The following is a 72,089-nucleotide window of genomic DNA, read 5'->3' as shown; positions in this document are numbered from 1 at the left end:
CCCAGTATGTATATTAAGTATGAGTACATTATAAGTTTTATAACTGAAAAATTATACCAATATATACATATATGATTACATGTCCAAGTGATAATGATACATAAATCCACTTGAACAGTCCTCACATATTTGGGATCAATACTGAACATACATGTTGAAGATGCACTTTATCTGCCATAAGTCACCAACCATAAAACGAATACCCCATACAATTATTATTTTTCTTTTTTATTTATTTCATTCTGAATTATAATGAACATGTACATGTAAGTGTCTTTCTGGCAACAAATTAAATGATGTTCAATATATTTTTTCATAGCATACTTATATTCAATCAATAAAGATGACAATGATCCAGTAACAGCCTACTCAGGTGATGGGTCATGACCCCTAACACTGATAAAATGGGTCAATACAGATTCAATGTATGCCTGTGACTGTCAGTGTTTACTAGATTTATATCCTGTATGTAATATGCAAATAAAAAAGAAAATACATGTAATACTGGGCCTTGTTGATCTCATCACTCATTTGATTAGCATATATCCCCTGACATAACTCAGGCATACGTACCCTATGAGCATAAGAAAGACTAAAACCAGATTGGGAGAAACTTTTTCTGGATATTTACTGGTACATATAATGTCAGGTACCTTAATAATATACTGATGTTTAGTATAAACTAGGTTTCTGATACATATTATATCCCATTTAATATTAATGTCCCAGATAGCAAGCTTACGTTGGCCCAATGTTGGGCCACCGTTGTAAGTTACGTTGGTCCAATGTCGGAAAATGATGCTGGGCCAATGTAATTTTGCTCATCGGCGCAACGTTGCGCCGACATGTTGGCGCAACGTTGGCCCAATGTTATAGAACGATAATTCTGACGTTGGTCCAACGTTGGGCCACTGTTGTCAGTTATGTTGGCCCAATATCGGAAAATTTATATTGGGCCAATGTAATTTTGCTCATCGGCGCAACGTTGCACCGACATGTTGGCGCTATGTTGGCCCAATGTCATAGAACGATAATTCTGACGTTGGTCCAACGTTGGGCCACTGTTGTCAGTTATGTTGGCCCAATGTCTGAAAATTTATATTGGGCCTATGTAATTTTTCTCATCGGCGCAACGTTGCACCGACATGTTGGCGCTACGTTGGCCCAATATTAAACAAAATTAACAATTCTGATGTTGGCCCAATGTAGGCCCAACGTATTTGTGCACTTACACGTAGGCGTTACATTGGCCCAATGTCAAACAATGATAATTCTTATGTTGGCCCAATGTTGTCCCACCATATTTGTGCACAAGGATATTTAGAAATCTATGGAATTCCATGGAAACATAAGAAATCCCAGGAATATACAATAAAAACTGAAATAATGATAACATCACAATTTATCATAGATCAAATCTATATTTCAAAATTAAAAAATCGTTTCTTTTACAATGTGTTGAAACACATATTACATATACACTTATAGATGTACAATGTAAGCACATTTTTTCAAAGTATTCTCACTGATCGACATTTCTTTGTAATAAAACAAACTATTTCTTTTTTTTAAAATATGGCATTTGTCATTTGACTTAATGACATTGGGAGAGGTCATTGCAGTTACAATAAATGTACATTTACCGTACAAATTTAATGAATAGACTAGAGTGACAAACACATGAATTAAGTACAAAATATCCACTACACAACTATATTAATAAAAAAGATCCCATAAAATCAACACATGCTATTTTCACACAATATGCCAAAAATCCTAATTAAGTTAGATCCGAAATTTCTCAAGTGTCTGCTTGAATCACTTCCTCACTGATATCCCAGGAAATTCACAATAATAAATAAATAAAAGATGGCGTTATGTTAGAGGGTAGCCAAATAAATGGTCATGTCACGAACGGATTCACTTTAAGTAGGAAGGTTCAGAGAGTTCAATGTTGATCATTTCCATAGACACTTCAAACTTTGCTGGCACAATTTCTGAAAGAAAAGATGACCATTAGGATGTATTATAATCAATATCTATCGCATATATAAACAAAAATATATGACAAATAATAAAGAAAGGCTCTACAAGACTGTAAAGACAATTGGTTATTTCAACCTGACAGTTCAGTATAGTGTAGAATAGAAATTCACTATCTTGCAGTGTTTTTATTTAGGCAAAATTAGGCAAGGGGTCTGGGGGCCGCGTAGTAGGGCCCAGGGGGCGAAGCCCCCGGAAGCTCCCGGATTCTAGAGATTTTATAGGGTAAAAATGAGGTCTACAAAATAGACACATTAACATTTTCTAGACGAAACTGTGATTTACGCTAACTTTGACAATTTGGGGGGCGGGTGCGACTGTGCCCCCCTTAAATCCGCCACTGTTTAGATTACCTGACAGAATCCATTGTTATGTATTTTTAGGATAAGGAAATTAAGAATATAATCCTTTGGTTTACTTTTAATAGTAGATGCAATATTTTTTTTTTTATAGTTTTATGCTAAAAGATACAAGTTAATAAAAACAATGTTAGGTTATTTGTGTTACTTAAATAAAAAAAATTGAGCTGGTTCTCACCATTTTTACAAGCTGACTATTCGCCGGCGCTGTGGGAATCGTCTCGGGCACAGTCCACTGCATGGATGCAACTATTAAATAATCAAAATAAGTGCTAAAAATGATCTTGAACATGCATTTAAAAATTAATATATATTATTACATTGTACAACATACTCTGTAAATGTTGAAGAGAGGAACACTAAAATTCCTGAATCGATCCCAAACGAGGAAATTCGGGTTGAAATCCATCTTTATGAGAGATGTTTAGAAAATTAGAAGTGTTAAATTATTATAACAAAATTGAAACAGCGCTTGCTCAAACGATTTCATTGCCAGGCGTTTTATGTGTAGTGTCCTGACTAAGGAACAGTAGCAAAAACAATATTATTCATTCAAGGACAAATGTTAAAATATTTTATACATTGTACCTACCACAGTACCGGGTCGCAAAATGTCTTCATCTTCTGTCAAAACAGAAATTCCATCCAAAGCTAGTCATGATTCTCCTTTTCGCGACACTCAGAGTCTCTCTTCCGAACTTTCCTTCTGTACAACATCAACATGGCTGCGTGTAACCCACCAAAAATTTAAATTTCGGCGCGGTGTGTTGTTTAAATTAATTGCTTATCGAGCCCGACTTCGAACCCGACGTAATTGTACTTTTAGTCGACAGTTTTAGAGAAAAATCTAAGTTATATTCCATAGTTTTGAAAACCTACGTAAGGGTAAATAATTGAAAATGAAAAAATAAACAAAGAAATAAAAAATAAAATAAATAAATATTTTTTTAAATGTTTCAACATAAGTTTACATAGCAACATTGGTTCAACAATGTCGGCCCAACATTACAAAGATGTCTATACTTCAACATTAAAAATAACAATGTTCAGGGGGGGGGGGGGGGGGGGGGGGGGGGGGGGGGGGGGGGGGGGGGGGGGGGGGGGGGCTGGGCCTATAGTGAAATCAAGGAAAAATAGCAAAAAAATTGGAAGTGAAAGGAAGTTGGCCTTGGAAAAAGTTGGCCACCACCACCCCCATCCTTTTGCTTGTCATCTTTTTCAGGTAAGAAAAAAAATTCTATGCCCCCCCCCCCCCCACTTTTGAGAACGATGCTACGTGCCTGATGTTGGCCCGACGTTGGAACAATGTCAGTGCACCAACTGTTGTAATTACAATGTCGGACCGATGTTGGAACAATGTCAATACACCGACTGTTGTAATTACAATGTCGGACCGATGTTGGCCCAATATCGTTCAGCCAACCGCGATATGTAGCCGATCTACCAACCATATGCCAACATCGGCCCAACGTCAGCTTGCTATCTGGGGTACCTGATAATTTCTCTGAATTGTTTGAAAAAATGGGAGGCAGGAGGTTAATTAACCCCTCCCCAAAATTATTCTTCTTGCAATAGCTTTTTCTTTCAGTCCTCTCATTTTTTACTATAATTATACTCTTCAGTATATATAAAGGTCTGCAAAAATACCCCAAAATACGTCTGATATTAAGTCATTCTTTAAATTTATTGCTGTGTGATGGGTTGAAATCCTCTTCCTCGCTTTTTGCCCCCTTCCCCCTAATTCTAATTCAAACTCCCCTTTCATTCTTCTTACCCATTCTCACACACCATAAATCTTTTCCCCCTCAATTTTTGTACAATTTCAGACACAGAGATGCTTTGCATGGTGAGAGGATGTAGAGATTACAAGTTAATACATGTGTATATGATGATACATGTATAGGCCTATGCTAGTCAATGACTAAATGTACTAATATAAGTGCTGCTGATGATTTGTGAATCACTTCTTCCTGGAGTATAATCTAATTTGATGTACAATGTTTTGAATAAATATTTTTAAAGGGTATTCAATTCATTTTCACCCTGAAATGTTTTCACTATATTCCACATAATTTATGATACTTTGTCTCAGGACCGAGTCAGGGCATTGCATGGTGATGTATACTCTCTGTTGAGATTCTGTGGAGTACAAATAATCTCAACTGGGATTATGTGATGCGTAGTACTGTACTGCGTAGTGCGTATAATATCCCATTATTAATACCAAAGTACGTTAGCGATACATTCTTTAACTCGAGGTCAACGTCCGCTCGCCCAGTAGTAGAAGCAATTTTTAAACAATTGAAAAAAATGTGCTTGCCGATCAAGCTGTCACTTGAGACTAATTTCTGTTACGTAAGATTGCATGCAGATAAACTTCTGTGATTAAATTTAAAAAATATACCATCTTTCGTGATATAGAATACATACTTATTTTTTTAACTTAAAATGAAATATTACCTTTACTAGGTTCCTCCAACTTGCCGCTGAGCCGCTTCGAAGAAAATGGGTTGTTTACCACGCTGTAAGAAATGGGTGTGTGGATTTGGCGCTCTCTGATTGGCTGATTTCGAACTGTCCTTGACATGAAGGGGGAAAAAAGTTGTAAATACTAAACAGACAACAAATTTCTGACGCAATAAATAATTTTAGTACTGCTTGACTGGGGAGGGGGGCTTTAAAAATGTTATGTGCATCGGTGCACAGCTTTGGAGCAATTTTTAGGGGAGAGGGGGCTTTAAAAATGTTATGTGCATCGGTGCTCAGCTTTGGAGCAATTTTTAAAACCAAATATAATATAACAGATAAATTTTGGAACAGTAGGTAAAAGTTTTTGGAGTAGGTAGAACCCAACTTTATCTATTGTCCCCGCTTTTTTTTTTCGAAAGCGATTGGACATTTTAAAATCTCATTATTCTGCAGTCTGTCTGTCTGTTACAATAAAAATAATAGCACGAAATATCTGACTATATAAAAATAATTGAGCCTTAAAATCGGACAAAATTTTGAATTAGGAGATATAGAAGGTTTTCCTATAGATAGTTTTCGATCGACCTAAATTTAGCAAGAGCTGCTTCCCGTTGGCCGCCATACTGGAGGTCCAAATGCTCATATATTCCTTCGTTGTGCATGCAACCAATTTTAAATTTTTATGCGCCCGGATCCAAAGATCCGAGGCGTATATTGTTTTTGTCCTGTCTGTCTGTCTGTCTGTTTGTCTGTTTATCTGTTTGTCTGTTTGTCTGCAAACTTTAACCTTCGCTATAACTTTTGAACCATTAATGATTGAGACTTCATATTTAGTATGCATACTCCACTAAGTAAGCTCTTTCAAATGACACCAAGGTCAATGACCTTGTGACCTTGACTGTGACCTATATGCTAAAAATGTTTTTTTTTCTACAAACTTTAACCTTCCCTATAACTTTTGAACCATAAAAGATAGAGACTTCATATTTAGTATGCATACTCCACTAATTAAGTTCTTTCAAATGACACCAAGGTCAATGACCTTGTGACCTTGACTGTGTCCTATATGCTAAAAATAGCTTTTTTTTATCATTCACCATAACTTATGAACAATGATAGATAGAGACTTCATATTTGGTATGCATACTCCACTAACTAAGCTCTTTCAAATGACACCACGATCGATGACCTTGTGACCTTGACTGTGTCCTATATGCTAAAAATAGCTTTTTTTTAACATTCACCATAACTTTTGAACAATGACAGATAGAGACTTCATATTTGGTATGCATACTCCACTAATTAAGCTCTTTCAAATGACACCAAGATCAATGACCTTGTGACCTTGACTGTGACCTATATGCTAAAAATATGTTTTTAAACTTTGTTGCCGCCGGGCGCATAGTGTTTCACAAACACATCTTGTTATATTTGCGATTTTGAATCAGGAATCATTATTTTTCTGAAGTATATACATTTTTGGAAGCCTTCTTTATTTAAAAAAAAATTTAATAAAGATTTTCCACCAAATATTTCTGCTATATTTTCTTAAACTTGGTAAGATACAGAGGAAAAATCACCGAGTCTATCTCTGAAAATACGTTTCAAAATATGTTTATATAAATATAAGCAAATATGCTAATAATGGAAGACAATTATCGATAAGATTCTTAATTTTATTTGATTTTTGCCCTAGCCATGACATGGCATTTCCAATAAAATTATGTACCGGGTACGATGATTTTGAAATTTCATGACCTTAAAACTTGACCAAACTTTGAAAACATCCTTACTGATAACTTTTGAATGAGCAAACTTTAAGATGGGTATAAATAGCCTGCTTCAAATGAATCATTGATTCTACTATACTATACTTAGCTATAGAAACTAACTGGTACGAAATATTTGGAGTACGGCAGTATATTCCAAATTTGTTTTTGTTTTTGTTTTCAGTTTAGCGTTTCCCCATTCTTTTATCTTTCTCACAACCACAAGGCTAAAAATAATCATGTCTTTGTGGAGGATATGTCATTATTTATGTCATAAATTGTGTCAAATATGAACGCCCTATCATATGTCATTCAAAAGTTATCACCAAAGTTTTTTTTTTAATTAGGTCAATTAAATCAAGGTCAAGGGGTCAGATAGCATAGCATGCTCGAAAATATCTTGTCACAGGTAATGCACATGTCAGATATGAAGTCCATATCTCTTCTCTACGAAAGCCTGTTAGGATCAATCAAGAGAAAAGAAATTTAAAAGGCGTAATAACGCCTTCTGAAAAGGCGTAATAACGCGAAAAAAGGCGTTATTACGCCTTTCCATTCCAAAAGGCGTTATAATGCCTTTTGAAAGGCGTTATAACGCCTTTCTAAAAGGCGTTATTACGCCTTTCCATTCTAGAAGGCGTTATTACGCCTTTCCAAAAGGCGTTATTACGCCTTCCTAAAAGGCGTTATTACGCCTTCCTAAAAGGCTTTATTACGCCTTTCCAAAAGGCGTTATTACGCCTTTCTAAAAGGCGTTATTACGCCTTCCTAAAAGGCGTTATTACGCCTTTCTAAAAGGTGGTATTACGCCTTTCTAAAAAGCCTTTTAGGCAACACTCTACTTCTGAAGAACTAGAATATAGGCAGACTTATCTTGGAGCTTTGCTTGCCATGTACAGTGTATTAAAATTTATGTCATTTGAAGATATTTTTCTCTTTTCTTGGAAAAAAGCAGGCAACTATTTGCATGGGTATAATGAGCAACTGAAATCAATGACCCTTGGTAGAGGTGTGCCTGGTATGAAAGAAGGACTTAGTTGGTTCAACATTGAAAATATATGACGCATTTAAAAATCTTTTTTCCTGGAAATCTATGTGCTATCTGTTTAAATTATTTTTTGAGAAATTAGTCCTATATCTAATTGTGAAATTCATGCCCCAAAGGTACGATTTCTGCATACACCCCCCCCCCCTCGGTTGGGCTAAATACATGTATGTTTAGTTATGTATTGGGGGTAAAAGGCGTAATAACGCCTTTTAGAAAGGCGTAATAACGCCTTTTGGAAAGGCGTAATAACGCCTTTTAGAAAGGCGTAATTCGCTTTTTGGAAAAGCGTAATAATGCCTTTTAAAAAGGCGTAATAACGCCTTTTAGAAAGGCGTAATAACGCCTTTTGGAAAGGCGTAATAACGTCTTTTGGAAAGGCGTAATAACGCCTTTTAGAAAGGCGTAATAATGCCTTTTGGAAAGGCGTAATAATGCATTTTAAAAAGGCGTTATAAAGCCTTTTAGAAAGGCGTAATAACGCCTTTTAGAAAGGCGTAATAACGCCTTTTGGAAAGGCATAATAACGCCTTTTGGAAAGGCGTAATAACGCCTTCTAGAATAGAAAATCGCCTTTTAGAAAGGCGTTATAACGCCTTTTAAAAACGCGTAATAACGCCTTTTGGAATGGAAAGGCGTAATAACGCCTTTTCGAAAGGCTTTATAACGCCTTTTAAATTTTTTTCTCTCTAGATTGATCCTAATAGGCTTTCGTACTTCTCCATCAAAAGTTATAAGGTAAAAATAACATTTTTGAAAAGTAGGTGAAATATAAAGGTCAAGGTAACAGGGCAAAAAATCATAGGGTATATGGAAAGATCTTGTCACAGGCAAAACACAGTTTTAATATGAAAGCCCTTTGTCTTCTCATTCCAAAGTCATTACCAAGTCAGAGGTCAAACTTTAAGGTTACGAGGTTAAAATCTGGGTGTTTTAGACAGGTCTTATCTTAATAAACGTGTAATATGAAAGCCCTATCTCTTCTCATTCAAAAGATATGACCAAGGTTAAATTTTTAGTTACGGACGGACAGACTGACAGAACTACAGACTGACAGCCGGACAGACGAATGAGATTTAATGTCCCCTCGCTTTCGCGACACAAAATACTTCACATACATTATAAGAGAGATGTGTATAGTGGCGTATTTTATTTTGGAACGAAAGAAAAGAAAACAGAGACAATAATCGAGAAATCTTATCTGTCTGTTTTTTTCAGGAGGGGGGGGGTGTCAAAGCCCAGGAGTATGGACCGTACACCGGAACCGGAACAAGACTAGTGGAACAAGATGTGTTTGTGCAACACTGATGGTGGGAGGGGTGGTCACCCCCTGTATGGCAACATATAGTGAAGGGTTACACTTTCTCAAATCAAATATATTGGTATCCAAAGTAAGGCCTTCTCACAAGAAATATACATTTTTGAAACCCTACCCCCATACACATGTATTTTAAAAGTAGGTCAAACTCCAAGGTGGAAAGTTCAAAGTTCTTGGTATCCAATGAAAGGTCTTAATTGTCACAAGGATTACATATATGTGAAGTATGAAAGCCCCAGTCTCTACCGTTCAAAAGTTATGGCAAAGGTTAAAGTTTTTAAAATGTAGGCCAATCTCTAAGGTCAAAACGTTAAAGTTCTTGGTATCCAATGAAAGGTCGCAAACAATACATATTAAATAATTAGCACCAACTGTTCAAAAGTTATGGTCAAAGTAAAAGTTTAGTATTTTTGTGTAAAAGTGTGTCTAAGTTCAAGGTCAAAATTTGGTGGTACCCAAAGAAAAGTCTTCTCACATGGAATATACCTTGAAATATGAAAGCCATAGCCAAATGTTATGGACAAGGTTAAAGGTTTGGCGGCCAAGCAGCTAGACAGACGGACGGACGGATAGGGCAAAAACTATCTACCCTCGAATCAACGATTACGGGGGCATAAAAATACCAAGCTGAAGAAGAGCTAGTCTGCATAAAGAGGTCCAAGACTTAGAGGTGTTGCGGGCAGAATCAATATCAGGTAGGTAAGGTGGGTGGTGGTGGTGGTGGTGGGGGGGGGGGGGGGGGTTAGGTGTGGCTGAGAGTTCCTACATTCTAATTAGGGATGTCAACGAATATTCGCATATTCATTCGATGAGTTGATATTCGAAATTGAATCAAGTTTGTACAAAAAAAAAACAAAAAAAAAAACCACTCGATCCTCTTGGATTACCTGAAAGGTGTGAAGAGTGCATCCATTTTAGTAGTTTATTTATTTGTTCACTTAATTAGTGGTATAATAGTGTCCAGTACTTACAATCAGCTTGTATTGTTGTAAGGACAAGGTTTTACAGTAAACACACGGACCCTTTGTTTATGTAAATATCATTAAAATCATTATCAGGAAATTAAGATTAGCAAAAAGTAATTGATTTAAATGTTTCACCGTTAGATAATTGTTCCGCTTGGTATGAGTTTGTAGGAGTTATCGATGTAGACTTTAGTAAGACGATCAATTAATCTGGAACATACTAAAGAATCTTGAATTTTCAAAAAAACAATCATTACATTTTGGATATATATTATTCAATATATTTTTTAAAAAATATATAATTGCAGTGCATTTACCGCACTCTACTTGAGTTTTTATTTCAAAATAATGCCATAAAACCTATACTACTTGACAGGAGAGTGAAGATTTATATATTTAATAATGCAAGATGTATCTATTTTATCGAATATTCGAATATATTCGAATACTTCTATCGAATATTCGAATATCAATTATTGACAATTTTGACATCCCTAATTCTAATTACTGTTGTGAGTGTCAAATGAAGTGGTAAGGTAGAAATTCAGAGGAAAAATATACTATTGGTGAAGGCATGTGACGTTTGCTGCAATAATTGGAAAAAAATGTCCATTTTGATTGGGATCGGAATGCATTAAAATATTTTAGAATAAAAATGTCAAAGTGACAACAGAGTACAGACAAGATATTTTATACCTCACCGCATCCTTACCAAAACAATGGGCATAATAGATGGTGTAGATATTGGCATTCTTGTAGGGATTGGCGTTGACTTTATATGTTCATATGGTCTTTATCGTTGGTACGAACGAGCATTACGAAATGCGGTAAACATAGAGGTAAACCATGTGAAAGAGAAAGTAGGGTATATGAGATGCAAATGTATTTCTTTCCCATGCACGATTATCAGTCTATCTAGACCGAAAATGAGATATGTTGTTTGATCCCCATCAAATAACATGACAAATTACCTTAATTAACGAAGCCTTTTCATCTATCAAATTAGTTTTATTCAGTTGACTAGCTACTGTCAGTACTGAGCTAAAGTTGGGACCACTTGCCCAAACGGGATATAATTATAGCCCGTTTGGGATATAACATCCCAATTGGGATATAAATTTGCAGTGCAAAAAATGAAATTTTTGATTTTGGCAATAAATATCATAAATCTGCATCTGACCGTCCAATTTTGTCACGAGCGAACAGAATAGCATGTATTGACGCCCAGCTAGACATGTTAAATTTTTCCATATATCAAAATTCAGATATTTGTTAAAACTCTCTCAAATCAACTAATATTACTACAATTATGCATAGACTCAACTTACTTGCGTTGCTCTGAAACAATTTTGATGAATACAAATGGAGTTGCTCTGAAAATATTACTATCAATAATTTACTTTATTTTGAAATACCTACTGTTTACATTTGTAGAATGTTGAGCAGTATCAAATCAACCAAGACCTGCATAAAAAGCTTGAATATATGCCCTTCAGAACCATACCATATGGATGTATAGAAGGAGTGGTCAGCCCTGTGGGAACCACACTGAAGAGTCATTTCAAGGAGAACACGGAGGGAGTCATGCAGCACCACTCTCTGATAGAACATAAATCAAGGAGGGTCCAAGGCATTTGGTACAATTTTAGTTTTCATTTTACCGACTGATTGGTCACCTGAAACTCGCATTAAATTGTAAAAATTTCTGACTTGCTCTTTACATTGGTTTATGTAATTAAAAAGACTATTATGCTTTTTTTTAAAAGGTCTGATGTGAAAAATGCCATAAGAGATACGCTGGAAGTGATTCCATTCTACCTCATTCCACATGGAAACTCGTGGTATCCTACAAAAGTCATGGTTACTGAGCCAAACTCTGCCCACCACATTGACGAAGAGTTGACCATCACTCATGAAAACTTCGTCCAGGCCCAGTCTAATGTATTTAAAAAAGGAATGGAACTTGTCAGTGGGGAGGTGACCAAGGGTTACCAGGAATCCGAGAAAATGTTAATAGTCGGCACACACCTTCTGGCTATTGGTAAACTTGTTAAAGAGGGAAGTGAAATTAAGATGAAACCACCATCGGATGAATATAAGTACATCATCTCCCGAAAAACCAAGGATGAGTTAGCTAGACTGCTCAGAAACAAGGCCACATTCTTAAAGGTCTTTCTAGGGATATTTGGAGCAGTGGGAGTTGCTCTTATTTGTTACTTTGTCCGTAGATTTTACAGAAAACTTAGAAATCAAGAGGAGGGGGAAAGATTTAGGAGAGATCTTAGGAAGAAACGAGAGCTAGAGGAACAAAGGCGTGCTAGAGCTGCACACAGGTCAAATCCGGACAGTCTGTCTTCCAGTGAATTGTCTGATAGCAATAAATGTGTTATCTGTCTTAACAATGAACGAGAGGTTGTACTCCTAGATTGTGGACATGTTTGTCTGTGTGGAGACTGTGCATATGCATTACCTGAACCAAGATTATGTCCTATATGTCGTAGAAAAGTAGTGAGGTTTGTTACAACTTACACTCCATGATTATACTGTCTAAAAAATTAGATATCTATTTTAGCTCTGATGTGCTGATCAGAGTTTATATTTTTGTATATTAATCTAGTGTACGAGAGAGAGAGAGAAAATTCAATAAAATTAATTAATATTCAGAATTGCATTCAGTTATTAACTGTTAAAAGAAAATATAAATATGTTGTAGTAAGGCCCTGACTGCGATGGTTTTGTGCTCTGCAGCATAAAACTTACCCCGGTACAACAAAGTTGAAGAGGAATATTTTGTGGTGTTACCATACTTAATGAATATTTCCAGATTCTCTTTATAAACCACTGAACCAATTTTCAACCAATTACATAAAATCTTTCTTAGTACAAACATGGATATTGTTAAATTCATGGATATAATGAAATTATCTTGGATCCCCGCATTGCACGTGAATTTGGACGATCACTAGTCTAATGGCACAATACTGTATATAAATATAGCAAATTTCTAATACAAATATAAAAGATATAGCAAAGTAATTTCATAGGTCCCAGTGACTTTGTTATAACCAAGTTTATCTGAAGGTTTACTGTATATAAGAAAGGGGAGGACAAAATCATGAATTTCATGGTACTTTTCCCCATGGAGCCCAAGGCTTTGACTCCGACTTTGGACAAATTAAAGCCCTAAAAATTTATGCAATTTCTTAAATCTGCTTCTTCAACTCTTAAACACCAACTGTCAACTGATGGAAGTTCTTTTTTAAAAAAAAACATCTTAATCTCTACCCTATGATGAACAAGATTTTTTCCCCTAAAATTGTGAACTTCATGGCCCTTGATCAGGGGTGTAAACACAGGGCTGTTTTTTTAATACAAAGTTGATGTGCTTTAATTCTTTGTAAATCCTCCCAATCGCAGGGAAAGCATTACTGGCGTAATCGTGAATTAGCCCTGTCATTGCCAAGTACTGTATTAATAAGTAATTTCTTCCCCACTTTAGATCTGCACATGACCATCATAATTTAGGGCAATTAATTTTACTTGTAGTTGTTACAAATAACTAGTGAACTAATTATTCATTGATCTCTGATCTTTCTCTTTCTCTTGCTTTTTTTTTCCATTTCTATGGATCATTTACTTACTTTGTCCTCTTCGTGCTTTGAGCACCTAAGGCCTGCACCGAGGACCTCCATCTCTGTCTGTCTGCTGCCATTGTCTGTACAGTGCCCCAAGTCCACCCCTGATCATTCATTTAATTCCTTTTCAACCGACCGTCACCATGTCTCCTTTGGTCGCCCTCTGTTTCTCTTTCCTGGTGGAATCCATCTTAGGGCTACCCTTGGTATCTCTGATGGTTTCATCCTCATCACATGGCCAATCCATTTCCATCGTCTTTCTTTAATCTGGATCATTTACATTGTTGTATTACACATAGAACCATTTCCAGGTTAGTTTGGACTTTCAGTAAGGCATGGCATTCTTGACGTTACATAATTAGCTTCTGAAATTTACACAGCTTTCCTTCACTGTTGAAATATACATGGGATCGAAATTCGGGCAAATGTCAATTAGTGTATCGAATAACCAATAATGTTGTCCTCTCCGGCAAAGAGGTGGAGCTTAATTAAGTCTTCTCATCATTGTCAACAACAATTTAAAGTTCCTGATGTTATTACATAATTTCTAAACCAATGAGAATCTATTTGTTTTTTGACAGACGCTAATTATGTAGCGCTGAGAATGTCATGCCTTACTGGAAGTCCAAACTAACCTGGAAATGGTTCTAAGTGACTTAAGACTCTTGGGCCTCTTGTTCAAACTACATGTATTTCATAGTAATAATGTCATTGTTAAAATTATTCCTATTTTTATCAGGCTTGAAGTAAATTACTAGTATCAACTTTCATTTGTTTATGTCTTATATATTGGGGTTGGTGGGGAGGGGGCAGTGATGTAACGAGAGGCCCTATGTACTGAATGGTCACCTGAGTATTAAACAACACTGAGAAGAATCCAAGTAATAATTTGACAAAAGATGAAGATACAGGTTAACTTTTTTTTATCTCAACATCAACACAACCTAACAAGATATCATAGTTGTGACTTGATGTCCAAGATTTTGCTTTTTAGCAAAGCAATGACCAATTTTTTTATTTAATTCATTTGTTTATTAATTACAAGCAAAGAGGAATAACTCTTCAAGGCCAGAACAGGATCATAGAGCATATTCCACTCTCACATACACATACTGATTCCAACACAATTATGTCTCAGTACTTAAAATCCAAGGTCATAAGAAAAATCTATAGTTTATGGTTAAGTCCTCAAACCAATTTATGTCCTCATATGTAAAAACTTTTCTTTTTTTTACCAAAGGCATTCCTATAAAAATAACAATTCTAGGTTTTTTCATGTGTTTGCATATTCATTTATGCAAGTATCCAGCTTCCCATACATCAACTTTTATCTTTTGTTCACCTGTATGCATCCTCATATGTCTCTGCAAGGATGTCTTTTGAATGAAGGCCTTGCCACATAGATTACAATCATGTAGATCTTCACCTGTATGTATCTTCATATGGTATTTAAGACACTGTGCTCTTTTAAATTCCTTCCCACACACATCACACTTAAAGGGTTTGTCATCGGTATGTGACCGTATCATGTGTATCTTAAGCTGATCTAATCCACTGAAGGTCTTTCCACATAAATCACATATATATGGCATATCCCCTGTATGTGTTCTTATGTGTTTCCGTAAGTTAGTTGAATCACGGAATGCCTTCCCGCACACGTCACATTTATAAGGTTTTTCACCTGTATGTATCCTCAGGTGTACCCGTAAGGTGCTTGAATCGGAGAACGCCTTTATACACACATAACATTCGTAAGGTTTATCCCCTGTATGCTTCCTTATAATGTGATATTTTAGGTGTGATTTCTGCTTGAATACCTTCCCACATGTGCTACATTTATAGGCCATATGACCTGTATGTGTCCTCATGTGTACATGTAAGTTTCCCTGATGGGAAAATTCCTTCCCACACGTATCACATTTATAGGGTTTGTCCCCTGTATGTATCCTAACGTGATTCTGTAATTCAAATTCTCGTTTGAATTCCTTCCCACACACATCACACATTTGAGTTTTATAATTTTTATGTGCCTTCATGTGGTTCTTCAAGGAAGTTTTATCACTGAAGGCCATCACACATATCTTACAATTATAAGGCTTTTCACATGTATGTATCCACATATGATTGTTTAAGCTTTTCTTGAAATTAAATGCCTTTCCACACACATCACAGCTATATGGTTTTTCATTGGTATGTGTCCTCATATGTTGCATTAAATTAGAGTTTTCAGAAAATGCTTTTTGGCACAAACTACATTTAAAAGGTTTATCCCCTGTATGTGTCATCATGTGTCTTTTCAAATGATTTGAACGACTTAATATTTTCCCACAGATGTTACATTGACGTGGCTTTTTACTTGAGTGAATTTCTGAAATCACTGTTTGATTGGTGTCAGCAGTTACTGTTATGTTCTTTAACTTCTCAGCTTCACTTTGAATATGTAAAAGACTCAAATAAGCCATTTGTTCCCCCTGTAAAAAATGATAAAAAACATTCTGTCAATTATACTATATCAAGGATTTATATTTTATGAAGTTAAGTAGAAGTGTCAATCGAGATTTATATGAACCAAAAGTATGCAAAGACAGTCATTTTTGTGTCGCCTACAGAGCAGAGCTGCACTAAAGGATCACTTAACCCAGTGTCTGTCTGCCTGTCCGTCCGTCTGTCTAGCTGTCCATCTGTCTATCTGTCACACTTTGGTATATCAAGAACTGTAAGAGATATGGACTTGATACTTTGCACATTTATTGCTTGCCACTATAGCATTTGTAAATTGCCATGGTTACTGACCTTGTGACCAATGACCTTGTCGTTTGACCTACTTTACTAAAAAGTTAAAAAATGCCAATATACAGCATATTTTTGACATTTAAGGGGAAATTCCATGCCTGCTATTTAGCATGTGCACTGATTGCCATAAAACACTATGAAAAATACCAGCATAAAAATTCACTTGACCTTTGACCTACTTTACAAAGAATACCCAGGACAGTTTTTAAGGCTTTCGAATTTTGAGTGGCTGGGTTGATAATTAAGATTTATACATGTTTACAAGCTCATAATACTCTTCTTTGAAACTGTATATTATTCAGTTACCACACAAACTGATATTTAAATATTCAATAATGAAAATACATCTGGATCAGATTCTGGATCCCAAGTGTAGAGTGACAAATGTTTTAAAGACTTTGAAACATGTATTAACACATGTATTGATGATAACTGATTATTTATCATAATTTCAATGTAAAATTATTCATTTGAAGGTTGGAAATCATATTTTATTTGATTGACAGACTCTATCGCAGTCTTACACTATGTGTGGATATTTTTTTGTTTTTTTGAACTATCATGCTAGATTTTTTTTTTGCATGAAATACTGTTTATGGTAGTAGAATATAAATAGCTGATCACCCTTAGGTTTAATAACATCTTAAAAAAAGCTAAAAGCAGGCGACTCATGCATTCCATCAAACACTCTAGTTATTTCACATGTGACAAATGAAAAGTGTTCCTAAATTCTATTCAGAAAAGATCTTTGTAAATATTTAGTAACATATAGATCAAGCTCCTAACAAACCCTTAGGTAAAAAACAATTTTCCAAATGTATAGGCAGAAAGATTGCATGAGAGACTTTAAGATTGACATGGTAATTCCCAAATCCCCCAAACTTTGTATGCGGGTTGGGGTAGGGGATAAAAAAGATGGGGGTCTTTCTTTCATATTTTCCATATCAAAATATCAAATGATTTATAATAGAATGGTTACTACCTTTTTTTATTGAGGTAAATTTGCCATGAGCAACCTAGGGTTCTAACAAGTTTTGATGGTTTTTTAAGACTTTACATTTGATAGATGAAAAGACAGACTGGCACACTGATTCTACAGAGCCTTAACACAAGGCCCTAAAAATTCATATCTACCTTCAATACTATCTGCTCTTGAGGTTCTTCTTTGAAATTCCTCTTTGCAGGGTCAAAATTCCCATGTGTCATTTCTACAATAGAGAGAAGTTATCTACAAGGACACTACAAATTCTTTTTAATACAAGAATGTACCGGTAGTAAATCAGTGGAAACAAGGCTTCTAATCGTTCCTCGGATAGGGAACTTTTAAGCCAGAGTGAGGCTTACATCAACAACCTTCTAGGTTTTAATTAAATTGTTGTAATAACGCACTCTCTCTTTTAAGTCCTCTGACACAAGTAAAACAATGAATTCAACAGAAAATGGAATGTGAATTGAAATTCATTAATTAATTTATGAATTACTTTGCAAAGGATTTTCTTTTATCTTTTATATATATACATACTAATAGATTTGCCATCTGAAACTTGATCTTCAGAAAAAGAAGTAGGCCACATCTCAAAATCTGACATCAGAATCTGCAATACTGCTCAAAAAACCTGTTTAAACAAAAGAGACAAGTTGTTTAAAGTTACAAAATGAGTCAAAATCATGTGGGTTTTTTAAAGATATCGGTATCATACATCAAAAAATTTATGAAAATTATGAGTATAGTGAAGATATGACAAGTAATCTGCACTGTAAAGCAAGAAAAGACTGCACAATATAAGTGCCGGAAAAACAAAGGTTGTATCTACCGTTTCATTGTTTTCATGTATGTCAAGATCACGCCACTTTTATTTTTAGCTCAAACTTGTCACCAACATTCAACTGGAGCATGCAAATGTGAGAAATATGTTCTAACAAGTTTTTAAAAAGATTGTATCAAAATTCTTGGTCTGCTTAAATTCATTCTTAGGCACTTGAGACCATGGTAACTTATTCAACTTTTTTGTGTACAATAGGGAGGAAGAAGTAATTAAAGCAATAGTTTTGTGCTGGGGCATAATGAAATTATTTTTTCTTACATTTTTCCTCAAAAAAGTTTTAGGTTCTGAAACATGTATACTAATTTTCTGAAACCTAATACTTTCAGGTTTTGAACAAAATTTATAAGGGTCATGCAAAAATTCAATGTTTGTCAGTTTTCCCTTTTGTGTGTCACAGTGTCTAATAAATTCTAAAAAGATGTGTTTGTAAAACACTAATGCCCCCATATGGCAACTTATGGTGAGGATTAAAGTTTCTCAAATACAAGTCATCCTCAAAGGTAAAGGTCAAACTTGTTGGTATCCAGAGGAAGGTCATGTCATAAATAATAAACCTGTGAAATATGAAAGCCAAAGTACTAACTATTCAAAAGTTATGGCCATGCAAGGTTAAAACTTTTTAAAAGTTGGTCAAACTCTAAAGTCAAGGTCAAAAGGTCAAATCTGGTGATACTCAAAGAATGGTCTTGTCACAAGAAAAACATATTGTGAAGTGTGAAATCCCTAGCACTAACTATTCAAACGTGATGACCAATGCTAAAGTTTGGCAGTTTTTGTAAAATTGGGTCAACCTCGACGGTCAAGGCCAAAAGGTCAAATTTGGTGGTAACCAAAGAAAGGTCTTGTCACAAGGAAAATACACCAGTGTGAAATATGAAAGTTATAGTCCCTACCATTCAAAAATTATGGGTACGGTTAAACTTTTTGTGGACAGACAGACGGACAGGACAAAAACTATATATCCCCGAATCTTTAATTATCAGGCATAATCTTCGGGCATAAAAATAGCTAAATCAAAAGATTAATGTGATGGTCCAGAGACACATAAATATTATTTAGGCCACTATGTTTCTGGATGGACCTGTTCCGTGTCCTTGTAATACATCTCATAAATAGAGATCAAGTATTTTTCAACACATAGTAAAACAATTGAAAATAGTCTTATTTTTTAGCATTTGGCATTTTTTCTTGCATATTAGGCTGAATGAAAAGGCCTAATTTATCCGCTATGCAGAGATACACGTTAATGGGAAAATTCGAAAAGATGATTTAAAATGATTTCTTTTCTCAAACCTTTCTCAGTAGGATCTCTACTTCTTATAAAGATATTTTGTTTTAGTGCTAAGCTCTGTGCAAGGGTCAAAATAAGATTTTTGTTAATAAGAAACATTCTGATTCTGTGGGTAAACAAATCAAAATGCCGATCCCGATATCTAATGTATTTGACGGTAACTTTGCGCATAAGAACTAAAGAACTGCGAACGATAGTATTGTTCTCCCGCCTACCTCCAGAAGTTAAAATATTCGATAATTTTTTAATATTTTTTTTATAGATAATTATACGGATTTTCATAAAACATTACTTATTTGAGAGAGATAACTCTAAAATGTTGGTAATACGTGTTTTTCACTATAATCAACGTAAAAAGAAAAATATTTTTAAAACATCCCCCGTTTCACAAAAATTCCTTTTTACAGGTAATATGGAATGTTATTTCACACATTCATACCAAAGCTTTTTGTGTGACACGGGGGGGGGGATATGTTTATTGACAAAAAACGCTAAAAATGTTTAATATTTTCCACCAATTTCAAAGCGATTTACAACTGAAACATTGTATTTTATTGATATTATATTTATGATTTATTTATTTGCCTAAAACATAAGAAAAAATATAAGGAAGATTTAATCATATACAAGACTATTTCGAAATATGATGATGCTTGAAACTCTGGTTTCAATGGAAAATCATCAATTACCACTGAACTGTTCTTTGTATTAAACAAAGATTATATGACCAAATTGCTATTTATATTGAATTAAATGGTTCCAAAATGTAGGCGGGAATCGAGATGTCAGGACCAATCTTATGAAAATCTTGTATCCTTTGGGTCAAATAAAGACTACCTTTGGGGGTGAAGTACTGAAGTACATACATTAAAGCCAACCCATATATAGCAGCCCCCCCCCCCCCCCCCCCCCACACACACACACAATGGGGAGGGCCCATGCAATAAGGGCAACTCAGGTTTTAAAAAATATAACAAGGGAAACAAGATTTGTTTGAGAAATGAAATATATGGAGATAACTAGATAGAATGTTCTATCGCATCGTCGGAAACCCACGGGTGATCTCGTCCTTACTTAACGAGACGTGGGTTCCCGACGATGATTCTATCGTTAAAATGTTAAATGTCCTACGGACCCGGCTTGTCCCGAGGCACAGTTAGATTATTCTAACTAGGAGATTACGAACAGCATTCGAGCTTAAAAGTCCATAAAACAATTTTAAAAAATAGGAGCAAAGCAAACAGGACCTCCACAACATCAAAGGTGGGATCAGGTACCACGGAGGAGTGAACATCCCTTACCGACCGTTTTTTGAGGTCAGTACAATGATTTAGCCATCTGAGGAGTACAATATTCACCGAGCCCGAAGGGCGAGGTGAATATTGTACTTCGAAGATGGCTAAATCATTGTATTGACCGAAAAACAGCAATAATTGTTTTATTATATGATTCACTGATAAAATGATACAGCTAATTGCTTGTTTGCATTTAATCAAGTCCTAGCCAAATACAAGAGAGAAGCAGAATTGAAATGTAAATAAACCTCACCAGTCGTATCAATTTGAATTTTTTTTAATCAATTTTAGTTACCATGAAAAAAGAATATAATTTCAGTCTTTTTTATAGGATAGATTTTGAAAAGAGGAATATATCATCAGGGAAAACTGACACCAAAAAAGTAAAAATTACCGTTCAGTAAGAGTGTTGGAGGGGGCCCCTGCATCCCCTATTACCACCCTCACCCGAAAATATATACCCGCTTATGTTTTGTTCAAATGAAAAAAAAGTCATAGTCGTATAAATAACTTTCCAAAAGAATTTGTATCAATTTGGAATTTCCCGATCTATTTTTAGATCAATGTAGAGGAAATAAATCCTTGTATTCACCTGGAACGTCACGTGCAGGTCAATACAACGTAGTATTTTTCTAACATAGATGGATCTCAGCCAATCAGAGAGATGGAAATTATTTAATTATATAATAATTAAATTTACACCCCCCCCCCCAAAATGAGAAGAAATCACAAAGCAATACAAATTGCTCTGATGTGTAAAAATTTCTATGAATAAATGAAATTTCATGTTAAGAAAAGTGCAAATTTAAAAAAAAACAAGCTTTGAATTAATTTGTACTTAGTCTCTTTCATTGGGGCTGATGCGGGAGGGGTTACTGTTTTAATTATTGGGGGGATACATTTTTCTGTAGGTTGGTCCTTATTTGATCTGTACAATCAATGCATTTGAAGGAAATCTTAAAACTGAAGAGAGAGAGAGAGAGAGAGAGAGAGAGAGAGAGAGAGAGAGAGAGAGAGAGAGAGAGAGAGAGAGAGAGAGAGAGAGAGAGAGAGAGATGTAGCTCTCCGACAAAAAAACAGACTTGTTCTTCCATCCCAATTTTATCAAAACCAGCGAGCTACTGCAGTGATCTGTACATAGCTTAATTAGGCAAAAAAAAAAAAAAACAAAACAAAAAACTGTCGCGTTTTGAGAACAGATCGGGTTTGGTATTCTCTAAATTACGAATAACAAAAATACATGCAGAGACGGTGGTAGACGACAAAGTACTTGTTTTGGATGCTGGTAGTACAGAGACAAACTGCAAGTAAAAAATGTCGTGCATTGAGGGGAAATGGTTTCGTGAAATGAACGAAATGTGGTCTGGATATTGTGTGTCTTTGCAAATAGAACAAATTTTGCACCAAGAAAAGTCTAAATTTCAAGAGATCCTCGTGTTTAAAAGGTAAGAGCACGTTAGCTCAAGTATGCATTTATCACGGTGACCCGATGAAGGTGATAAGAGCTTGTTAATTTCCCCCGATGAATTGAACAAAATAAAAAATCTGTGACTTGCGTAACGAGAAAAAAAATTGAGGATGAAAGGCAAAATGCATTTTCTTGTTTATATATACATGTACTTTTTAGTTTTTTAATTAAAAATATTTCATTAAAGCTAGGAATTCAACAAACAAGAAGATTATATAAAATTGCCAAAATATTAACTTCCAGAAATAATATACAATTATGGACTGTTTAGAAGGGAGACATCACCAGTTATCATAGTTAGAATAATCTAACTGTGTCTCGGTACAAGCCCTCACCACAGTTAGAATACCACCCATATACTCGTAATGTAGCAAAAACTTGCAGAATCGCACCGAAACGATTTTGAAGGATACAAACGGATTTGCACTGAAAATAACTTGCAAATTAATCATAACAAACCTTTTTGAAATTGCTTATGCCTTTTATCCCAAAAAAATAATCCATATAAATACGAAAATCCAATTCATTTTCTCAACGTTTTTCTCTCGATTCAAATTACCTCCATGTTTACATTCGGAACTCTCTAGATTGTTCCTAGTAAATGCACTATGCGAGTTATCGCCCGTGTTTCTTTCTGCTACATTACGAATACACGGAACGAATTCTATCGTTAAACCGGGTCCGTAGGACAATATCATTTTAACGATAGAACATTCTATCTACAGTTATCAGGTCTGAGTAGGGTTGTCACCCGAGGGCGCTTGCGCCCGAGGGTGACAACCCTACTCAGACCTGATAACTGGTGATGTCTCCCTTCTAAACAGTCCATAATAGTTTTATTATCCTGAAGAATATTTAATTATCAATTAGATAGAGTAGAAAATAGTAATCAAACCTCTTGTTTTCTTCTACTCTGCTCCGATTCCATCCTTTCAAAATATGTCAACAGACAACGTTGACGTCATCGTTAGAATTTATTGTTTACCGATCCCGCATATTTAGCCATTGTATTTATAAATAGGAGTTATCTCGCTTAAACCACTGTAGTCTTTATCAAAGGGCGACAACACAGTTGTAACCGTGCATGCTCGCTTACGCTATTTCATTGTCATCTGAAGGGAGATAACAGTTGTCACCCTGCGCGTGAGGGAGACATCACGAGTTGTCTCCCTGCACGTGACCTGCTCTAAACCAATCAGATTGACTGTATAATTCTGAAGGATAATAATATTCATTATTTAAGTGATCATCCTTTGGAGACACAATTTCTATCAAGTATTTACGCTTTAAATTATGTTCTTGTCATGACATGACAACTTGTTATTACATGTATATGTTTTAAATATAATATATAAGGCCTAATAATTTTAATATTATATCCAAAACATGTATGGTTGCATAAACCTAGAGCCAAGAGTATTGAGAAATACCATCTTGGTCCAACTGTACCCCCCGGAGACAGCAGTCTCTGCAGAGTTGACACATATTTTATAATAATTTTCAATGTAATTATTTAAATATGCCCCTATTTCAGTCTAGTGAATCTCAGATATTTTAAAAGGTTAAAAGTCCCTAATCTTGACATTGCACTGCCACAACTAATGTACAGGTTGTAACTAAAGAAAAAGTTTATATAGGTATGTAGAACATGTCTGGTAAAATATGTCGGAGTCTTATTGTGAAGCATTTATGCATGAAGAAGGAACCAACAGTATCTCAGGCATTTCAGTTTTTAAACTGTCAAGCAAAGAATGAGTTTCCTTAACATCCTATTTTAGGTCCCTATCGAGCTTTAAATGAAGTGAATCCAAAATTTTTTTAAAAGAAATAGTGATTAAGATCTACATATCATGATTATATCAGGTAGATAATATGTACAAAAGCAATGCCTTGTTGTCAGAAATCAAAACTGAAGCAACAAACCAGTGTCATCATTGGGAATTTGACATCCAATAAGAGTAGTTTTCAGATCACCTAATCAGTAATTTAAAAAGAGATGGGACTATCCATCAACTCTCTCTCTCTCAATTTGATTAATATGTGAATGGTATTAGTATACAAAAATTTTAGCAATGACTGTCACAATATAAAAAAGTTATTCTCTGGTAAATATTTTAAGGACACACATTATAATAACATTAGATTTAATTTGTTGAATCCTGCAAATGGTAGCCCAACAGAAAAGACACTCAACCTAAATAAGATTAATGTCAAGTTTAAAGCTGGACACCAATCTGTGAATTGTAATATTAAACAGGTCAATCAAGGTGAAATCAAGGTTAACACAATCATTATAATTAAAGTGACATTTTTTTCAAACATGTTTGTTGAATAAAATTAAGTTTGAGCACACATTTAATATTGCCTTAAATGTGTTGATTGAATATATGAAATGATTTGTTCAATACAAAGCTAAAGTTTTAAGAACAGCCAACAACCATTCACTGACTTTATATAGGTATATGTTTTAAGATGTTGTAAAAATATAACCTATTAATAATCTAGAAATCTTTGAGTCCCATGCCTTTGATTTCTTTTTGGTTTCCTTGAAACAAAAGTCTTCAATAAATTCATATACCTATCAAGAATACATGTACTTAGTTAAGATATAAGTGATCTATAATACAGAAAGAAATAAAAACATTTTATAACGCTTAAATTTATGGCTTTTTAAAAGTACTCTTTAGTTCACTCATTCTTTATCTATTTTAAAGTAGGTCAAAGTTTTAGATTTGAAGGTACATGTTACACAAAAGATTATGCAGAATATCCAAGTTACGTAATTTCTTCAATCGTGATTAACAGTAACAAAAAAAGGAAAGAGCTAAAGAAAAATTAGTAATATCTTCAATGTAGTATATTTATGAAAAGAAGATGATTGTGTCTTGGAGCACATTGTCAAATGTCCCAGTTCAATAAAAGAAATTTGACTTAATTTTTGTTTTAACAATTTACCTTGGCCTGGAATCTTTGTCTTCTTTTGCCACAATTATTACTATTGCCATGTATATAGACTACCCTATATGATCTAAAATCTCATCAAATTCATTACAGGGTTAAGGACCTGACAAGGAGTAAGCCCTGAAATTTACTTTTCCTAAGTAAAGGGTTGTGGCTTTAAGGCTCTGTGGTGAAATATTAAAAAAGCATTTCTTTATTATCCCCCAAAATATAATTGACAAGTTATTTTCAATATTATGATAGGCACTGAAGCATCTAACATTCTGAAATGATCTTACGAGATAGATATATCAGGATAAGGACATCATAGAATCCCCCTTAAAAAAACTCAACATATTGCACACTAGCAATTAAATATTTAGGTATAATAATGTAATGTATTTGGTTTAGGCAGTACGTTCTTTTGCAAATGAAATTTAAGGTAAACATGGATATACTTGTGTCTAGATTACCCTGTCTGTTGTGTCCATTTATCACATATAGTTGAACTTCAGTATCTGGAACTCGGATATCTCAAACACCATGGATATGTCAAAGTGATCTGGAGGTCCAGTCCACTTATTCTTTTAGTATTTTATCTTTGATATCTTGAATCATTGGATAAGTCACATTTTTTCTGAGTCCTATTTATTTTATTAAGATGACAAAGTTTAACTTCAATTGGAATAGCTGTGATCCACTAATGTTCCTTTAAACAAGTGATCACATCAGATAAAAGTGAAAAAAATCTGTATGATGTCATAATTTCCTTGCAACCTATGTATTCTAAATATTTTATTTACTTTTGAAATAAACACTACAAGTGAGTTTTTAAAATAATTCATGAATTAAGGTTAAAGTAGAAAAAGCATCACAAGCATGTGGTATCAGCGTAAATTTGAATTTAGAAAGATATGACACTAGTCTTACTTCGATAATGTAGATGAAGAATTTTCCTTTTCAATTATGTTAGATAAGGAATATAAGAGACATGATAAATAAGTTCTGTTCAAGAGATTTATACATAGAAAGGGGGGGGGAAGGGTTTACAAATGAACTTACAACTTGGCCACATGTAGGAGGGATCACTTTGATGTTTAAATGAACAAAAGAAATTTGTGTCTCTTTTTTTGGACCATTTTCACAGAGGAATGTAAGAAACTTGTATGTGACATAAAAAAGGTTTGTTTACCAAGTTAAATAATGTTGTAAATCAACTGAGCAAACATCAGTTTGATATCATATATTATGTAATATCATATCATATGACCACATCCCGTGATGAATATTTGCAAAAACACTCCAGTTATATTTGACCATTAGATATGTATTGCCACTTGTAACATGTTTATGTGCAAATTCTGATATTTTAAACAGACAAACATCATATTTATACTTTTTCAAAAAGACCAATTTGAAAGCGAAATAAAAAGAATTTTATTTTCAAAGTTTATTGCCTGCAGGTGCATGCCATAATACTATGATGTCATACTTTACATTTTTCTATTATTCATGCATTACTCAGTGCTTCTTTTACAATTTTGAAATGTTATATAATTTATATAATAAGACAATGATATAGTCAGCTGAATTATTTTGTAGCAAATCGTTTGGGAATGTGCTGGTCCTTGACGGTATTATTCAGTGTACAGAGAGAGATGAGCATGCGTACCAAGAGATGATAGCCCACCTACCACTGTCCTGTCATGAAAACCCTCAGCAGGTATACATCAGCATATCATGCAGTACTGTAAAATCACATATCTTCAAGGGTTCACATTTTCGAGGTTTGAGAAAAATATATTTGTTCATGGGGATTTGATTTCCTGGTTGAACTATTGTTCAGTAGTAATACATGTATATATGAAAAATTGCATTTCATGGTGAACATAAATTTGTGGGTTTCTTCATACCTTGAAAACAATGAAACTTAAAGTCCGAGGAGAATGAGTGATTTCACAGCATGTCCTAATACTAAGTAGACACAATGTAACACATTACTTGAAATACCATGTATGAATATTAATTTTTTGGTACATGTACAGTCATAATGAAAAAAAAATGAAACAGGAATTTACAGAAATATTTGCAAAGCTTATTTTACTTTGTTATATTTATTTATCATAAAATCCAGTACATTTAGGTAGTTTGAATTTCTTGCTGACAAAGTGCGATGAGTTGAAAATAGTTTGTCAAACCAGAAACTAGCAAAAAAAAAAAAACCAAACCTAAAACCAAAACTTAAAATTAGGTACCTGTATAAATTTTGAAATAATTTTAAAATAAAACAAAATTGTCACAATGTGCTTTAATATAGATAAGTCCATTTTTAGTTTTATATGGTGTCAGGACTAGACTTGGTATAAGAGTGTTCTATGTTTGTGTTAAGTATAATGTTTATACTAAGCTTCCTTGCTTTAGGTGCTTGTTGTGGGGGGAGGAGATGGAGGCGTGGTCAGGGAGGTCCTGAAAAATACCAGCGTCCAGAAGGTCATTCTGTGTGAAATAGACGAGGTAATGTTCATTCCAACAAAGTCACCTTAAATTATGTTTGCTAATATAATTTTTATAAGAAGATGGGTTGTTCAAATACATAGAATATGGTGATACCTGTATAAGTTTCTGAACTTAGATCCATATATGTTTATTTGACTTTGATCACCGTGAAAAACCTTGTCATTATTAATGGCGAGTGTTCAATACTTATTAATGAAAAGGGCCTTTCTGACATATGTTTACTTCACGTTCTTGTGTTTGGAGACAGCGTGTTATAGAAGTCTGTAAGAAGTACCTTCCCTCCATGGCGTCCTGTCTCAGTGATCCTCGTGTGACCGTGTTTGTGGGGGACGGAATTAAGTACATGAAGGAACACAAGGGACAGTTTGATGTCATCATCACTGATGCTCCAGATCCTATTGGTAGGTCACAAAGTAATAAAATTCTCATTGTAATGTATGAAACTCTTAAATATTACAAACCCATATATTATATTTTTTTTTAAAAAAAGAGAGTTTATAAGTCATATCATGTTTTAATTAAAGAAAATGTCAGCCATGCTGAAATTTTACAAATCTTGGACATGCAATATACTGACTAGAATTTAATACTCTGTCTAAGCTATTTAAAAACACAAGTAGATGTACATCATGTACAATGAGCTGTATTGCTTGTCATAGTTTGTTATCATATACACTGTTAAGCCACATAGTTTTTTCCTGTCGGAAACAAATTTCTTTTCCTCACAGGAAGATTTTTATATGCTTATGGTAGCCTACTTGATTTATGATTATATTAAAGGTCAAAATCATTTGTAAACAAAATTATTAGAATGATTTTGATTTGATCATAGTTTGATATTATTGGAATATTTCAAGCAAGTTATTGTGGCAATTCAGACTTCTTGCACTTTCCTACAGAGTTCTGAAGTGTTCCTTGTTTTCAATGCCTATTGGAGATGATAAAATTGAGAATCTGAAAAATGAAAACACCTCAAAGCTATTATTTTATGTCACTTCCCATGAAATTAGGAAGGCATATGGGCATAACTCTTATGTTAACCTGATGTAAACCTGTATGTATTTCCACCCATGTTCCTTTCATTCTGAAAATGATCTGGATTGGGAAGTTCATTGCGTTTGCTTTTTGGGTCAGTTCGTTAAAGGGCATCAAATTTTCTTTCAGGTTAAAAGAGTTTTTTACTGTAATTCAATGACTCAGGAATATTATGAAAAACATTATTCGAAGGATGTTCATATTTACCAACAGTTGCTTTAATGAAGAGCTTATCTGAGATCTCTTTTGAGGTCAAAAGGTCAGGCTTTTGTTGCAAAAAATCAAGTTATTGATTCTTTGCAAAAACCTTTAAAGTTGGTAAGATTTTTGTATTTGAATTGAATCCTTTTGACTTGTCTGCTTTAGATGTTATATTTTAAAAAAATGCCTTTTCAGGTGCAGCAGCAGGGCTGTATGAGGAATCATATTATGCTAGTATGAAGGCAGCTCTACGTACCAATGGAATCATCTGCTGTCAAGGTTAGATTCAGTCACAAGTCTGTAGTGTTTAAGGGGATGAAGGACCTTTGGCTGAAAAAATACCTGTCATTTAATTTTTTTTCATATTTTGTATATATCTTATTTAGTATGTCCCACATACTATAAAGCAGACATATCAATAGGTTTCTAGACTTATTTATGAGATATTGAGTGACAAATACCATACCCCACAGTGTCTGAGCGGAGTTTTTATTCTCCGTGTTTCTGGGTCCATTACTCGGTTAATAATTGAATTTTTTCAGCATAGATATAAAATATGCCAGCGGAAATGTGTCTTTTAAAATATTTCAGGGTATGAATAGGGTTAAAAATTCGGAAAAGCAAGATTCTTTTGTAACACCACATCTGGAGACGGAAATTTACGTACTTTTTAAGACAACTTAAACAATTAAAAAATTAATTTGCAAAAAATCCTATCATTCAATATTTGAAAATTTACGTCGCAGTGCAAGTTCGTCATTGTATTGATTAACTGTAAAAATATCGATTGGTGAAGCTGAGCTCAATATTGGACGGGGCAAAGTTAAACGAGACATGATCATAAGAAAAACGTGTCATGTTTACATTTCTCGAGTACGGGAAAACCCAACTATGACGTCACACATTTCTGAAATAAGCGAAATAAGACATACCCACAAAACATTTCGTCAACAACCATGTAAAAATATTTTTTTGCATTCTGAAATTCACAAAATACCCCACCATGTACAGATTATGGTCCGTTTTTATGATTTTATACTACCCGTTTTACCATGTATGATCTTACTGTACTAAGAGATCCACTATGACGTCAACGACGTGCTGGATGCGCAGTGTAGGGAAACGGAAGAGTGGATTAATCTATTCCGTAATTTTATAATATTTGCAAGAAATTTTAAATGTTTTCAGATATTTTTATACTAGATGGTGAACGCAAACAGACAGTCAAAAAATTATACAATTACTGTGGTTTCAATCTCCTTATGTACATATTTTATCAGAGATTATGACGTAATTCAACTGAGTCACGTGACCATACATCCTTCGTCCCCTTAACTTAAGTTGTCAAAATTGCAAAATGTGCAATTTAGAATAACTGATAAAGTATTAAAACATGAAGGAAAGAAGCAGCATCTAAACTAGCATTTGCCAAAGCATATACAGATGGATCAGTGTGCAGCTTTGGTTTCATTTATCTGGCATTAGAAATATGTTGTAGTCTGTGACTGGTGATTATAGAAGCATTCATAGATACAACTTATGAGCAAGTAAGAATGTCAATTCATGTAAAGACAAGGAAGTAGAATAAATGTAGTTACCCACAAAATTAAATCCCTACAAACTAAAAATATTTTGGATATCCAAGAACATTGATGCCCACCAACTTGTTCATCCTTTACATGAAGGCTGAGAAAACTTCAAAATTATTTCTCAAACAGTTCCAAGTCCTTAAATTCCTTTTGGTCTTGTGTTCAATAATTATGATAGATATTACTCAATACTTGATATCGCGATTACTTAACTTAGCGGAACTCTTTCGCGAAGGAGGTAGGAATCGTCTGTTGGGTGGGGGCAATGTGCTTTTCAATACAATGCAAGATCGATCATTGTAGCATTTATAAGGACAGATAAGTAAAACATCCTGGTGGAATACCTCGCTAAACAATCGCTGAACCAGCCTAATATATTTTTGAGAGGAGCCAATCCTAAATTGTCACATTTTTAACGATATTTTTAATTAAGCGGACTCTTTTCGTTAAATTTTCATTGAAAATCGTCACATTTTTAAGCAGATAAAATATTCTAACTTTCCTTATTTGACATTCTACTATTTGGAGTTCAATATCTCGCAAAACATCGTGATTTCGTCATTAAATTGTTCGAATCATTCGATTGTCACTACTGTAAACAATGTCATTTGCCCCCAGAAATGTAGACTTTTCTCGACTCCCCCGCAAAAGAGCGGTAGTAAGTTAGATAACTGCGAGGTACTCATTGGTAGTCGCGATATAAAGTATTAAGCTATAAATAACTATTTTTGTTTGCTTTCTCAGGTGAGAATCTGTACCTTGATCTACCACTGATTAAGAAGCTGATGGGAATCTGTAGACAGACTTTCCAGGCTGTGGGGTATGCCTACACCCTGATTCCCACCTACACCGGCGGCCATATAGGATTCGTCCTCTCCAGCACCAGTCCGGTAAGACAAATTGTCATCACACTTTAAATGAGAGGTCATATACTGTAGAATCACAAATTTTCATGGGGACAAAATTTCATTGATTTGTCATCTTAAAAGGTTTGGTTGGCATTAAATTTCGTTGTTTTGAAAATACCTTTATTTATTATTTAGTAAAATAAAAATTTTGTGTGGGATTTAATTTCTGCTTTTACAGCATATAGAAATAGACAGTTTTCTTGTTAAAGATTAAAAAAAGCTTCATAGTCTGTAAAGTTCAGCATCATGTTCTTATTAAAGGTTGTGCTGCAAGGTCAAATGATTTTTTTTCATTACTATCTGGAGCATTTTGTTGGGTTTTTTTCCCTGCGCAGCTTACATTTTAACTGATAGAATTCTAATCATGGTCTATTTTGATTTAAGGATGTTAAATTTAATGAACCAAGAAGGATTTACAGTGAGAGTGAAATCAAGAAGATGAAAATGAAGTATTACAACTCAGAAATTCATAAGGCGTCATTTGTGATTCCACAATTTGCCAAGGAGGTGAGAATTTTGAAAAAAAGTTGTGTTCAAAATGTAAATTTCTGTGTTTCAGATTTCAATTGATTAATGAAAATTTTAGTATGTTGAATTTCTCATACTTATGGCAGATATTACATGCTAAAAAAGGAAAGATATCTGAGAGATTTGCTTTATTCATAACATCTGGAGAACTTTGACCTTTGATAGTGAACTTAGTGTAAAGTGAAATGAAAAATTGCATAATAAAATGTAGGAAAATTATCATTGAAGAAGTAGAATATTAAAGTTTAGAATGTAGCATTAGAACATTAATAATAGGGTGGTTTGTCATCAAGCTTTATGCAGCATATTGGATTGCAGTTATATTCTTAGAAGTATGTCCGACACCATTTTATATATATTGGATCTAAGATGAAGAGAAATTCACGCAGCATGACCATTATCTACTCAACACAAAAAATTGCAACAAAAATAGCGATCTTGTCACTGGCAGTATATGTGTTCTGAGATAGCTTGAGCTAATGACATAATCTTGGACTGTATTTCAGGCTCTGGAACAGGTCTCCAATGGAGTTTCCGACACTTGATCAACTGTTTTAACCTGAGTTGCCACCGCACTGATTACTGCGTAATCTCTATGACCTTCTTGCACTCTTCCTGCACTCCAGTAATGATGTGTGTAGACAGATGAATTTCAGTATACAGCAGTGACGATCAAGAGTTCAGTCCCTTGGCCAGTTTCCATGAATATTTAGTCTTTTTTTTTATTCTATAAGACAGTTTTAATATAGATTTTATGTTAGTATACAGTTTGAATATACTCAGTCTTTGTAGAAAATATGAGCATTTTTGTAATAGCAGTATTCTATCATATTGATGATAAATTTTAAAACTTTTTAATATGCTAACAAAAGCTGAACTTATTAACAAGTTAAGCAATGGTATACATGTAATAGTTTCAATTTAAATGAATTAAAATAATTGAAAGTATAGCTTCTAAATGAAGCTTTATAACTTCTATTCAGATGCGTTGGCTTTAACAAATATCACCCATAAATTGCTTTATCAGTTAATTGTTTGTTTACATAGAGTAAAAAAAATATACCTGGTATCTCTGTACCTTGGCCTTCACTGTAGTCTTGCATGAATCATTATCATATTACATGTAATTAGCATCAAGGATTTTGTTCCATTTAAATTTGTCTTTCACACTGCCTGGAAATAGATGGACTTCAAATTCACCACACTTCACAATTGTCCTCTGCATTGCTTTGTTGTTATTGATCATATTTACTCAAAAGTTACAATGAGAAAAAAAAAATTTAATCCAGTATACAAACATTTCGAGATTCCAAATAGAATGTTACAAATGCTTTACACAGTCCAGTCCAATACGAAAATTCGTAATATTACGAAAAAAACGTAAGATTACGAGAAAGCGTAATATTACAAGTTATCGTAATATAAAACTTATATTACAATTTTTCGTAATGTAGTTAAATTACGAATACGCGTAATATAGCAGATTGTAGAGACTATATTACGAGTTTTCGTAATCCAAGGCAAATTCAAGCATTGCAAGAAATTGAGTGGCGGGTAGCAAAGTATGACGTTTACTACGAGATGTCACGGGCGATAACTTGTACGACTCTCACTGAGATTTGAATTCTGTGTATTTCAATAAGAATTGCACGAACAGTTGTATTATGAGACGAGGGTGTGATTTTTAGGGTAGACTTTGCAAGAAAAGTAGGGAGTTCGGGTGATATAGACCAATGCGACATGCTTAAGCAAATATTGAAATTTACTGGAAAATTGGTCTTATCCTTGGGAAAATTCCTATAAAAGAAAAATAAAAGAAACTGTCCACTCATCCATCGCTGGCAGTACTTTCTTCTTGAATTTCCATGCTTTCTGATAGGCGTAACTGACCAAACTCACCGCGTGCTATCAGTAGATGTGGAATCTGATATATTACTGACGTCATACTTTCCTACCCACCACTCAATTTCTTGCAATGCTTGAATTTGTCTTGGATTACGAAAACTCGTAATATAGTCTCTTACAATCTGCTATATTATGCGTATTCGTAATTTAACTACATTACGAAAAATTGTAATATAAGTTTTATATTATGATAACTTGTAATATTACGCTTTTACGTAAACTTACGTTTTTTCGTAATATTACGAATTTTCGTATTGGACTGGACTGTTACAGCTAGCTACATTACAACAGGACATATTCTAACTGTGGTGAGGGCTTGTTCTGAGACACAGTTAGATTATTCTACATGTATCTAGTGGTGTACTTTTGCATACATTTTTTAAGCTCTGCATCATTTATTGCAATTAATGTTCTGTCTCAATTTTCTGCTGTAGGAAAAGATTGGCAATGGGTTTTTGTTTTAATTAAAAAAAAAACTACACAACAGCATCAAGCAATGAATGATATTTTTAAAAGATAAAAAAATGTATTACTATAATTGTTTTGTAATATTGATGTTCTCTAATCAGTACAGGTACTTCATAATGCTTTCAGTTCACGAAATAGGGCTGCCATGTAGAACAATGCAATCATCATTTCTTTGTTAATACATGTATAACATTCCTATATTTTATGTTATGGCCATAATAAAAATATTCCTAGATTCTCATCCCCGCCCGCCCCGATTTCATACCCCCGCCTCGATTTTTTTTATTTTTGTTTTTCTTCATCTTAATTCTGATCGGGATCGGTATTCATCTACCGTTCTACTTTCGTTTTAAATCCCGCGAAAGTTGACATGATTTTGACAGCTGAAAAAGATGGTAATTGCTGTAATACATACGTATATATTTTAAACAAGGGTCATTGGTTGAAAAAGATTGGTGATGATGTGAAGTAAGAGATAATTGAACCTTTATTATGACTTTTATTCGGGTATTGTAGATAAAATTACACCGATTGACCAGGTCGATAAAAAAATCTGCAAATTGAAAAAATATATAATAAAAGCCGCCCGCCCGCCTCGATTTTAAAAAAAATTCGGATGAGAATCTAGCAATTTATTTATTATCGCCTATGCTTTAAATACAAAGTACTTTTTTAAAAATGCTATTGTTAATGATTCTCCATTATTTTACAAGATTTGACCATTTATTGTCCTTCATATTTTATGTACCTGGTACTATTATATAGACCTTGAAAATTGTTTTAGATAAATATAGTGCTTTGATTGTTATAAGATTGATACCAAATCAGATGTTAATTATTTCCACATGAGTTAGTTTAACATAGATTTTCTATAGCATCCTATTTGTTTTGAACATATTTTATTGTATAATTTATACAATGGGATTGGTAACAAGTTCTTGCAACTTAAAAAAAGCATCCTATGTCAGCTTGTGCCCTGTTATAAGTCACCCCCATGTTATTTTTTTATTAACGAAAAGTCAACTGATGCACTGTTGAAAATGAAAAGATGTTTTATATCATGTTATGATTTTTATGTTATCTACCAAAAAAAAAACAAAAAACTACAATAAACGATTCATTAACTAAATATTGTTAAAAAGATTTGGGAGTGGAAGAATTTGTAGAAAATGATTTATATTGTATTATGAAACATTATAATACATGTATATTTCATGTTCAATGTAGAGGGAAAAATGGAACTATGAATGCGTGGTTCTAACATTTTTAAAAGTATTGGATTTATTTTGTCGTAATTTAAAGAAGTAGGTCAAAGGTCACAATGACAAAAAGTTCATGCTAGTATACTGTAAACCAACTTTTATTCGCGTCGACTTTATTTCGCGATTTACCGAGAGTGAACTAATTCGCGACGAAAAATTTTCGCGATCAAATTAAGCTGTTTTTAATAGACAGACTTACAGTATATAGGAAGAAATATTCGCGATGACGTGTGTTTCGAAAAAATTTCTTTTCGCGAATAAAAGTTGGTTTACAGTATTGCTGAACTCAAGTTGCTTTGTTTTTTTCAAGAATTACTGCAGAACAATGCAAATAGTGTACATTTCTACATGTTTTGCTGGAGAATATTTTGAATATCTACTGTTAGAATTAATTTTCCTAATTTTTAGCAGTTTTAACTGTTTTTATCTCATTGGATTTGCATCAACACTGGCTTTCTCAAACATTGCAGAGGGTATTCATCGTGTTTATAAATATTGCTGATTTAAATCTATATATTCATTGTGTTCAATTAAAAAAAGAAAATATTGTTTGGGTCAGCATCCATTTTTTTTCAAATTGATGGTTTCAGGTAGTGGACACTATTTTTGTTAGTGATTGATAATATATTGATAAAACCTATTGAAAAATTCTGATAAAAAATTATGTTTGTTTTGACAGTTTATATATGCAATAAATATGCTATAATGTGTATTTTAATCTTTTCTTTGAAAGAGGGTTTGAACAATTAGTTGATTGTGGAATATATAGCTATATATTTTGTAAATTTTTCACTTCAATTTGCTTTATGGTAAAAATCTTCTTGAAATCTACACTAAATATTTAATGCAGAATGAAAATTCACTCTGTGTATTGAAATTTAGTTTTATTTTTGTGCTTATATATCCATATATGGTGTATCCAGTGACCTTGTGAAAAAATAAAAATTTTACAAGTGCTATCTTATAGAATTTTTCTGATATTTGTTACATACATTTACTTGCCTGTTAGATTAAAATTTTCACCAATATTTTTGTTAATTGATTATATATTGTGAGTCTTTATTTAAATTGATTTTCAATTGTGTCTATGAATTTTATTGATGCAATAAATATGGTATAATGTGTATTTTAGTTATTATTTGAAATCTTTGAAAAATAGATTGATTTAATATATAGTGTAATATTTTACAGGAAAGTCCTATCTTTATATAAAGTAACAAAACAAATAAAAAGATCTTTTAAATCTTAAATTTGTATGAACTTACAAAAAATACGCCATATATTTAGACTATAAAAAATTTCATATATTTGCAGCATTAATGGAACATGGGACCAGAAATTGACATTAAAGCAACTTATGTGTCCCTGTAAATGCAGTTCATGTTCAACTCCAGATGCATACATTTTAGCTTGAGAAATGTCCACCAAACATTTACAACTACTCTTAAGTCGACATCAAAAAGCTTCTTGAGCTTCTGATTGACAATAGTTATGTTGCTTTGTAGACCAGGTCTTCCAACAATCTATTGGAATCCTCGTGGGTACCAATTGCGCCCCGTTATAAGCAGGCCTATTTTTGTATTCAAATGAAGCAGAATTTGTGCAAATCATATGCGTGAAAAGAAGAAAACACTTGCTGTGGCCTTAAAATCGACATTTAGATATATTTAAGATGTACATGTATTGCCAATTTTAACAATTGTAATTTCCAATCTTATGTCGATCCCGCCGAAATATGGCCGAAAAATGGCCGACTCGGCGTTCAACAATATACAATCAATCAATATGTCGATACGATATATATATCCTGGTGAACTTGAGATATAAGATACAACAGTCTGACACATCTGTTTCATATTTGGATAATTACTTGAAAAAGACAATAAATGTAATCTTACAAACAAGCTTTATGAAAAACATGATCACTTTAACTTTTCTATCATCAAATTCCACTACTTATGCAGCAATATACCTTCATCATCTGCATACGGAGTTCATGTATCTCAGTTGATTTGTTATGCAAAAGCATGCTCTATGTATGAACTATTTCTTAAACGAGGTAAAATATTGACAAACAAGTTGATGAAACAAGAACATTAGCAGTCTCCTTTAAAGTTATCATTTTGTAAGTTCTATGGTCGAAACAATGACCTTGTCAGTAAATACAATTGATCATTGACTGACATTTTTCATACTTATTGTTAGTCCATTACTGATACACTGAATTGACGACAGATTTTTTTGTTATTTCCCGATCATGACAAAGAGGACACGGTGGGTGTGACCGGTTGGCAAGGAAAGCTCACTCCTCCATGGTACCTGATCCCACCTCTGATGTTTTGGAGATCCGTGTTTGCTCTGCTCCTATTTTATATTGTGTTATGGACTTTTGATCCTGAATACTGTTCGTAATCTCCGTATGTTTCATCAAAGGAAATCCAAACCTAGGATTCCATCTGAGACTCATACTTTTCTAGCCGAACAGAAACATTACTTTGTCCTTTCACGTTGTTCTGTGATACAGTTTCTAACAGAATATTAATCGACTTTGTCAATTTCTCAACTTACAGAAATAGTTAACGTTGTCCCAATATAATCCAGTAGATTACGAGGTTAAAATGAGCATTTATGAAGAAGCCTAAATCTAGACTTGCTGTTGCATGTTTTACTGTAGCTGTGATAGACTAGACTGTATCATTTTTCTCTTGTGATCTTTCCGCATTTTCATTAGTCTTCACCTTGAGTCTGATTCTGAGTTATCTCTGATTTCATGTCCACGTTTTCCACAATGATGACACTTATAAGGAATAACAACTAACTGGTTTTCTGAGTCTATTCTTGACAGTTTCTCAATTTTGCTCTCTAATTTTATAAGAGATATGTGTAACTAATTCCAAGCTTCTCAAGTTCTTTTATAACTCCAATGTCACCATCTTCTTGAAAATTTCTTACAAACCTAATGTCTTTGTTGTCTTTCTGCTCTGCAAAATGCTTCAATTTCGACTTCTGGTCGTACCGCATCATCAAGTGACTTTGGTCGAGATTATTGAACACGGAGTCGCAAGTCAAAGTCTCCAAATGCACCAACAAACTAGTCTTTGGTGATTACTTCTGTTACTTCACGGGGTACTATTGACGAAGATATTCACCTAAATCTGTTAAGTCCCTGTCAGTTTCTGACTTTTTATACCCCCGAAGGAGAAGGGGGAATGCTGTTTTACCGTTGTGTGTCTGTCAGTCCGTCTAGCTGTCCGTCTGTCAGCTGTCCGTGACAAATTTTTCGTCGCAGTTTTCTCAGCACCTACTCATCGCAGATGCTTTAAATTTTAACACAATCTTCTCTGAGGCATGTCATATAGTGGGATTCATTTCTGTTCAAATCTGATGTCAACTTCTTGTTCGTCCGTGCGTCTGTCCGTTTCATAATGTTATATGCAAAACAAATTTTCGTCGCAGTTTTCTCAGCAACTATTCTAGATGCTTGAAATTTTAACGAAATCTTCTCTGAGGCATGCAATATGGAGGGATTAATTTTTGTTCAAATCTAATGTCAACTTCCTGTTTGTCCGTGCGTCTGTACCATGTGTACGTTCAGACTGTTTTACACATAACAAATTTTCGTCTGTTTTCAAAGCAAATACTCATCGCAGATGCTTGAAATTTTAACAAAATCTTCTCTGAGGCATACGTGGTACCATATGATGGGATTTATTCTTGTTTAAATCCGATGTCAACTTCCTGTTTGTCTGTGCTTCTGTCTATTTCATACATGTTTCATACATATTTTTGTCAGTTTTCTCAGCAACTACTCATCGCAGATGCTTGACATTTTAGCACACTCTTTCATGGGGCATGCTATATGGTGGGATTAATTTTTGTTCAAATCTGATGTCAACTTCCTGTTTGTCATTTTCGGTGCAGTTTTCTCTGCAACTACTCGTAACAGATGCTTGAAATTTTATTACATACTTTGTTGAGGCATATAGTATGGTGGGAATTATGAATCTGATGTCAATTTCCTATTCAACCGTAGATATGTAAAGTTAGCTACTAGTAACTGGCTACTAGTAGCTGGCTACGACAAGTGGTAAAGTTAGCTACTAGTAGCTGGCTACGAGAAGTAAGTAAATTTGGATACTAGTAACTGGCTACTAGTAGCTGGCTACGAGAAGTATGTAAAGTTGGCTACTAGTAACTGGCTACTAGTAGCTGGCTACGACAAGTATGTAAAGTTGGCTACTAGTAACTGGCTACTAGTAAATGACTTGAACCTTATAAAAATAACCGTCTAGTATCTTTTGTGTTAAATTATGCAAACTTGGGATACAAATGTTGATATTTTTGAAGTAGCTGGAATTTCACACCGCTGATATCCACTGATAGTGCTGAAAAAAACAATCTCTGAGCTTTTCAACATAATCTGGCACTGAAGTTACCAAGATATCGGTAGTAATAAACTCGGCTACTGGTACCTTTTTTCTAGAATTATGCAATTTGGGAGACAAATGTTGATATTTTTGAAGTAGCTGGTTTGTTACCTCGCTGATATCAACTGATATTGCTGATAAAAATAATCTCTAAGATATTCCACATGATCTGGCAGTAAAGTTACCAAGATATCGTTAGTAATGAACTCAGCTACTGGTACCTTTTGTTTCAAATTATGCTATTTTTGGAGACAAATGTTGATATTTTTGAAGTAGCTGGTTTGTTACCTCGCTGATATCAACTGATGTTGCTGATAAAAATAATCTCTAAGATATTCCACATGATCATGCAGTAAAGTTACCAAGATATCATTAGTAGTGAACTCAGCTACTGGTACCTTTTGTTTCAAATTATGCTATTTTTGGAGACAAATGTTGATATTTTTGAAGTAGCTGGGTTGTTACCTCGCTGATATCAACTGATGTTGCTGATAAAAATAATCTCTAAGATATTCCACATGATCATGCAGTAAAGTTACCAAGATATCGTTAGTAATGAACTCAGCTACAGGTACCTTTTGTTTCAAATTATGCTATTTTTGGAGACAAATGTTGATATTTTTGAAGTAGCTGGTTTGTTACCTCGCTGATATCAACTGATATTGCTGATAAAAATAATCTCTAAGATATTCCACATGATCATGCAGTAAAGTTACCAAGATATCATTAGTAATGAACTCAGCTACTGGTACCTTTTGTTTCAAATTATGCTATTTTTGGAGACAAATGTTGATATTTTTGAAGTAGCTGGTTTGATACCTCGCTGATATCAACTGATATTGCTGATAAAAATAATCGCTAAGATATTCCACTTGATCATGTAGTAAAGTTACCAAGATACCGTTAGTAATGAACTCAGCTACTGGTACCTTTTGTTTCAAATTATGCTATTTTTGGAGACAAATGTTGATATTTTTGAAGTAGCTGGTTTGTTACCTCGCTGATATCAACTGATGTTGCTGATAAGAATAAGTTCTAATATATCCCACATGATCTGGCAGTAAAGTTACCAAGATATCGTTAGTAATGAACTCAGCTACTGGTACCTTTCGTTTCAAATTATGCTCTTTTTTGGAGACAAATGTTGATATTTTTGAAGTAGCTGGTTTGTTACCTCGCTGATATCAACTGATATTGCTGATAAAAATAATCTCTAAGATATTCCACATGATCTGGCAGTAAAGTTACCAAGATATCATTAGTAATGAACTCAGCTACTGGTACCTTTTGTTTCAAATTATGCTATTTTTGGAGACAAATGTTGATATTTTTGAAGTAGCTGGTTTGTTACCTCGCTGATATCAACTGATGTTGCTGATAAAAATAAGTTCTAAGATATTCCACATGATCTGGCAGTAAAGTTACCAAGATATCATTAGTAATGAACTCAGCTACTGGTACCTTTTGTTTCAAATTATGCTATTTTTGGAGACAAATGTTGATATTTTTGAAGTAGCTGGTTTGTTACCTCTCTGATATCAACTGATATTGCTGATGAAACTAATTTCTAAGATATTCCACATGATCTGGCAGTAAAGTTACCAAGATATCGTTAGTAATGAACTCAGCTACCGGTACCTTTTGTTTCAAATTATGCTCTTTTTTGGAGACAAATGTTGATATTTTTGAAGTAGCTGGTTTGTTACCTCGCTGATATCAACTGATATTGCTGATAAAAATAATCTCTAAGATATTCCACATGATCATGCAGGAAAGTTACCAAGATATCGTTAGTAATGAACTCAGCAACTTGTACCTTTCGTTTCAAATTATGCTATTTTTGGAGACAAATGTTGATATTTTTGAAGTAGCTGGTTTGTTACCTCGCTGATATCAACTGATGTTGCTAATAAAAATAATCTCTAAGATATTCCACATGATCATGCAGTAAAGTTACCAAGATATCATTAGTAATGAACTCAGCTACTGGTACCTTTTGTTTCAAATTATGCTCTTTTTTGGAGACAAATGTTGATATTTATGAAGTAGCTGGTTTGTTACCTCGCTGATATCAACTGATATTGCTGATAAAAATAATCGCTAAGATATTCCACATGATCATGCAGGAAAGTTACCAAGATATCGTTATTAATGAACTCAGCTACTGGTACCTTTTTTTTCAAATTATGCTCTTTTTTGGAGACAAATGTTGATATTTTTGAAGTAGCTGGTTTGTTACCTCGCTGATATCAACTGATATTGCTGATAAAAAAAAAATCTCTAAGATATTCCACATGATCTGGCAGTAAAGTTACCAAGATATCGTTAGTAATGAACTCAGCTACTGGTACCTTTTGTTTCAAATTATGCTATTTTGGAAAACAAATGTTGATATTCTTGACGTAGCTGGATTTTTACATCGTGATATCAACTGATATTGCTGATAACAACAATCTCTCAGATTTTCCACATGATCTTGCCCTAAAGTTATAAAGATATCTGTAGTAATAAACTCAGCTACTGGTACCTTTTGTTTCATATTATGCAATTTTTTGATGGAAATGATGATATTATAGAAGTAGCTGAATTTTTACACCGCTGATATCCACTGATTTTGTTTATAAAAACAATCTCTGAGCTTTTCAACATGATTTGGCACTAAAGTTACCAAGATATTAATAGTAATAAACTCAGCTACTAGTACCTATTAGCATATTTATATACATATTTACAAATAGCGTATGCTGAATGAAGTTTTTCTCCTTGTTTGTGACGTCACAATGTGAAAATGACGTCACTATTTAGGTCACTTGTGACGAAAAATGGTTGTATCAGTCGAGCTCGTTCAACAAAGGACTGTACAATTTATTGTATATCTTAGAAATCCTTCTGCAGTATCAATAATTTGTACACAGTTTATTAAGATAAACGAGTTCCTATATATTCAATTAATGACTGGATTGATCGTTTTAGTGAAGGAAGGCAGATGGTTAAAAATGATACTTGTCATCTTGCCCAGTGAAGGCAAGTTTGAAAAGATAATTATGTGTTTTTGATTAAGCAATTTGCTACCAAAGACCTCCAATTTACACATTACATTTTATTTGAACAATAATATAATTACTAAATACCGAAGATATCGTTTACTTTAGATTTTAAACATATTAGATATTATAAAAAGGAGGCACCCTTTCCATATCCACCTTGAATAAAGGTATCTCCCCAGACAGAAGATTTGTGTTTTAATGGTCTCCATGCTTATTTTTATAAAGGATAGTTTTATCCACCCATTCTGTTGCCGAGATTTGATCATTTCTGACAGATGAACTGTTCTTGTCATAAAAATTAACCAACATGGAAAGAAATATAAAAATCAGAAAAATCTTTCAACTTTTGTGACAGAACGCTGCGGAAGGGTCACGTGACCGCAAATATCGCGTGATTCGCAAATGATCAGAACGGTGGTTGATGTGCATTAAAATCGGAGAGGATTAATTTAAAATATAGTCAACATTGAAAACAAATATTTTTTTTCTATGGAAGTTATTCAATTAGTACGCGAACTTTTTGATTACCCCTCGTACTTCGCAAAAAAAATACAAGCAGCGATTTTATGCAGCGTCCTAGGTCAAGGATTTTTTTATTTGACGTCATACTTTCGGGTATTTCCGATTTTTCACAATGTCCAATGACCAATGCAGAGTTGTCACTCGTTCCTCTCTCAGACTGCATGAGCTGATGGAAGAGAATGGATTTTTCGGAGACTTCTTCAAGGCCCTAGCTGGAGTCCGGGGTGAATCCCCCGGAAGCAGACATATTTTTACAAACAAGAGATGTTTTTTCCTTGTACATGTATTTGTATCCAGAAATTGAATAATTTTAAACAAAAGGTACTAGTAGCTGAGTTTATTGCTAACGATATCATGTTGAAAAGTACAGAGATCGTTTTTATCAACAATATTAGTGGATATCAACGGTGTAAAAATCCAGCTACTTCAAGAGTATCAACATTTGTACCCAAAAATAGCATAATTTGAAACAAAAGGTACCAGTAGCTGAGTTCATTAATAACAATATCTTGGTATCTTTACTGCCAGATCATGTGGAATATCCTAAAAATTAGTTTTATCAGCAATATCAGTTGATATCAGCGAGGTAACAAACCAATATCAACATTTGTCTCCAAAAAGAGCATAATTTGAAACAAAAGGTACCAGTAGCTGAGTTCATTACTAATGATATCTTGCTAACTTTACTGCCAGATCATGTGGAATATCTTAGAGATTATTTTTTTCAGCAACCTCAGTTTATATCAGCGAGGTAACAAACCAGCTACTTAAAAAATATCAACATTTGTCTCCAAACATAGCATAATTTGAAACAAAAGGTACCAGTAGCCGAGTTTATTACTACCGATATCTTGGTAACTTCAGTGCCATATTATGTTGAAAAGCTCAGAGATTTTTTTTCAGCACTATCAGTGGATATCAGCGGTGTAAAATTCCAGCTACTTCAAAAATATCAACATTTGTATCCCAAGTTTGCATAATTTAACACAAAAGATACTAAACGGTTATTTTTATAAGGTTCAAGTCATTTACTAGTAGCCAGTTACTAGTAGCCAAATTTACTTACTTCTCGTAGCCAGCTACTAGTAGCTAACTTTACCACTTGTCGTAGCCAGCTACTAGTAGCCAGTTACTAGTAGGTAACTTTAAATATCTTTCATTCAACCGTGCATATACCCGTAACGTTTATTAAAATGATATTGTATATTCTCATCACTAGTGAGCATTGGCTCTCAGATTTCTTGTTTCTTCAGCATTGCTCTATACTATGTACAACTCAGTTTGGTTTTCCGGTGTGAACCTGGTCATTAAAGCATTGCACAAGACCTCATTTGTACAATATGTCCTCTTAATGAAGCAGCCAAGTAAAACTTTTCTGTCGAGAGTTCCAAATATTGATATCACAGCAGGCATCAAAGTGCGTCCTATAGTCAATCCAATATCCTGCGCCATCAAATTTTGTTGCTCTCATTGCCCAAAGTATATTCAGTGGTTTTTTCTTATTTGTTACACTGTCTAAACTATATTTCTACTGTTGAACAGAACGGTATTGAGCCAGTTCCTGCGTTTCGGCTGTCTGCCAAGTCACATTGAAGTTGTAAACGGAGCAGCATATCTACTAGTACTCCAAGGCGATCCTGTTGTTGTAATTAATATAGGGAGGGGCTTTTGCTAAACTTGTCCTGAAAAATCATAGTTGCTCGGTTTTCCTGAAGCACACACTCTACTACCTTTATTTTCTTCTTCCTCATATAATGTTTTATAGCTTGACTAAGGGTACATCAAGTATCTATAGTCGTATTTGCCACCTGTTGCACCTTTTTCTCTTCCAAGAATGTTCCTGTTTTCAGATGTTCATTTAAACTGGATTCAAATGACCAGTATTCATTATCTACTCCCGAAACGTCTTCCTTGTAGGGATTTGTAGACGTCTTTGGTGCACTCTATTCGATACTGTCTATGGATTTTCTCAGTTTTTCTCGCATGGCGTCCATAGCACTTCGGTCGGCCAAAAGTTCCTCTTCTTTATCAGACATCGTATGATACTTCTACGAGAAAAGTATCTCTTCTAGAAATTATTTATGTAACGTCCATGCAGTTAAAGAGTAACATGAATGCTGATAAATAAAACGTAATATCTGCTTGTCCTTTTATTAACGTTAAGGCAACGTAACACTTGTTCTTTGTCCGTGTTTGCTCTGCTCCTCTGTTTGTCTGTTTAATGAACTTTTGAGCTTGGATACTGTTTTTTTTTTATCTCCATATACAGTACTAGTATTTCACGAGCTCACTTATGATATAAGTCTCACTATTACAAAAGGAATATGTCGTAAAAAAGTGAGACTGAGATAAAAAATAGTTTGTCAAAGTTTTATGGCCCCAGAGCAAGTCGTTCACAAAAACAAAGAATAATATCGACCCAAGGGTGTCCCCTTGGTACTGCGGATAATACTGGTGCTGATTCTGACATCATGCCTTCAACGGCCTCTGGCTGAGTTCTGTTATTTAGAAATGAATCACTTCAAGACAAATTATCGATTCCATAGTAATGTAGCGTTTCAACCCGGTACTGATGTGAATGATATTGATACTTTATTTAACGTCTTGGAGAAGTTCAGGATCATCAGCATCTGGGATAAATTTGGAGTTTGGACAAAAATGTTCGGAACTGCAGGATCGTCGTTTGCAGCATGCCAGAGAGGATGTTGTGCTGGTCGACTAGAACTGCTAATGGAGCTGTAGATCTTATTCGAGACACTTGTTGACATGGTAGTTGGATGGTTTGGTTTTCTCTCCCTTGAAAATCTGTGTTATCGCTTTATTCCAGTCTGTTGGAGTTTTGCCCTGGTGTAGTAAGGCATGAATACTTGTTATTAACTTAGTCACTTTTTTGAGTTAACAGGTAAGCATCTTGTTTGAAACGTTTGCTTTTGGCAGATCAGTCTGGATAGCAGCCATTTAACATCTTTTTGTCTGACACATATGGACTGAAGGTCTTTTACTAAGATGGGGAACCACTGAATCACCCTCAACAGAGAAAATAAAGGAGAACTGATTGTTCAGACTTACCGCCTTCTTTCTTATTCTCAACTCTGAAAGTTCCATTTTCTTGAGTGATAAGATGCCACTGCTGTCACCTTTCTGGTCTTCCACCAAGGTAAATAACTTCCTGTTGCATTTATCATCAAACATTAATATGGACTTCACTGTGTACGAATTAAATGCATACACTCTGCTTGAAATAATTTCTATGTGCGCGGTAGTGAAGTCAGTTTAATATCTTTGGAGTTTCTGAAGGTTTTCTCTTTCTGCTGGAATGCTTGTATGTATCTGACTGATTTGTTGCATCATAATTTGCTACACCAATATAGTTCAACTTGGCCAGATATATTATTTGAGTTTATTCGGGTACCTTGATTTAAGAGACACCCAAAGTTAATCAACTGGTAGGTCGTAGGCCGGTTGTGAACTGAGGTGAAAGTGGTTGAGGTATTCTCTCGATTATGCATTTAGGAACAGGATTTGTCGCCCTAGTGTCTGTCTTGCCGATACAACTTTGAATGTTTGCGTCAATCTTATGGCATCATCTTCACTATACAGATTCATGCAGGTCAGAAGCAAAAACAAACAAAGCCATACAATTTATGCCAATTTTATTGGCAGTGTTCCTTGTCATAACTTGATGATATATAAAAGCCATATAAATATAAATGAGAACTTACTTACTAAGATGAAATTACTAAACCAATAATGAAATGAAACAAACCATCCTACAAATACTTAAAACGTCATTAACAGTGAATGTCTCGATCTCTATATCGACACAAAATGTCAATTTTGAGCGAATTTCATTCGGAATAAATACCCACAATACCTGGTAAATATAAATCTCAATTTTGGTTAACATGAACAATTGATAGATTGCATTTCGATACAACTACATGTATGCAAAAAATATATAAAATGTGGCAAAAATTTCACATTTTGACTGTGACACATTTTTTTTAAAGACGAAAGGATGAGATGTATAATAAAATTTAATCGGCTTCACAAACGGGTCCTCACAAACAAATACTAGTAGTGTCGATAAAATGTCACTTTAGGCTCTTGGTTTTGACGTTGGAGTCACAGTTTGCACTCTGAATAACCTCCTAAGACAAAATACTTGGAATACTCCCGTAAAAAGAACAACACACATTTGGAAAATGGACCAATACATGACGTATTTGTTATTTCCGGTCACAAGATACCAATCCTTTATGACGTGCATTCGACTCTCTGTTTGATGGAGTTTCATTTGTTCTATGGATGTTTGGACTCCAGCAAGTGCACCCTTAATGTTAAAATAATATAGACTTCTATTATAAATATGTACTGGAGTTTACAGAAATTTGTCAGCTTGTTTATATGTTTTAAATTTTGATAATAATTTTCCAATCCAGAGATTGGAATTTTATGTCCTTTGAATTATTTATTCCCAAAATTAAAATTCTTAATATTTGGAACAAATCCCTTTTTCCCAAAGATATTTATTATCATAAGAAGATAAATTTACTCCTGAAGATACATTTTGTTGCTTTTTGAAAGATATACAGGCATGCTTTTAATTTTTATTATTGATACATATATAGGAAAACGATTGCAACGATTTTTCAACAGGTAGCTCTTAACAATAGCTGAGGATAAAAGTACTTACAGTGAAATTGTTGACAGAGGCGCTGACACTTTGAATCTCCTCTAAGTATTTGGTCCATTCCTCTGTGACGTACGTCACGATGTAGATGTATACCAGCTTTCCAGCGAATCTACTGGCGGTATTGTCAAAACAAAGTTGATACGCACCTTAAAAAAAACAAAATAAATCTAAGATTGTTTCATGTACACTATATTTGGTCTATGAAAGTTAATTATTTCCTAATAAACATAGGCAAGAATTAAAGTCACCTTTTAAAAAATCCTTTTCTCTGTGGAGAAAACGTTAAGATGGTACGTACCCTTCTTCATAAATAGAATCAAGAATAATATAGATTTATAAACCGGTAGTTACTTTAAAAAACTGCAAATATTAGGCTTTCAAAGTTTTATCATGTATTTTTAAAAAAGATGCTTTACCATACATCACCGCTACATGGTCTATCTTTCCGTCTGTTTGGTAGGGAAGATGTTGGATAATTTGATAATGAGGATCGATCAGTGCTACGTTAATTGACCTATCTCCTCCCCGCAAAACCTGAAATATATCCTCACATGGAATAACTTTTGGTTCATAGTTTTGTCAACGACCTTTGGTAAAGTATTATTATTATTGTAAATGATTATGAACTTTTTACAGAGTTATAAATCTTTATCTTTTTTCAGAAAATAAATGCTTAATTATTAATATATGTAAAACTCACAAAAAATGTTTTCAAAACATTTGCATGTTGATTTGATGTGATACTGTAGTAAGTAATTACATGATTTTTATTACTAAAAAGTTTATAAGGGGTGTTAAGAAAGTTCGTTCCGGGATGGAATATTTTCAAAAATTTCAAAGTAGTGCTTAACTAAAGAGATGAATTTTTCAAGTTTGACAAAATCACTAGAGTGTGCTTCAAATTGATATCAATTCATTTCTAGCAGGTAATTATAGGATTTTTCTTCCATATGAAAATATATATATATATATATATATATATATATATATATATATATATATATATATATATATATATATATATATATATATATATATATATATTAACATCTTTAAAGCACCCGAATGAGAGAAATGCTGGTCATTTTGAGTGAAAATAGAGGATAATTTACTTTTGTTTCTTGATAGCTTATCTTGCATCAGACAAGCAAATGAGCGTAGGTATGAGGACGATAGATCACTTTTCAAAACAATAGGTTCGTGATTTTGAAATTTTTTACGGATTTGATAATTATTTCATAGTATTCGAAAGGATGTTTTGACCTGGTTGCTTCATGTATGTCACAAATATGCGTCTTTATTAATTTTTCTAAACAGACATCATCTGTTTCAATACTCTCCCTCCCCTTATTGATGCAACAACAGACAATTAAAACCTTATCAATAGCAAGAATGGACTCTGTAGACATGAAATATCACAAATTGTATATATCTTCTCACCGTAATTCTTTTCGAAAATGAAAGAAAAATGTGGAACGAACTTTCTTTACACCCTTTATATTTATTTCTTAATTGATATTGAGTCATCAAAGTTTTCTACTTTTTTCCTAATAGACAAATCTACAATATGAATAATTGTGCAGAGTTTTGTAATAAATAAAAGTGATCATGTTTCTATACTTTATTAAATAAGTTTCATTTACATGTATTCATTTGGTTATTTTTGAGAGATCATTATTTATATTATTTTTTAAGAGATACCACAATTAGCTATTAACTCAGGTAACATAATCAAATACACCTGACAACCAAAGAACTTTATCTCAGATATAAGATTTCTTGTTACTTGTGAATTTACTTGAGTTCCTACGTAAAATTTCGCACACATATATTACAATTATGTCATTCATAATTTAACATTGACAAAATGTCGTCTTTTTTCTTATAATGAAAAAATTACCTCGAACTGTACGTATAAATTGGCTCCCTCTGCCACTTTCTGTACAAAACATTCCTCTGTTCCCGCCTTTACGTCGACCTTGAATTCATGCTGAGTTCCCGGAAGTGCATCGAAATCGAATTCAAAGTTAGGAAGACTACCTCCAAGTTTCTCCGACAACGACACTTGATAGAAACAGAGTAAGTAAACAAGATGTGTAGATTTTGTGGACAGCGCCATGTTATCCACGTGTTTCTTGTCCAGAACTGATAAGACATGCCACCACATTTAGACTATTTCTTAACATTGATTTGTTCATGGCGACAAAATAAAGTTTCAATTTTCAAAATAAAATTTCTTCTTTTTTAGCTCAGCAAATCGTAAAAAGTACACAAAAATGTCTTTCAGGATTTTAATAAAGTATTTATAAATCAGGTTTTGCTTTAAAATATTAGTATATATCGTAATGTCATTCAAGAACCTCCCTTTTCACCTTAAATACGCATGCATGCGTCAATAAATGGACCGCTTTATAGTCAAGAAGATATTGTTTCAAAAAATTATTTCTACATTTCTCCTCGAAAAGTTGTTTTCTTTGCAAATTTAACATATTTATTTAAAATATAAACTAAAGAGATTCTGAGATATTTAAATATTAACTTTAGAGATCATGAGACAAGTTAGGATTCTCGGAGAGATTCTCGACAGATTTAAAAGAAATTAATAATATGTTAAAAAAGTTTTCTTTAAAAACATAAATAATTTCTATAGATTACTGATTTTGATTTTTCCCCCCAGATCTTTGGTGTTCAAAACCAAGATACACACAAATTTAAACATAGAAAAAATTAGAAAAGTAAAGGTAAGAGGAAGGTTTCCGTCCCTTTTCCTTTCCCAGGAAACTCACTAACACTTCAGGACTATCCCAGGGCAGTCACTCCAAAGCAACATTGCGTATACTGTAAACCAACTTTTATTCGCGTGCGAGAATTTTCGCGAGGTTCACAAGAGCCTCGTCATCGCGAATTTTTTTTTCGCCAATATTTAATTATTATTGAGTATCGAATATTTCTGATCCAAAAAGACGTGGAAAATAATCATCGCGAACTATTTACCTCCACTTAATCGCGGAATAAAGTCATCGCGAATAAAAGTTGGGGTACAGTAATTTGATCCTATGCTTCTTTAGCAATCTAATGAGATTGCTTACAAAGAGTTTATAACTTCAAAGTAACAATGAATTGACAAAAAATGTGAATAATTGCAAATAAATAAATTCATTACAATAGTTTTCAGAGAATGATGAAGAAGATCCCTATATATTCCGATGTACTAGTATCCATTATTTTAACCCCACCTAAGATCTCGTGGTATTGGTTCAAGAAAATACTGCGGTATGATTCTTCACTATCTGATTATTCCTCTATTCTAAAATATCACTTATCATGGCTCTGTTGTTCCCAAGAATATTTTTTCCTTTATATTCCCTATGATGAAAAAAGACTATCGCACATTATAGGTCCACATTCTCTTTGTAGATCTCGAAGAGCTTAAATACAATTTTTTTGGCTTTGTGGCTCTTGAGCGAACATTTCGTGAATGTTCACCCAATACTGTGATTGCCAAAATTTAGCCCCATCCTTTGCCGCTGGTAATAGATGTGATAAATTAGAATCCACAAAATGTTAGAAAACTTCCTCTTATGAAACATTTCTGCTGAATGGTTCAGTAAGAAATGTCATCGTATTCAAAAGAAAAAGAACACGAGAATATATTTTCGTTAATTTTTTAATGGTTCCCTTCAAAATACTCTCCTTTGACAGACACAGATAATTTCAACCATTTTAGCCAAACTTTGAATGCATTCATATGTTTTGGGGTATGGTATTGATGAACTGATAAATGGCAGAAACCAAAGCATTCCTTGAGTGAAGCACATCTTCTTCCTGACAAGTGTTATTTCAATTTGGGGTAAAGAAAAATGTCACAGGGAGACAAATCGGGTGAAAAGGGAGGGCTGAGTATAACATGAACCTTTTCTTTTTTTTCCAAAAATGATCTCACCAACTGGGATTAATGTGCTGTAGCGTTGTCATGAAAAAGTCGAGTGTTGTGAATTGTAGACTTTTTTCACTTCTTTCGTAGTGTTTCTTAACATTCTTTAAAAGCACATTTTCATATACCTGTCCGGTGATTGATCTGCCCTTTGGAATAGCAACCCGAAAAAAAGTCCTTAACTATTTAAGAAATTTGCATATAATACTTTCCTAATACTTTAACATCGTTTTGAGATAATAGGACTTTTGCCTTTTAGTCAACCACATCTTGTTATCAATTTCCTCTGAGGTTCAAGATAAGAAATCCAAGTTTCATCACCGAAAAATATGGTGCATCGCAGTTTTTCGCTTTTATTTTTCTGTTGCAAGATGGGGTATCCATCGTGCACTAATCTTTCGGAGGCCAAGGTGTTTGTTTAAAATTGTAAACACTGTCCCCTGATGAAATTTCTACAAAATTTGCCATCTGTTTAATTGACCATCATTAGTGATGACATTGATTATTTTTGCAAGTATTACGTCAGTTGAAACAGTTCGAAGTGGTCCAGGACGTTGCGTATCCCTTATGTCTGTTTGGCCGTTTTTCTATTTGCTCACCAACCTGTAAACTTGTCTCAAAGACATACACTTAATTGTTACCATACACATCACACAATTCTTTGAAAAAATTGTAAATCAGACAAAATAAACGCAGTAGTTAAAATGTTTAATAAAGGTTAAGATACATCTATACAAGCGAATTGATTTAACAAACACACACTCTTTGATTATTTGAAAAGATTTTTCTGTCCATACCTTCAAGTCTTGACCGGTGCAGTCGTTTTCCAAATCAAGAAAAATTGCAAACTTATCAAATGGCAGGATTTCCTAACATTATGGTAATGACATAATGGACAAACTTTTTGTTCGTCAATTTCTACTCTCTTTTAAAAACGTATGCCTGTTAAAAAGGGACTGTTAAATCTAACTTGTTTTAACTGCATGGGTGTTTTCTTTGAATTATCTCCATTTTCATTTATGAATTCTTTTTCAGATTTTTCCACTTTCTAGAAAGAAAATGTGGCCTATCAAACGGACAACCCTTAGCTTTTGAAACCCTTTCTAACAATTTTACTTCGAATATGTCTTCTGTGTGGGACGGCGGTAAACAATTGACAAAATCACTGTTACATTCTTCCTTGGGTCTTGTTAACTGGAGAATAGACCCTATATCACAATGGTGAACAAGTGTTTCGTATAAAACCTTAAAAAGTGAAATAGTTAGTAACTCATGTTTCAGTTCTACAATATCACTTTCTTCAATCAGATATTCAGGATACTTTTCCACACATCGTTTAATACTATCCTCCGTTAACTCTGCTGAAATCATTCCAGCCCATGGCATCATGTCTTCGTTTAATTTGTAAACTCTTACAAACATTATAAAAGCAAGAACATGGAACAGTTCCTCATTCTCCTTTTTCATGCTATTGAAATGATTTACTAACGCAGTCACCGGTGATTTGGTGAAATCCTTATTAGAGAAGAATTCATGGTGCTGACAATACATCGACATTAAGAATGGGTTACCTACAAGTCCTTGACTGAGGGACAGATTTGATAATACAGAAGAAAACTCTATCAATTTAAACCAACAACTTGGATCACAAACGCAGTGGCATTCTTTTTTCAACTCTTTCCAAATCAATAACATCTCTGTTTTATCTAGATGATCATAATCGATCAAATTTTTAATGTCCATAATCTGTACCTTACCTAATTTCAAAACTGCATCATATATATGTTGATGTATTTCTAATAAAACTTTTAAATGACCTTTACATCTTTCTCTCTGTTTTTAGACGGAGGCTTAGCCTCCGCTCTATTGGTACCGCTCATCTGAGGCGGAAGGGAATTTGCGATCGCCATCTAGCGGCAAATCACGTTAACTTTGATTAGCCTGGTCCCCAGGCTCATACTTTCCAAGGCAGGAGTACACGAAGCAAAACAGGGACAGGGAACCAGGCTAAATTTTGATAAACTGGCCTGCCTGTCTGATATCAGATATGCGCTGTATACAGACAGGTGATCAGTGATGTATAGAGTCTGCTGCTGACACGCTCATTGGCTGATAAAAACTCTCGCTGACACAGAATTTAAATTGTCGGGGAAACCAAAACAGATCACCGAGTGCAGTTCTCTGCATCTGATTTTGATGCAATTAATCTAATTCGGTCACAATATTTTCCAAAAACAATACATAATTCTTTTTTTTCCTCATGAACCTATAATTATCTGACCTCGCCTGAGGGCTTTTAAATTAGTTTGCGAAGGTCCTATCACATTAATACCCTACATTACCTAGGTAAAAGAAATCTGCATCATTGTTTAATTGAAACTGACATATTTTAAATGTTCACTGACTCAACAGAGAGCTGCGTCTTATCTGTTTATAGCACAGGTACAGAATCTCTGCTGCATCTATTTTTAGAATTCCTTATCACATATTTCAGAAGATTTTGCAAACTATTTAGATGGGACAAACTGACCCACATGTTTCTATGTTTACATGACCAAAACAGTGGCTTGAATCTTACTTTGTGGTGTAAATTAATTAAGTAATATTATGACTAATCTGTGCAAAAAAAGGATGCATTAAAACACTGTTGTCATGGAATCTGCAATAGTGACTCAAAGTATGCCCACAAAAAATATATGCAAGGAGTTAAATTTATTAGGTTTCCCAAACCTTGGAGAGATATTGAAAAAGTGTCAAAGATGGGTGAATGCTTGTAAGCGGTTCATTGGTGGATCCAAAGGAGGGTAGGTTCCGGGGTTGGAAGCCCCCTTCATTTTTTGTCAAGTGGAGAGAGAGAGAGAAAGAGAGAGAAAAAAACATTTTCCGAGAATAAATTAAAATACATGTATTTGTACGTCTAACTTATGTATTAAATAGATAGATTTTCACACATTAAGTTTCTTCCACTCACTATTCCCTTTTATATGAAAGAATATAGAGTATACAGTACAACCCTGGAACTCCCCTTTCAAAAATGGCTGGATCCACCTCTGAAACGGGAAGGATTTTCCACGAAATTGGGTATTATCCGTAAAATCACATATAATACTGGATATTAGGGTATCGTTGAATCCATGAGATCTAGTATTAAGGCGTTGTAATCACTTTATTAAACTTAAACAATGGGATGGCACATTTTGCGGTACGTGTCAACTTTCACCTGGATGCAAATGTTTTCTTAAGGTATCACCAATCAAGTAAGAATTTGGAAGTCAGGATTAATGCACACTGGAAAATAAAAGCTATAGAGCTTAGTACATTTCATGATCTGGACCAAACAGGCGTTTGTTCTGCTTAATATTTTTCATAATGTTTGAAATATTTGCATCCTCTTCATGTTCATGTTAACAGAATTGTTAATCAAAAGTTGAATGTGCATGTTTAGATCTATGCATTGATATATCTGAATGCTTGTATCTCAGCTCCTTTTAGTCCTGAAGAGTTAGATATACTAAAGTACTTTTGGTTTTCTCACATTTCAGGAAGCTCTTACCATGAGTCACTAAAGAATTCAAATTAATATAGTTTATTGCAATTAGAGTGGTTTGTCCTTTTGATGAAAAATGGGAATTCAGTAAATTACATAATTAAACATTAGACCACGATAAATAAATGAAGAAGATGTATTTGTGAAACACTCTGGCCCCCGTGTGGCAATATAGCGAAGATGCAAATTTAATATATTGGTACCAAAAGTATGGTATTCTTACTGGAAATACAATAGTGAAATATGAAAGTAGGCTAAGGCTAAAGTTAATCCATAAGTACGGAAATCTCCAAGGTAAAGGTCAAAAGGTCATGATTGTTGGTATGCTATGAAAGGTCTTCCCACAAAGAATACATATGTGAAGTATGAAGCCCTAACCCTTCAAAAGTTATAAAAAATGATATTTTTTTTAAAGTAGGCCAAACTCCAAAGTCAAATGTCTTGCTATAAAATGAAAGGTCTTGTCATAAGGATTAAATATATAAAGTATGAAAGCACTAACCCAAAACCTTTTCAAGTTATGGTCAAGATTTGCTTTATAAAAGTAGGTCAAACTCCAAGGTCAAAAGGTCAAAGTTCTGGGTCTTCTTACAAGGATTACATATTTACGTATAAAAAGCACTATTTATCCCTTACCATTCAAAACTTATGGCCAAGGTTAAAGTTTTTTCATAAGTATGGAATCTCGTAGGTCAAGGTCAAAAGGTCAAGCTTGTTAATATCTAATGAAAGGTCTTTCCACAAAAATACAAATATGAAGTATAAATGTCCTGGTATCTAATGTTCAAAAGATATGGCCAACTACCTTTAGGCAAATGTTGGGGTCAGAATATGAATAAAAAATTCCCAAAGAGACAACAAATCATGTTCATTCCAAGCCTCCGTCTATCAGTACTTTCAGTACTTTGATTTAATAACGTGTTCAAATCTTGTGATAGTTTCGAGCGAAAATACATTGCAGTTAAATGTCCCAAACAAATTGTCACATCAGAGGAAAACGTTGTTGATTTTATAATCAATCACTTCTTCTTCATTCATATATTCCTCAAACCAAACCGTCCTCCGTCCCTTGTCCTCGTATTTTCCTTGTATGTATCTCATGGCAGTTGTTTTACCACATCCAATGGCGCCTATACAAATAACAATGTCTGAAGATTCTAATAGTGCCAGAGCTGACTTAATGTTCTTTGTCACAACAACTCCATCTTCAACGTCACAGTTTCTCCTCAAACGAACGCCTAAAATGAATATTATGATTTAAACAATCCCACAATACATAAATATTCCTCCTTTTTACTAAGTAATTTCCAAGAAACCAATTTATATACATGTATGAAAATGTATCAATATGTATATTTGAAAGAAAATGAAATATTTCTTACTTTTTATTTTCGATTCCAATGCATTACAATCAACATTGTTGGAACTAGTAAACTCTTTATTAAAAAGTTCTCCAAATCTACCAATCATCCGTCCATACACACCCTGAAGATTTGGAGCGTCAACTTGATCATCACAATATAGGTTCCACAAAATACGGATCCGTTCTATATCAGCCTCAAGAGAGTCATCATTATCTGTAGGTTTATAACCCCACCCTGTCCCGGGAGGTTGTATATTGTTACAGAAATTTGTCAGCAAAGTAAAAACAACCACCATGTCTAAATTATTGTGAGCGTCTTCTGTATCATTCACATTTTCCAGAACCTTCAATAAATGTTCGCCAAAACGCTCATTTAGTACGAAAGCCCAGAAGGCTCATTCGAGATTCAAGTTTCGAAATACGAGATTCAAAATTCGAGATTCGAAATTCGAGTTTCGAGATTCAAGATCCAGATTAACCAATCAAAAGGCTCATTCGAGATTCGAGTTTCGAAATACGAGATTCGAAATTCGAGTTTCGAGATTCAAAATCCAGATTAACTAATCAAATACGGGTTCAACATTTGATTACTCCCCTTTATTACGTTTTATCTATCAATAAATCGTTTAATATATTTATAACAAATGAGTCATTTGAATAAATTACAATACAAGAAAGAGTGTTATATATATTAGAAGGAAAGTTAAATAATCATTTGATTTTTGATCAGCAAGATATACTTCAATTTGTATTATGACTTCTTAAATATTAAATAGAATACATATATCAGGAATATATATTTTTTTGCATTGTCTACTGTATATAAAGGGTTGCTGACATAATAATACAGTGTAAATAGTGTCTAAAGATTAACAAAATCCCCACCCCTACCGGCAACACCTGCCAATTTTTCCCGACACTGAAAATGTTACTTTAAAACTTTGAAAGGCAATGTAGCCTTGATAAATAAAAACCGCGCTCGTTTTCCTAATAGAGGGAATACATTAAGATAAAGTTTTCAATTACTTATGTTCATCTAAGGCTTTGATTTCTTGAACTAATTAACAATTATATATACAATACAGATTGCAAATATGAATTAGAATAAATGCAGCATTCATTTTATCTGATATCAAACAGTAGATTAGTCTAAATTAGCTGCAGAACTATAGCGTTATGGTTTTATATTTTAGTCTCTGACCATAGCGCTATGGTCAAAGACTAAAATATACTCGGTTTTTATTTATCAAGGCTACAAGGATTTTGTTAATCTTTAGTCACTATTTATAACTTTATTATTATGTCAACAATTCTTTATATATAGTAGACAATGCAAAAATATATATATTCCTGATTATGTATTCCATTTAACATTTAGGAAGTCATAATATAAATTGACGTATATCTTACTGATCAAAAATCAAATGATTATTTAACTTTCCTTCTAATATATATAACACTCTTTCTTGTATTGTAATTTATTCAAATGACTCATTTGTTATAAATATATTAAACGATTTATTGATAGATTAAACATAATAAAGGGGAGTAATCAAATGTTGAACCCGCATTTGATTGGTTAATCTGGATTTTGAATCTCGAAACTCGAATTTCGAATCTCGAATTTCGAACCTCGAATCTCGAATGAGCCTTTTGATTGGTTAATCTGGATCTTGAATCTCGAAACTCGAATTTCGAATCTCGAATTTTGAATCTCGTATTTCGAAACTTGAATCTCGAATGAGCCTTCTGGGCTTTCGTACATTTAGGGATTCAGAGTAAATTATTATTTTTTCTTTCAAGTCCCACACGTTAAGCTCAGTTTTCAAAATATGAGTAAGATAGTGTGGAAGTTCAAGAATTTTTGAAAGAATTCTCATACGTTCTTCATCGGCCATTGTTGAAATCTTTCGCACAGGCTCTTCTACAATTATCAAAATATTTAATCAAAGCAGTACTTTCATAATTGCAAACTTAATTTTGAAAAGTTATTGAAATAATTGATACTTCAATTTTGCAGTCATAAATTTTAGTTTAATGTTTTTTTTTTTTTTTTTTTTTTGCTGCTCAAATAATTATACATGATTTCTAAAAATTTCTTAATTCGAAGTAATGGTAGAGAATACTATGTACTTGAAATAAAATCTCAGTAACAAGTGGCATTCATATTTGTTATATAAATTTACCTGTCACAGGAATCATCTGAATGTTCTCCTCTTCGATATCTAAAGTATGCATATAACAATTTCAAATCAAGTTTTTTTTTTTTGGTATGACAATATACATAAAAGTAATATCGGTATTGATATTTGCCATTCTCAATGAAATCGACGGAATTTTTCCGTGTACATGTTGATAAATTTATTTCTTATAATAATGCTGCAGCTGCATAGCAAAGGTAAATTTAATAATGCTATCAATAAACATCTTTCAAGTTTGAAATTTTCATGTAAATAGATATATGGCTGCTGATGAAAAGAAAAGGTCTCTTAATTTTTTTTAAATTTAAATTCTTTACATTGACTACAAAGCAAAACTAAACGTTGACAGATTTTTAAGGGGCAGCCTGCAATCAAGGAAACACATAAATAAGTACTACCTTACCTGTGGATATAAAACATATAAAACAGAACAGATAAAATATTACTTGTTATAAGTAAGATGCTTCCTGGTGCAAAGAACTTTATTCGGTAATAGCCAATATTCGCCCCCCAAATCAAACTTTGATGGAGGTATATTTAATTAAGTTCTTAAACAGGGGAGTATATGCTGATTTCAAAGCACTGAATAATTTCATACGTAATGATGTCATATGTACGTAATGACGTCACAAACATGACGTAAATTTTAGTTTTTTATGAATTCTACAGAAAAATGTACATATTTCGTCGATATTTTGAGTAAAAGTCACCGAGCGCATGTGTGTTCAGGATCAATATTTTGATATAATGTGTAGAATGATAATATCAGTGAAATATGTAAATATTGTTCCTGAACAAGCATGCGCTCTATAAATTTTAAAGCTAAAATTGTTGAAATTTTGTCCATTTTGTACTCTTTCTGAAAAAGGATATAAAATCAGACTAGTTTGTGACGTCATAAAAACAAAAATTGTGAATAAACTGCTTTGAAACTATAATATGTTCTGTTAATATATAAGTATTTCTCATACAATTTATTGAATTCAGCACATTTCAGGAAGTTTTCAAAATCTGACTTTTGTGGGGGCATGTATATGCAATATACCGCATATAGTTCTTTTAACAAATCTTGATTTATTTGTATTCACTGGTTACCGATAAACAAATTCTACAGAAAATGTTTCAGAGCACAAATGTATACATTGTTTACATTCTTTTTCATACCTTCTGATTGTGTATCTGCATTTTTGCGTCGAAAAATTCCTACAAAAACATAAAGTCTTTACTCTGAAATTTCTGTCACATATCATGGATTAAGAGATCAAGTAGAGAGAGGGCTTATAATGACATTTGTCACGAAAATTTTATATACATGTACATTAAAAAAATAGTAGAATGAGGTGTTATTATTAACAATGGCACTGATGACATACCTGGTAATTTGTTTCTATGGTACAAAACAAATATAATCACAGCTGAGACTACAATCAGCATTGGCAACAGCAAACCAAGTACAATTCCAGTACTGGAACTTTCATCAATGTCAGTCCTTATATAAAAAGTATAATTCGTTAATAATCATAGAAAACCGATGAATCTAAATTTGGCAGTTTTTGGACATGCATGGTGAAAATCTTGAAAATTTTATCATAATTTTATTTCGTCATAATTGGTTGATTAATACCAAAGTGCAGTTTTCAAAGCATGAATTTATTTTCAAACTATGTACCCCCAGTACCCCTGACACAGGGGCCCTAAAATTAACCAATTTGTAAGAGGTGTCTTTCTTTATCATAAATGTGTACTTAGATCATTGGCATAATACTAGTACCCAGGAGCAAAAAAATTCAAAGAATTCATGCATTTTCACTATATAATCAATAGAGCCCCACCCTAACACCAGAACCCTTGACCCAGGGCCTATGGAATTCCCAAATTTGGAAGAGGCATCGTTCCTCATCATAACTATACATACAGTTCATTCGTTTAATATCCAGGAGCAGAGAAGAAGATTTTTAAAGAATTTATGCATTTTCACAACATAATCAATAGAGCCCGGCCCTAAAAAGAAGGATATGGAGATAACGAAAATCACAATTTTGGTAGAAGACTCAATGCTGATAACAATGATGCAAACAGTTTGACTACTTGTTGACCAGGAGTAAAGAAGAAGAATTTTAAAGGTTGCATTTAATTTTAGTGGTTTTGGCCCCACCCCTCAAGCCCCAGGGGGCAGGGACCATGAAATTCACAATTTTTGTTCCCCTTCAACCATAAATGCTTTATGCCAAATTTGGTTGAAATTGGTTGAGCGGTTGCAGAGAAGAAGCTGAAAATGTTCCCATGTGAACAAACGACGGACGACGGACGAAAACGGAAAGCAATAGGTCGTACACTGAATTTACTCAGGTGACCTAAAGTGATCTAAAAATACAACCAGATCATTTGCAATAACTCTATATCTTACTGTCTTATTGAGTTCGTTGTAGTTTCTTCTCCCTCTGGTTTCCGTGTGGTCAAACTATTTCAATGTAAAACATACTTGTTAAAAAGAGTTGCATGGATTTAAATCGGCCCCTTCGCCCTATTTTCTTTGTAGATTTTTGAAAATTATCTCTTTATATACTTGGATCCCATTGGCAATTTTGAGCACTATTGTGTCCTATCCCCTTCCCTAATTCCCCGGCCGCGGGTGATATTACCTGATTAAAGTTTATTTACATTAAAATGTAATTGAATCTTCAATGCACAATCAACACTCTGTTATTCTACACAATAAGTGAATAATAACGAATACAGAAGGTGTATTTTTTTCCTTTTAGAAAGAGAGGGAGAGAGAGGGGGAGGGGGAAGAGAATGGAAAGAGAAAGCTAGGGAGGGGGAGAAAGGAATGCATGCATTCATAATTTTTACATCCATCTGAAAATTTATTGTAAAAGCTTCCAACAGTTCCAGCAGGTATCAAACATATCCTGATTATTTATTTTAAAAAAATATGTTGGCATATTTTTGCCCTCCAATTGTCAAATATTTATTTCGACTTGTAATACCTTTTGGTTAACTTGTCACTTATTCATGTGTATAAAAAACTAACATGAAAAATGGGTCCATGCCCAGTAAAGCCATCAGTCGACAACATATTTTACGACAAGTCGACATAAGTATCGGACAAGTCAACATTAAGATCTGTCAAGTCGATGTATTATCTGACAAGTCAACATAATTTTCTTACAAGTCAACATAATATTCTATACAAGCCAGCATCATTGGCTGAAAAGTCCACATTAGTTACCAAAGTTTTCTCAGAAGCTGACGAGAGGAGAGACATATCTTTAATTTAAAAAGAAAGTGAAAATAACGAAGAACAATCGAATCTGTATAATATCTGTAAATTTGTAATTTATGATACAGTATCTCGTCACAGGTTTGTTATATAACATGAGGCAACTTACCTATAAAAGATTCCAAAACAATCTTGGATTGAAAAATAAATTTTCGTAATTTAATGTTATTTAATGTTCAGCACAATCTTGTTCATTTATTTAACAAATTCGTGTAAAGTGTATTTTTCCGTATAGGACAACATTACTAATTTACCTAAGGGTGCTAATAGTCATCTTAGTATAATTGTACACCGTAAAGGATCATTGGAAGTGTTAAATAATGTTAACTCCTAGATATGTTTACCAAATGCAAGAAAAATGGGAATAAAATGCTAGTCAAGTATGTAGGGCTAAAGTTTCAAGATCTTATTTAAATCAAACATACGTAGATTTAAGATTTTTTTCTAAATATCCTAACAAATTCTGTTTGTAGTCAATTTGAGTTCAAGATTCTTTAAAGCATAGGTAATAAGAGATTACAGAACTGTACTAGCCTCAACGAATGTTGTCTTTTTATTTAGTAGGCAAAATCCAACATCAAACTAATAATCTAGTAGTGTACATCCCAAGATGCAACGCTTATGTAATTTTGATCTGAGAGGGTTTGCAGATATTTTGGAATAGACTTATCCAAGAACTTCAAACTAGTCACCCATTGAAAAAAGAATTCAAATCCGGCATAGTAATATACCTGTACCCAAATTTCTAACCTGGTCCATTATTCTGAAAATGTATGTAAGAACCACCATCCGAAGGAAGTCCATTAGTGTGCATCCTTAGGTGTATCATGTATGCAAGTTTTATTAACATAGGCCCTATAGTTACTTAAAAATAAAGCTGTTTCAAACCATTTAACCTGTTCACTCATCCGGAAAACTTAAGTCAGATTAAGTATGCGAAGCATTATTGGTAGTTTGCATCCTTAGACGCTAGTTTGATCAACATAGGGCTTATATAGTTTGAAGTACTTTAAAATGAGACATGCACCAAAAACTTTTAACCTGCACCAAAAACCTTAACCTGCTCCAAAACATTAACCTGATCTCCCTTTGCTGAAATTGCAGCATCTGAAACATTTACCGATACAATGAAACACACTTTGGTCTCTGATTAATGTATGGCTTAGAAGAACAGTACCAAAAATTTAAACTTGGGACATCGACGCTGACTTCGTAGAGGTGAGCTAAAAATGAATTGTGGTAAAAGATTTTGAAGGGGTTCTGGCCAAAATTTTCCCCCAAAAGCTTTTCAGTGAAAATTTAAGGTAAATGAAATATTTATTTCGAACCATATTCTTCTACATGTATAAAAAAAATTCTTACATTTATAAAGTTCGGATGTAGAATAATGTCGGCCATGACATCCAAGTGTTTTAAAATTACATGGCACTGAATCAAAATTGTGTGCAACACCATGAAGAACAACGCATTCTCCTGAGATAAAAGGAACAATAACACTGTTAACAACAATACGTCGAAATATAAATTTAATTTTGAAAATTTGAAGATGCATCTTAAAAGCACATTTACTTTATTTCAATTCAACAACTGCATTCATGAAAACTTATACTAGTATGTTAACTTCACTTTATATTTCAAAAATGCTTGACTCCTCCACCAGAATGACAGATGGACTGTGACAAACGAAGAAAGTGCACTTGACTTACTTTTTCGCAAATGAAATAAAATGTTTTATTTAAAAAAATCTATCGGAAATGTTAAAATACATTCTAATACTAGTAAAAATTAACTTAAATTTCTTATGGCTAAAATACCAGAATATGTAGTGCTGATAGGGACAGGAGAAGCTCCCCTGCTTTTCCAAACTCTAGAATTTTTTTTATCAAAAGGCTAGCCCCCCCCTTCTGGTTGGAACATATTCAAAAATGTGTTTATTGAGATATGTTATTATACAGCTCAGTCAGGCAGTGTTCATTTTGTCAAATAATTCTCTGGCTGTCTCCCCCTTCTATCAAAATGAACACTATCTGTCTGAGTTGTATTATAACATCCCCCACTCATATGAATTAAATTTTGAGTTTATATTCCTCAAACGTCATATTGCTTCAACAACTGTTAGACGGAAGAACTTTACAGGTTTTTTCAAGTATTCTCAAGGCAAAGTGGGTGCTTAAAATTTACCAGTCTATAAATACTTTAGTACCTGGTTTGATCAAGCTCTCTTGTGTACATATTTCACCGAGTTTCCCGGGATAATTCTTTATGGAAGCACACAGGTAGTCAGGTGTTTTTCCTTTGCAATTCTTTATTTTAGCCGTCTTGTTCCATTCTGTCTGGTTCGAGGGACATTTATTGACTGTCACTAATGAGGAAGTCTGTGTTTGAATGATCTCTGGCACCAGAATAAGGAGAAATAAGAAAATAACTAAGCCTCCCATATTTGCAAAAAAATGTTATTCTTGTATTGAAATATATTTTTTCCTGAAAAAAAAGAGAAAACTTTAAATGCACATATTTTTTTGCATATATCCTGCTGCATTATTATACATGTGATTAATATTTTTTTTTCATAAATCCATCATTACAAGCTTAATAAGTGTATTATTAGGAATTCCCAAAGCTCTGTATCCTACTTTCTCCATTTAGAGATATAATTTTTTGATTCTATTGCTTTAAAGTATCTAAAAAATAAAAATTCATTTTACGATTCGTCGTTTACACATTGTCGATACAATTACCTTGTCAGCAAAAACGATTTATCATTGTGTCAAATGCTGACTGACTATTTTCATAATAATTAATAGTCCAATATTTACACACTGATTTGACGACGGATTTCTCCGTTATTTCCCGATCAAAACAAGGATCATACGGCGGATGTGACCGGTCGGCAGGGGATGCTCACTCCTCCATGGGACCTGATCCCACCTCTGATGTTTTTGAGGACTATGTTTGCTTGCTCCTATTTCATATTAATTTATGGACTGTTGATCTTTAATTCTATTCGTTATCTCCATATGTTTTATTATTATGCTTGATATCTAAAATATCAAATATACTATATTATCAACAATGAAATATGAAGATAAGCGTTAAGCCAAACGTTATCACCACATCCCCTGTCTAAATGAATTAGAAATCAATGTGACATCCTTGCTTATTAAAAACATGCACTTAATTTGCTTTATACTAGGAGCATAAATATTTTCTCTCTGTTTATACGACAACCAAAAGCTGAGCATAATGCTGTTCTGTAGGCGTCAATGCTCTGCATAAGCGACTGGTTCTTGCTGATAGCATATATCTCAATTTATCATATATAGTGCAAGCTCTTGAGTAGCGAAAAAATTGGGAGACATACATGTAAGGCAGACGGAGAAACAGATGAAAGGGTAATATTACTAAACAAAATAAAAAAAAAATGGCGATCAGGATGGAAAAACTATTCATTTAGTTTGTCATACAATTAACTATTTAGTATTTCTTTAATTTGTCCCAAATTGTCTATCTAGCAAGTAAACTGGCAAATTTTAAAATGCAATTTCAAATAGCAAAATGCGAGAGTAAAAAGTTGCGAATGTTTAACCGCGAAAGAGAGATATTCTATAGTGACTTTGCCATGGGATTTTTGCCTTTGTATTTTTGCCAAAGTAATGTTGTGTTCTTGGGAACACCATGTCGGGAGTTCGTAAATGTCAGAATATACTAAAAATTGAGTGGTAATATGATTCGCTCATATAAAAATTAAAACATGGAAAAGCCTGGTTTATGTACACTCAATTAATTTTGAGAACATTTAATTAAAAATATTTTTGAAAACTAGTGTGCTGAGTACCTACCCAAGTCAACTTTCGTTTTGAACTTCCTGAAACAGCTTTTAGATCATGCCGCAAATACTCAACTTTATTGCCGTTAAAGAAATTCAATAAAGTAACAAACGTCTAGTGACCTGCCTTACAATATTTGCCAGTGTTCCTCGTCTTTTGTTACCTGTTAAGTGCTAACTAATAGCATAAATGAAGTCACGATGAGCTACAATATCTGTGAAAAGTTGTCATTCGGTCCTTTCTAAGGAAGCCCTAACAAGGTAATATTCATAGGCTATCTCAGATAGAGTCTCGACCTTTAAAGGGCCATGGACACAGTTTCAACTGATTTTTTAAATTGCATTTTAATTTTTACAAATCCAAGGTATGGCATCATCTACTGATCAGCCAAAATTTAAACATCAATTGTTTATTTACAAACGAGATAGAGAACTTAAAGTTTATGTAAACATAAACAAGGCATGAGCCTTGTTTATGTTTACATATAGGAAATACACTGTATCATATTTATAACAAAATGAAATTCAGCAAATCAATAGAAGCTGACTAATTGAATTTAGAATTAACTTAAAAAAAGCTATCTGCTTTGTACGAACATATATTAGTATATTAACATTATGTAAACAAAACATGACACGGACCATGTTTACATAACAAAGGTTTGGAGCTCTAAATCACTCTTGACAACCGAAGTTCAAGTTTTTGATGATCATTAGTAAGACTAATTAATAATTTGATAAAAATTGAAAAATAAATTTGAAAATTTTTAGCTTAAACTGTGTCCATGTCCCTTAAAGACAAAAGCACATTAGACATGATTAAAAGTTAAAATATCACCGTGCAATTCCTGGAAAGAAATTTTGATTGGCTAAATGTCAATTTCAAGTCAATAAAAGTCAAGTTCAAAAAATTACATCGAAAAGAAAAATCGTAGTGTTTTTACAAAAAAATGTCAAAATGAGACATAAACAAATTTTATTTATTAACTTTAATATATTAGACCCGCTCATTTGTTTAGTTTTGCTTTCTCTCTGGGATTAGTGAAACATGGAGATAACGAACAATATTCGTGATCAAAAGTCCAAAGCAAACACGAACCTCCAAACCATCAGAGGTGGGATCAGGTGCCATGGAGAAATAAGTGAAGATCACCTGCAGACCGCTCACACACACACCGTGTGCTCCTTGTAATGCTCGGGAGATAACGGAAAAATCCGTCGTCAATTCTGTGTATATAAATAATGGACTAACAATTAGTATTAAATACGTCAGTCAGCATTTGACTCATTGACAAAATGTATTTGCTGACAAGGTCATTGTATCGACCATAGAACTTGCGAAATGATGATTTAAACGGGACTGCTGATATGCGTGTTTCATTAACTTGTTTATCAATAATTTTGGAAATTGTTTATATGTAGAGCCTGTTCTTGCGTGTCGAATCAACTGAGATATATAAACTCCGTATGCAGATGATAAAAGTAAAGCCATCACGTTTATCATAGAGCTTGGTTGTTAGATTACTAATGTGAACGTCTTTTTCCAAGTAAAATATCCAAATATGAAACAGAAATAAATGTGTCAGATTCTGTAGCATCTTTTATCTCAATGTCACCGTGATATATCATATCGACATAAGAATGGAAATACCTTTTTTAATTGACAATACGTCGTCGATGAAGGATATGTAGATATCGAACAGTATTCAATATCAAAGTCCATATAAAGCAAAACAAAACAGGAGCAGAGCAAACACAGACCTCAAAATTTCAGAGGCGGGATCAGGTGCCATGGAGGAGTGAGCATCCCCTGCCGACCGGTCACACCTGACGTGTGCTCCTTGTCATGATCGAGAAATAACAGAAAAATCTGTCGTTGATTCAGTGTATAAATGATGGATTAACAATTACTATGAAAAATGTCAGTCAGCATTTAACTCAATGATAAATTGTATTTGCTGACAAGGTCATTGTATCGACCATACCGAGAATGCTGAGTTTCATCAACTTGTGTGTGAATAATTTACCTCTTTTTAAAAATTGTTCCTACGTAGAGCAAGCTCTTGTATTTTGCCTTCAACTCGACATTTCGGTTCATGTTCTGTGCTAGTCTCTTTCATGCACTAGCACTAGCCTGTGCTGAGATGGGAGTGCAGTATAATCACGCCTCTGTGCTGCAACCACCTCCATTTCCAGCCATATCAGGCCTCAACTTTCCCTTGTACTTATGTGCTGGTGTGCATCTGGTCACTATCACTAGCCTTTGTCAAATCTATCGGAAATGTTAAAATACATTCTAATACTAGTAAAAATTAACTTAAATTTCTTATGGCTAAAATACCAGAATATGTAGTGCTGAAAGGGACAGGAGAAGCTCCCCTGCTTTTCCAAACTCTAGAATTTTTTTTATCAAAAGGCTAGCCCCCCCCCCCCCTTCTGGTTGGAACATATTCAAAAATGTGTTTATTGAGATATGTTATTATACAGCTCAGTCAGGCAGTGTTCATTTTGTCAAATAATTCTCTGGCTGTCTCCCCCCTTCTATCAAAATGAACACTATCTGTCTGAGTTGTATTATAACATCCCCCACTCATATGAATTAAATTTTGAGTTTATATTCCTCAAACGTCATATTGCTTCAACAACTGTTAGACGGAAGAACTTTACAGGTTTTTTCAAGTATTCTCAAGGCAAAGTGGGTGCTTAAAATTTACCAGTCTATAAATACTTTAGTACCTGGTTTGATCAAGCTCTCTTGTGTACATATTTCACCGAGTTTCCCGGGATAATTCTTTATGGAAGCACACAGGTAGTCAGGTGTTTTTCCTTTGCAATTCTTTATTTTAGCCGTCTTGTTCCATTCTGTCTGGTTCGAGGGACATTTATTGACTGTCACTAATGAGGAAGTCTGTGTTTGAATGATCTCTGGCACCAGAATAAGGAGAAATAAGAAAATAACTAAGCCTCCCATATTTGCAAAAAAATGTTATTCTTGTATTGAAATATATTTTTTCCTGAAAAAAAAGAGAAAACTTTAAATGCACATATTTTTTTGCATATATCCTGCTGCATTATTATACATGTGATTAATATTTTTTTTTCATAAATCCATCATTACAAGCTTAATAAGTGTATTATTAGGAATTCCCAAAGCTCTGTATCCTACTTTCTCCATTTAGAGATATAATTTTTTGATTCTATTGCTTTAAAGTATCTAAAAAATAAAAATTCATTTTACGATTCGTCGTTTACACATTGTCGATACAATTACCTTGTCAGCAAAAACGATTTATCATTGTGTCAAATGCTGACTGACTATTTTCATAATAATTAATAGTCCAATATTTACACACTGATTTGACGACGGATTTCTCCGTTATTTCCCGATCAAAACAAGGATCATACGGCGGATGTGACCGGTCGGCAGGGGATGCTCACTCCTCCATGGGACCTGATCCCACCTCTGATGTTTTTGAGGACTATGTTTGCTTGCTCCTATTTCATATTAATTTATGGACTGTTGATCTTTAATTCTATTCGTTATCTCCATATGTTTTATTATTATGCTTGATATCTAAAATATCAAATATACTATATTATCAACAATGAAATATGAAGATAAGCGTTAAGCCAAACGTTATCACCACATCCCCTGTCTAAATGAATTAGAAATCAATGTGACATCCTTGCTTATTAAAAACATGCACTTAATTTGCTTTATACTAGGAGCATAAATATTTTCTCTCTGTTTATACGACAACCAAAAGCTGAGCATAATGCTGTTCTGTAGGCGTCAATGCTCTGCATAAGCGACTGGTTCTTGCTGATAGCATATATCTCAATTTATCATATATAGTGCAAGCTCTTGAGTAGCGAAAAAATTGGGAGACATACATGTAAGGCAGACGGAGAAACAGATGAAAGGGTAATATTACTAAACAAAATAAAAAAAAAATGGCTATCAGGATGGAAAAACTATTCATTTAGTTTGTCATACAATTAACTATTTAGTATTTCTTTAATTTGTCCCAAATTGTCTATCTAGCAAGTAAACTGGCAAATTTTAAAATGCAATTTCAAATAGCAAAATGCGAGAGTAAAAAGTTGCGAATGTTTAACCGCGAAAGAGAGATATTCTATAGTGACTTTGCCATGGGATTTTTGCCTTTGTATTTTTGCCAAAGTAATGTTGTGTTCTTGGGAACACCATGTCGGGAGTTCGTAAATGTCAGAATATACTAAAAATTGAGTGGTAATATGATTCGCTCATATAAAAATTAAAACATGGAAAAGCCTGGTTTATGTACACTCAATTAATTTTGAGAACATTTAATTAAAAATATTTTTGAAAACTAGTGTGCTGAGTACCTACCCAAGTCAACTTTCGTTTTGAACTTCCTGAAACAGCTTTTAGATCATGCCGCAAATACTCAACTTTATTGCCGTTAAAGAAATTCAATAAAGTAACAAACGTCTAGTGACCTGCCTTACAATATTTGCCAGTGTTCCTCGTCTTTTGTTACCTGTTAAGTGCTAACTAATAGCATAAATGAAGTCACGATGAGCTACAATATCTGTGAAAAGTTGTCATTCGGTCCTTTCTAAGGAAGCCCTAACAAGGTAATATTCATAGGCTATCTCAGATAGAGTCTCGACCTTTAAAGGGCCATGGACACAGTTTCAACTGATTTTTTAAATTGCATTTTAATTTTTACAATTCCTAGGTATGGCATCATCTACTGATCAGCCAAAATTTAAACATCAATTGTTTATTTACAAACGAGATAGAGAACTTAAAGTTTATGTAAACATAAACAAGGCATGAGCCTTGTTTATGTTTACATATAGGAAATACACTGTATCATATTTATAACAAAATGAAATTCAGCAAATCAATAGAAGCTGACTAATTGAATTTAGAATTAACTTAAAAAAAGCTATCTGCTTTGTACGAACATATATTAGTATATTAACATTATGTAAACAAAACATGACACGGACCATGTTTACATAACAAAGGTTTGGAGCTCTAAATCACTCTTGACAACCGAAGTTCAAGTTTTTGATGATCATTAGTAAGACTAATTAATAATTTGATAAAAATTGAAAAATAAATTTGAAAATTTTTAGCTTAAACTGTGTCCATGTCCCTTAAAGACAAAAGCACATTAGACATGATTAAAAGTTAAAATATCACCGTGCAATTCCTGGAAAGAAATTTTGATTGGCTAAATGTCAATTTCAAGTCAATAAAAGTCAAGTTCAAAAAATTACATCGAAAAGAAAAATCGTAGTGTTTTTACAAAAAAATGTCAAAATGAGACATAGACAAATTTTATTTATTAACTTTAATATATTAGACCCGCTCATTTGTTTAGTTTTGCTTTCTCTCTGGGATTAGTGAAACATGGAGATAACGAACAATATTCGTGATCAAAAGTCCAAAGCAAACACGAACCTCCAAACCATCAGAGGTGGGATCAGGTGCCATGGAGAAATAAGTGAAGATCACCTGCAGACCGCTCACACACACACCGTGTGCTCCTTGTAATGCTCGGGAGATAACGGAAAAATCCGTCGTCAATTCTGTGTATATAAATAATGGACTAACAAT

The 72,089-nt window shown here is 33.7% G+C and overlaps 6 protein-coding genes across 6 annotated transcripts in view; 2 read left to right on the top strand and 4 right to left on the bottom strand.

Annotated features, from left to right (window-relative positions):
- Positions 1-4,976, bottom strand: part of LOC134278989 (fructose-bisphosphate aldolase-like) — an 8,394-nt gene extending 3,418 nt beyond the window's left edge. Inside the window, exon 1 of the mRNA XM_062761301.1 lies at positions 4,863-4,976. The gene's annotated coding sequence lies outside the window, so the exon portion shown is untranslated. The remainder of the gene's footprint in view (positions 1-4,862) is intronic.
- A 5,692-nt stretch (positions 4,977-10,668) lies between these two features.
- LOC134278988 (mitochondrial ubiquitin ligase activator of NFKB 1-like) lies at positions 10,669-12,634 on the top strand. The gene is made up of 3 exons (XM_062761300.1): positions 10,669-10,807; positions 11,403-11,605; positions 11,735-12,634. The coding sequence occupies exons 1-3, from the start codon at positions 10,688-10,690 to the stop codon at positions 12,504-12,506; spliced, it is 1,095 nt and encodes a 364-aa protein (XP_062617284.1). The 5' UTR covers positions 10,669-10,687; the 3' UTR covers positions 12,507-12,634.
- A 2,004-nt stretch (positions 12,635-14,638) lies between these two features.
- Positions 14,639-19,594, bottom strand: LOC134278965 (zinc finger protein OZF-like). The gene is made up of 4 exons (XM_062761271.1): positions 19,516-19,594; positions 17,919-18,012; positions 17,531-17,604; positions 14,639-16,074 (listed from the first exon to the last, which is right to left on the bottom strand). The coding sequence occupies exons 2-4, from the start codon at positions 17,983-17,985 to the stop codon at positions 14,893-14,895; spliced, it is 1,323 nt and encodes a 440-aa protein (XP_062617255.1). The 5' UTR covers positions 17,986-18,012; positions 19,516-19,594; the 3' UTR covers positions 14,639-14,892.
- Positions 19,595-22,029: 2,435 nt separating this feature from the next.
- Positions 22,030-33,012, top strand: LOC134278986 (spermidine synthase-like). The gene is made up of 8 exons (XM_062761299.1): positions 22,030-22,253; positions 26,819-26,939; positions 27,638-27,730; positions 27,981-28,134; positions 29,165-29,248; positions 31,303-31,448; positions 31,851-31,973; positions 32,501-33,012. The coding sequence occupies exons 1-8, from the start codon at positions 22,123-22,125 to the stop codon at positions 32,537-32,539; spliced, it is 891 nt and encodes a 296-aa protein (XP_062617283.1). The 5' UTR covers positions 22,030-22,122; the 3' UTR covers positions 32,540-33,012.
- A 14,286-nt stretch (positions 33,013-47,298) lies between these two features.
- LOC134278964 (transmembrane emp24 domain-containing protein 6-like) lies at positions 47,299-50,488 on the bottom strand. Its single transcript, XM_062761270.1, has 4 exons — positions 50,222-50,488; positions 48,738-48,855; positions 48,322-48,467; positions 47,299-47,958 (listed from the first exon to the last, which is right to left on the bottom strand). The coding sequence occupies exons 1-4, from the start codon at positions 50,486-50,488 to the stop codon at positions 47,725-47,727; spliced, it is 765 nt and encodes a 254-aa protein (XP_062617254.1). The 3' UTR covers positions 47,299-47,724.
- Positions 50,489-52,947: 2,459 nt separating this feature from the next.
- On the bottom strand, positions 52,948-65,087 carry LOC134278962 (uncharacterized). Its single transcript, XM_062761268.1, has 6 exons — positions 64,853-65,087; positions 60,740-60,753; positions 60,531-60,569; positions 57,185-57,509; positions 56,796-57,040; positions 52,948-54,088 (listed from the first exon to the last, which is right to left on the bottom strand). The coding sequence occupies exons 1-6, from the start codon at positions 65,085-65,087 to the stop codon at positions 53,273-53,275; spliced, it is 1,674 nt and encodes a 557-aa protein (XP_062617252.1). The 3' UTR covers positions 52,948-53,272.
- Between the last annotated feature and the right edge of the window lie 7,002 nt (positions 65,088-72,089).

The sequence above is a fragment of the Saccostrea cucullata genome, unplaced genomic scaffold (assembly GCF_032062105.1).
Source record: "Saccostrea cucullata isolate Sc308-1 unplaced genomic scaffold, CSIRO_AGI_Scuc_v1 ctg755, whole genome shotgun sequence".
Lineage (NCBI taxonomy): Eukaryota > Metazoa > Mollusca > Bivalvia > Ostreida > Ostreidae > Saccostrea > Saccostrea cuccullata.
The sequence above is the reverse complement of the archived record's forward strand: the minus strand, read 5'-3'. Positions and strand labels throughout refer to the sequence as shown.

What these genes read in the sequence shown, in the direction of transcription:
- LOC134278986 (XM_062761299.1), top strand. Translation starts at nt 22,123, where the DNA reads ATGTCGTGCATTGAGGGGAAATGGTTTCGTGAAATGAACGAAATGTGG. An exon ending in GTCATGAAAACCCTCAGCAG is followed by an intron (nt 26,940 to 27,637) that starts GTATACATCAGC and finishes TCCTTGCTTTAG; the next exon opens with GTGCTTGTTGTGGGGGGAGG. An exon ending in TGATGCTCCAGATCCTATTG is followed by an intron (nt 28,135 to 29,164) that starts GTAGGTCACAAA and finishes ATGCCTTTTCAG; the next exon opens with GTGCAGCAGCAGGGCTGTAT.
- LOC134278988 (XM_062761300.1), top strand. Translation starts at nt 10,688, where the DNA reads ATGGGCATAATAGATGGTGTAGATATTGGCATTCTTGTAGGGATTGGC. An exon ending in GAAATGCGGTAAACATAGAG is followed by an intron (nt 10,808 to 11,402) that starts GTAAACCATGTG and finishes TTACATTTGTAG; the next exon opens with AATGTTGAGCAGTATCAAAT. An exon ending in AGGAGGGTCCAAGGCATTTG is followed by an intron (nt 11,606 to 11,734) that starts GTACAATTTTAG and finishes TTTTTTTAAAAG; the next exon opens with GTCTGATGTGAAAAATGCCA.
- LOC134278965 (XM_062761271.1), bottom strand. Translation starts at nt 17,985, where the DNA reads ATGTCAGATTTTGAGATGTGGCCTACTTCTTTTTCTGAAGATCAAGTT. An exon ending in TTCAGATGGCAAATCTATTA is followed by an intron (nt 17,605 to 17,918) that starts GTATGTATATAT and finishes TCTCTATTGTAG; the next exon opens with AAATGACACATGGGAATTTT. An exon ending in AAGAGCAGATAGTATTGAAG is followed by an intron (nt 16,075 to 17,530) that starts GTAGATATGAAT and finishes CATTTTTTACAG; the next exon opens with GGGGAACAAATGGCTTATTT.
- LOC134278962 (XM_062761268.1), bottom strand. Translation starts at nt 65,087, where the DNA reads ATGGGAGGCTTAGTTATTTTCTTATTTCTCCTTATTCTGGTGCCAGAG. An exon ending in TGCAGATACACAATCAGAAG is followed by an intron (nt 57,510 to 60,530) that starts GTATGAAAAAGA and finishes CATTTATTGAAG; the next exon opens with GTTCTGGAAAATGTGAATGA. An exon ending in ATTGGAATCGAAAATAAAAA is followed by an intron (nt 57,041 to 57,184) that starts GTAAGAAATATT and finishes TATTCATTTTAG; the next exon opens with GCGTTCGTTTGAGGAGAAAC.
- LOC134278964 (XM_062761270.1), bottom strand. Translation starts at nt 50,488, where the DNA reads ATGTGGTGGCATGTCTTATCAGTTCTGGACAAGAAACACGTGGATAAC. An exon ending in CCATGTAGCGGTGATGTATG is followed by an intron (nt 48,468 to 48,737) that starts GTAAAGCATCTT and finishes GTTTTTTTTAAG; the next exon opens with GTGCGTATCAACTTTGTTTT. An exon ending in CCTCTGTCAACAATTTCACT is followed by an intron (nt 47,959 to 48,321) that starts GTAAGTACTTTT and finishes TTTAACATTAAG; the next exon opens with GGTGCACTTGCTGGAGTCCA.